The 71757-nt window shown below is 47.6% G+C and overlaps 1 protein-coding gene across 1 annotated transcript; it reads right to left on the reverse strand.

Moving 5' to 3' along the window:
* Positions 1 to 5507: 5507 nt before the first annotated feature.
* Positions 5508 to 57286, reverse strand: CACNG5 (calcium voltage-gated channel auxiliary subunit gamma 5). The gene is made up of 6 exons (XM_033183906.1): positions 57157 to 57286; positions 13880 to 14178; positions 12353 to 12439; positions 10725 to 10865; positions 6834 to 6979; positions 5508 to 6522 (listed from the first exon to the last, which is right to left on the reverse strand). Exons 2-6 carry the CDS (start codon positions 14073 to 14075, stop codon positions 6265 to 6267), a joined length of 828 nt encoding a protein of 275 aa, XP_033039797.1. The 5' UTR covers positions 14076 to 14178; positions 57157 to 57286; the 3' UTR covers positions 5508 to 6264.
* Positions 57287 to 71757: the final 14471 nt, after the last annotated feature.

Below are 71757 nucleotides of genomic sequence, written 5' to 3' on the forward strand. Positions count from 1 at the left end.
GTCACCCTATGAGGAGGACCAGGCCTTAAGAAGAGACTGTGTGCATAGGTGTTCTAGTGACAACCTTAGCTGAAGTCCCAGTGGACACCAATTGCCAGACCAGTGAGCAGGGAAGCCTTTGAAATGACAGCCACTGTCTGCTCCTACTGCCTGGGAGAGCCCAAGTGAGAACTGCCTTGCTGAGCCCAGCCAACCCCTAAAGCTGTCAGAAATAATCATGATATGGGCCGGGCACAGTGGCTCATACCTGTAATCCCAGCACTTTGGGAGGCCAAGGAGGGTCGATCACAAGGTCAGGAGATCGAGACCATCCTGGCTAACACAGTGAAACCCCATCTCTACTAAAAATACAAAAAAAAAAAAAAAAATTAGCTGGGCATGATGGCTGGCACCTGTAGTCCCAGCTACTCGGGAGGCTGAGGCAGGAGAATGGCATGAACCCGGGAGGTGGAGGTTGCAGTGAGCCGAGATCACATCACTGCACTCCAGCCTGGGCAACAGAGCTCAAAAAAAAAAAAAAAAAAAATTATGATTGTTGCTGTCTTAACCTACTAAGTTTTGGGGCAATTACTTGTATATTAATAAATAACTGGAGCACATGGCCACTCTGTTCCCCTTGCCAGATGGTGGTTTAGGAATGGGCATGTGACTTGGTTTTGGCCAATAGGACATGACATGAAGTCTGCTGGGGTTGCTTCTGGGAAAGTTGTCTTTGTTCCTTAGAAAAACATAGAGAAAAAGACCACCCTTCTCTTCCCTCTGATGCTGTTGCATCTCGATAGGATGTTTGGAATCACTGTTGCCATCTTGCTACCAACTCGTGGATAAAGGCAACAGAATTCTGCCTTCCTCCCTCTCAACTGTCTCCCCACTGCTACTGCCTGCCATGTGCACTCTGTTATGTATAAATCTTATTCTTCCTTGGAGTGCCGTGAGTATCTTATCTCTTAGCTAAATTCCACATTCTTTGGGGTGTTGTCATCTGGGTGCCTCCATCAGGAGGCAGGGGCTGTGAGGAGTCTACTACTTGAGCTTGGCTGCATTTTGCTTGTAAAACTTACGGCCTCTAGAGTTGGGGATAGAGTCTGGGGACAGAGCCTGATGAGGTGATTTTACCTATACCCCACCATTATAGGAATGAAAAGACAGAAGTCTGGAGGGCTGCTGGTAAGACACAGAGAGCTCAGCAGCACCTGATAGAACTCAGGCCTCTGAACCAGCAGGACAGGGAGCCCATGCATGCAAACCTTCAAGGACGGGGCCACCCAGGCAGAAAATCTTAGCCTCACAGTGAGCACACAGGGAGTCCTGGCTTAACACACCAGAAAGTGGAGGCAGGCCCAGAAGGTCCAGGGTCACAGAGTAGAGGCCCAGGATCCTGGTTCAGGGATGTGAGACTCCAGAGACCTCAGCTCTGCCAGTATTAAGGACATGAGGCCCCATTGCCTGTCCTGGGAGACGTGGATGCTAGAGGGGCACCTGCTCAGTTCCTATTCACTCATCTGCATGCCTGGAACCCAAAGAGCAAAAGCAGCCCGTGTGGGGGCTCTGGGTGGCTCCAGTGTACCACCCTCCACCCCCTGTAGTGGTGACCATTGAGCCTCATCTCTTCTATGGCACATGGAGCAGCCACTGCTGCCATGGATGAACCCACACTCACAGTGCTAGCCAGGCCCCAGGCACAGGCGCATTAGGCAGAATCCACATCCATCCACTTGTGCACCCACTCCCTAGGCAGAGTGCTGTGTTCCAAAGGCAAGTTAACTTCCAAGTGTCACACGAGCATATGAGAGTGGTTCACTGAGTGTGGGGAGAAAGTCAAGACTTGCAGAGCTGCCAGTGGGCCTTTGTACCCCAAATCTAGGCAGCTGGTGAAGGAACAGAGCCCAGGCACCAATTTGCTCAGGCTTTGGTGGAATGTGGCTCCCCTGGCCTCCACTGTCCTTTCTCCACTTACAATGGTTAGTTTTATGTGTCAGTGTGGCTGGGCCACCATGCTGCCCAAATATTTGGCCAAACATTTTTCTAACTGTCCTGTGAAGGTGTGTTTTGGATGACACTAACATTTAAATCAGTGGACACTGAGTAAAGCAATTACCTTTGCTAACGTCGGTGGGCCTCAACCATTGCACTGAAAGCCTGAATAGAACAAAGGCTGACTACCCCTGAGCAGCCAGGATTTCTGCCAGGAGACTGTAAGTTTAGACTCGAACTGCAAGTCCTCATTGGGTCTCCAGCCCACCAGCCTCTGCCATCATATTTTGGTTGTACTCACCAAGCCTCCACAACTTCTTGAGCTAAGTTCTTAAAATAAATCTTTCTTTCTATATATTCATCCTATTGATTCTGTTTCTCTAGAGAACCCTAATAGACCCCCTGTATCTAGGGAGAAGGGAGAGTTACTCAGACATTAAGGAGGGGTGCCCCCCACATGCAGTTCTCTAGGGACATCACTGATAAGCCTGTGGCACCTGTGGATTTCCCCCACACCCCCACCCCAGCTCTGCATGCAGCTCTGGTAACATAATTCTTCTGAAGGTCACTAGTGGGGCTGGGAGGACATCATTGACTCACCCATGGGACAAGACAGAGGGTAGGGGACGGGCACAGTAGCTCATGCCTGTAATCCCAGCACTTTGGGAGGCCAAGGCAGGCGGATCACTTGAGGTCGGGAGTTCAAGACCAACTGGCCAATATGGGGAAATCCCATCTCTACTAAAAATACAAAAATTAGCTGGGCATGGTGGTGCATACCTGCTATCCCAGCTCCTTGGGAGGTTGAGGCAGGAGAATTGCTGGAGCCCAGGAGGCAGAGGTTGCAGTGAGCTAAGATCACACCACTGCACTGACAGAGCAGGAGCTTCACCATCTTATACAAGCACTGCCATTTTAAAGTTCACCTTGATCAAAAACCACCTAAATCCAAAGGATGTCAGCCTAATGGCTAAGGTCAGCATGACCATAAACCACAAATGACATCTCTGACTAGAACTATTCCGAACCCCTCCCCGACCAGAGACATGCCAGCCCTGAGATAACTTCCCCTCCAGCCAGAGAGATGTCAGCCCCAAGATAACCTCTTGCTGACCAGAGACATTCCAACCCTGCCATAAACTTCTCCCCCACACAGAAACATTCCAAGCTCTTTCACCAATAAATACTCTTAGTCTGACCTAAAAAATCATCCAGAAGCCCCTCTCAGGTTTATTCTCCAAAATAAACCTGTCTTTGACTGTTGAGCTACTTTTTGTGGTTCTTTCCTCTTTCTTTAACTCTTACATGCACTCCAGCCTGGGTGACGGAGCAAGACATCGTCTCACAAAAAAAAAAAAAAAGGGGGTAGTGAGTTCCAGGTGTGGGGGAATCAATGTCAGATTGTTCCCTGTTACCCCAACTCATTTTATTCCATAATTCATAACACTTGGGTTTATTAGTGTTATTAGTCCCCTCCCGTTTTTTTACAGTGCTTGAGGAAACAAAAAATCAGAATGTATATTGAAGAAGAGAACCTAATTTATGATTTCTGAGTTGAGTTTGTACATGTTTAATGCTTGGTAAAAATCTCCTGATTGACAAGAGGCTGCAACTAGGCCCTGATTCTGAGATGAATTTATAGACAGAAAGGAAATTGTGATGGTGGTGTGATTATTGACACATTCACCCACCCCCAATGGGGAAAAAATGGCCCAGAACCTGTTCCTAAGATGTATGTAAACCACATCTTCCCAGGCTAAGGGCTCCTTCATTTAGCAGCTCAGCATCAGGGCCAGTAAAGACAGAACCTAGTGATGTCTGAGTCCACAATCAGCTTGTATTTAGGAGTGGATTCTATTTTTTCCAGGTGCACAAAAAACAAGCCTGGCACAGTGACAGAGAAAGAGTGTTCTAGAGAGAGAAGAGTGCAATTAGGAGCTAATTACATTGATAAAAATTGGGAGTAGAGCTCACCTAAATGATTGTCCAGTTTAGAAACGCTATCTAACAGTCTCCAAGCACAAAAATGGATTCCTTTACTTTGTTGTGGGGAGAACATGGTTTTGGTATTATTCTGTAAACAGTAACTGAAGAATACAACAGTCATTGCAAGGGTGCCAGTGGAGAGGGAAGGGGGCCTCGCAATTGCTATCAGTTTATAGGTAAGGATTGAAAAGTCACAAAAGCAACAGGGAGCCTCCCACAGGAGGCTGAGTCATTGGCGTTGTGGGTGGGTAGGAGGAGAGTGGGCTTGGAAACCATTTAGGCCAAGCCCCTCAGAGTGGAAGGGTGTTGCTCAAGGATTCGTGGTGAATGAGTGGCTAAATTGGGACCAGAACGGGCTTCTCTTATCTTTCTCCTCTACCATGCTGTGAGACACATGGAAGAATCCAACAACAAAATACCTGTTATGGGCTAAACTCTGTCTTCCCTAAATTCATTTGTAGAATGACCCTCAGTACCTCAGAATATGACTATATTTAGAGATATAGAGCATTTAAAGAGGTTATTTCATGAAAATTAACCAATTAATTGGGGATGAACCCAAATCCAATCTGACTGGTGTCCGTATCAGGAGAGGGAATTTGGACACACTGAGGGACACCGGGGACACGGGCACACAGACCACATGAGAACACAGCAGGAAGGTAGCCATCTGCAAGCCAAGGACAGAGGCCTCAGAAGAAACCAATCCTGCCGTCACCTTGATCTTGGACTCCGGTCCCCAGAACTGTAGGAAAATTCGTGTGTGTTTTTAAGCCACCCAGCCTGTCGTAGTTCATTATGGCAGCCCAGCTGCCTAACACACAGCCCCTCCAAGGCTGCACACACCAGACGTGCAGCTTTCTGGACTACATGCTGGAGTCCACGTATCACCATCATGGCTTTCTGTTCTCAGAAACTAATGGCGTCTTAAAGAGGGCAAGAGGAGAGCAGGCAGAACAGCGACACACAGCATTGTTTTGCTACTCAAAATCTCAAAACCAAAAACGTCTAAGCTGAGCCGACACTTGGAGAGCTAAGGGGTACATGGCTTGCAGTGGCTTCTGTGGACTTTCAGAAGGTGATTAAAACCCCCCTAGGTCCGGTTTCCCACCAGAAGGATGGGTGTCACACTGCCTGGTCTTCTGAAAAAATCTGATTTGCCTACATCTGTCCTACACCCAGGAAGCAGACACTCCTCTATATTAGGATTAAATTGGCAACCCCCAAATGTTCACAGGCAGCCTTCGGAGAGCAGCTGGATTATTCCAAGTCTGCCTTTGTTTGAACTCAAGACCACCAGGTGTCATCAAATCCAGCTCCCACTCCCAGGCAGCCTCTTCAAAGGCTACCTTCCACTTAGGTGGTTTAGCTGTCTACAAGATTCCATCTTAGGGCCTTGGTCCAGAAATATTGACCTTGTTAAGGGGACAGTATCCCCAGGACCAGAAACAGTGTCTGGTAATAGGAACTCAGACCAGCCCAATTCTAAAATTCTCATTGTCAGAATCAGTTATTTGGGTTAAGGCATAAAAGGCTCTTGTAAAATATGTTATCAAAGGGCCATACATATTACGATGTCTTCAGCCATTAACACCTCTTTGTGACTTCATCAGTGTGACCTCAGAGCCACCCTTAGTCCCTTAGGGCCAGGGCCCAGGGCAGCTGAGTTCTGGTGTGAGGCAAGGAGAAAAGGTTCACAGCCTGTGTCGGGGAGGGAAGAGCACGGACAGGTGTGTCACGTGGAGGGACATGGGTGACAAAAAAGGAGAAAGGGTTCAGAAGGAACACTGCCAGCTTGACGTGTCTAAGCCAGCCAGACCTCTGTATCAGAGTCACCTTTTGGCCAGATGGTGCAGATCTTGAACATGAATAGCCAGGCCAGTTGGCAAATGCACAAGTCCAGCTGCATCTGTGTAAGGAGCTTGGCATCTCAGAGCTGGCCCTGACCTAGGGCCATGAAGTTGGGGGTGCAGGAAGAATATACAGAGGGAATATCAGTTTCTCCTGGGCTTGCGGGGACCTGCTGGCTTCCTGGAGCCACTGCTGTGATTGGCACTCACATGGGCGGGGCTTCTCCCATGTTCCCAGACAGTCAGCTTGCCCACAGACTCCAGACTCCCACACCCACGCTGGGGCGGTTAGAGCCCTTCTGGAGAAGCAGGGAGAGGACTGGGGTCAAGTGACAACATCTAAGCGTGGGTGACCTGGGCCTGTCAACCACAGGCCTGGGGCTCAGGGGTCACCTGGAGAGAACAGGAAGGGTTGTTTGGCCGCCCACAGTCCAGGGAGTGGGGAGGCCGAGGCTCAGCAGGGCGAAGAGGACATCTGGTCATAGTCAGGGCACTTGAGCAAGGCGGGGTAGTTGCTGTTCATCTGCAGGGAGGCCTCGCTGGAGATGTCGGAGGGGCTGCGGCCCCTGACCCAGGCGTCTGGGTGTAGGAACTGGCCTGAGTAATCGGAGCAGTTGCTCAGCCGAGGGCGGTAGAAGCCAGGGTGGGGCCTGTACATGTCCTCCGCGGTGTACCGCTTCATGAACAGGTACACAGACATCACCCCGGCACTCTACAGGGAGAAGACAGCAGAGGACGGCTCGCTGCTGGGGCCTGCCTCATCTCCCCTGGCTGGGGTTTGCACAAGACACAGCTTGAATAGGGTGGAAAGTGAATGTGGGGACAGGAGCAGGGCCCTGGGTACATCCTGGCTGGAGGAGACCCAGGAAGGTAAGACTGATACATTCTGGGATGAGGAAGGGAAGTAGAGTGGGTGGCCCAGGGTCCAAAATGCTTGTGGAATGTCCCCTCTCCCCACTCTCCCCGGCTCAGTGGAGCAATGCCCAGCCCCAGCCTATCCCTACGTAGGGTGACGGGCTTTACCTCCGTTAAAAGGAAGGAGATGGCGGCGAAGGCAAACGACCACCCATACTTGTAGTTGAAGTAGGTCTCTGCATCCTTGGTCCTGTTGAGCATCTCGTCGTTGATGCTGGAGATGTAGAGCACCAGGCCCACCACGAGAGAGAGGCCTGGTTGGGCAGCAGGGAAGAGGGGATGCTCAGCCCAGAGGCCCTGGAAGTTTGCTGAGGTGGCACCCACCTCCCTTTGCAATTCAGGAGCAAAGCCGCCGGCCTTGGGGTAACGATGCTCTCAGTGGAGTTCAAAGGAGAGCAGAAACTTTCCTCCCGAGCACCCTGTTTAGACCAGCACCTTCTAGACAGCAGATAGTTTCAGGGAAGAAGCTCCTATATACCTGCCCTCCTAAGCCATGGGCTAAGCCCAATGATTCTCACCCTGCTGTGCGTATCTGTTACACAGGCCTGAGCCCCAGCTCTGGACATTCTGATACACCTAGTCCGGGATGGGGACCTGGCACTGTATTTTCTTTTTTTGAGGTGGATTTTCACTCTTGTCGCCCGGGCTGGAGTGCAGTGGCGTGATCTTGGCTCACTGTAACCTCTGCCTCCCAGGTTCAAGTGATTCTCCTGCCTCAGCCCCCCAAGTAGCTGGGATCACAGGTGCCTGCCACCATGCCCAGCTGATTTCGTGTTTTTAGTAGAGACGACGTTTCTCCATGTTGGCCAGGTTGGTCTTGAACTCCTAACCTCAAGTGATCGCCCGCCTCAGCCTCCCAAAGTGCTGGGATTACAGGCGTGAGCCACTGTGCCTGGCACTGCATTTTCTTAAGAGGGCTGTGAACCACTGAGCTAGAAAGTGGCTTTTACAGAACTGAAGAGTAAAATAGGCCCCCTGGGCAGAGAGAGTCACGATGGTAGGTGGCACCTATCATTGTGGTGTGCCCCCATGTGGCCCATGGTCTGTGCAACCCACCTGACCACAAGGTGTGGCCTGTCTGAGGGATCTTTAGGTAGGGGAGGTAAAGGGAGTTTGTCCAGATTTTGGCAAGCTTTAAATCAAGAGGCCGGGGGGAGACCAACCTCTTACTGCCAAAGTGCAAATGACTGCCTCAGGCATCAGTTCTATCAATTAGTAGCTGTAATTGAATCAAGACATAATTAATTACTCTGTTTTGAGCTGTTCAGGTTTAATTCCACTCACATTATTTTATGAAACTAGGGCATCTGGAAGGATGAATGCTAAAGGAAAATTGGTGTGACTGAAACCTTCCTGGCACTTATGTTTGAATCATTGGTGCCCTAAATGAACCCTCTTTATTGTTATCATTGAAATGACTTCATGTGGCCCATCTCAATCCTGGATTTCTGATCCTGTAGCACACTGCTGAAAAACCTCATGTATGTCAAAGCTACTGTTTATAGCTTTGGCTATCATGAAGTTCACAGAAGGAAAAATAAAAAGCTTAACCCTAGGTCTGTACCTCTTGGACTATGTGGAAATATCACCATGGAAAGGCCGGGCTGATGACATTGCTGGTGCTCAATAAATATGTGTTGGGTTGATGCATGGAAGGGTGGAAGGATGGATTGATAGATGGAAGAATGGATGGATGATGGGTTGGTGGGTAGATTGAAAAATGGATGGACAGATGGATGGAAAGAAGCGTGGGTAGGTGTGTGGGTGGGAGGATGGATGGATGGATGAATGAATGGAAGGAGAAAGAGTGGCTCTTGGACATCAGACTTTCTGACTGCCATCTGGCTCCCAAGCTACGTTGACAAGAAAACATTGGGAAAAGGATCCTAAAATTACTTAGGAGTCAGGTGGTAATCAGAATGCTTGGTATCCAATAGCTGTTTTTCCTTTCTTTCCATCCATCAATCCATCCATCAATTATTCAAGCTATTCACCCATCCATTTTCCATCCAAACATCTTCTCCCCAGGATCCCTAACCAGTTAGTCAGTCCAGGGCACCTAAATTACATGCCCCAAGAGCCACTTCTTTGGCCCGAGTCATTATCTCCAAAAGAAAAGGTCTCCACAGGTCACCTTGAAAAGGAGAAAGAGTCCACCTTTATTTACTGTTTTCTTTCCCCTTCTCACTCTACACACCAGCCATGAGTAATCTCATTCATGTCCATGGATTCCTTTCCCACTCCCTAGGCTGGTAGCTCTCCAATCTCTATCTTTGGTCCAAGCCACTCCCATGAGCCCCAGACGCTGACCTCTGGCAGCCTTCTGGACACCTCTTCCCAGATGTCATAAGGGTACCTCAAACTCAGCATTTCCTACACTAAACTCGTGATCTGCCCAAATCTGCTCCTTCTCTCTGTGATCCCTGAATCAATGATGTGATATGCCATCCACCCAGTGCTCAAGCAAGAAATTGGCACTCACCTTGACTCTTCCCTGGAAGCCTCATCCTAGTTCTGTTGAGTTCACCTCTCAAATGTCACTCGAACCCTCTCATTTCTTTCTTCTCCACCATCAACCCCCTGTTTGGGCCATCACCTCTACTATTGGAATAGCCTCTTGCCTAGTCTCCCTGCCTCCTGTCTTGCTTCCCTCCCTGCCTCCATTCCCCAGCATGGTCATTCTAAAATCCAAACCCAATCGTGTCATCCGTTGGCTCAAAATCCATCTAAGTCTTCTCCTAAAGTCCGAAATCCATAAGATGACCTCGGATGCCTTCCCCAGTCTCTCTTCTCACTACAGTTTTCCTTGCACCTGCCATGATGAGCTACGATTACACTCAGTTCCCCCACTGCTTCATCCTCCCTCTTCCCTCCAGGCTACTTTTCCACCCCCACCCCCAACCTCACTTCTTTGCCTAATTCTTACTCATCCTTTAGCTTGCCTCCTCCTGGTAGTCTTCCATGACCAATCTGCCCTGAGTTTCAGCCACTGGTCTTGACCCCCACTGCAGTCCTTGCTGGCCACCATTCATAGTCCTATTCACACTGGGTTCCTATCTCCTGTCTACTGTTTGTATCTCCCATTACACTGCCCTTTTTGTAGGCAGTGATGCCAGCAGCCAGAATAAGGCCTGGTAGATATCATGAATGAATAAAAAGAAGAAAACTGAAGTACAACCTGGCATCAGTCCAGGAAGACAAGTCCATGTTGAAGGGGTCTAGGAGGGTTTATGGTGTGGTATGTGACTGGAGAGGGAAGGAGACAGCAGGAGTCTCGGGAGGACAGCTGGGGGATGGGGGGGGGTGAAGGATCCATTATTCCAAAGGCAGATTGTGTTTAATATTCATGCACAAATATGAAGACATAGCCCCTTCAAAAATAGGAATACTCAAGACAGTGGGAATTAAAAAGTCCTTAGGGGTAGTGATGTGTGGAGTGAGGAAGGAACCCTGGGTTCCAATCCCAGATTTGCCCGAGGGGAGCCTGTGCAGTCACCCCTCCTGTGGAGCCTCTGTTGCTCTTCTGGAAGGTAATAATGGGTCCAGGGTCCTCAGATGTTTCCTCCAGCTCTGACTCAATTCTGTCTGGATGACTGACTCAGCCTGTCCTAATTCCAGGAGTTCCCAATGCAGAGTTGTTGGGAGTTAAACAGCAAAAGTCCAGGGTTGCCGGGCATGGTGGCTCATGCCTGTAATCCCAGAACTTTGGGAGGCCAGGGCAGTTGAATCACTTGAGCTCAGGAGTTTGAGATCAACCTGGCCAACATGGAATAAACCCTATCTTTACCAAAAATACAAAAATTAGCCAGGTGTGATGGCAGGCACCTGTAATCTCAGCTACTTGGGAGGCTGAGGCAGGAGAATTGCTTGAATTCAGGAGGTGGAGGTTGAAGTGAGCCGAGATCATGCCACTGCACTCCAGCATGGGTGCCAGAGCAAGACTCTCTCCAAAAAAAAAAAAAAATGCAGGGTGCAAGAAAAGAAAACAACACAACTTACCTGAGAGGATAAAGAAGATGCCAGAGACAAAGGCCAATATCGTCCGGTGGGGACGGATGTGTCCAATGTTGCTCAGGATAAACCCAATGAACATGAAGAAGAGGCTGACCAGAGGGAATGGTGTGGCTGAGCGGATCATCTCTAATTAACAGGACAAAAGGGCACCCTGTTAGTCTCCAGGCCTGACTCATTCCTCATCATTTTGAGTTGAGTGTTCCTGGCAGTATCTACCAACAGGTCCTCAAATCTCCACCCCTGCAGGGGTTCCCCAGACTCTACCCCCATCAGGTGGCCTGGGGATCTCCCATTATTAGCAGGACTTTTGTCCCTGAGGTGGGCCTGGAAGGTCTGACTTCAAGTGTCAGCATCTTCAGGGCCTCTGTCATTTCCCCCGAGCATAAGCTACTACCCTCCTGGGGGTCCACACTGTCTACCAATACGGAGTCCATACTGCCTGCAAATACGGCAGCTGTGGAAGGGCCAGGTCATTCCATCTTGCTTCCTCTTCCAGGCAGATTCACCATTTCCGTGGGCAAGAGGTTGCTCTGAATGGTGCAGGGGACAGTTACAGCCTCTGTTTTCTTCAACTTGTAATTACTTGGGTAGCAGTTCTGTTGGGGCTAGTCTTTGTCCTTGGTTCCTGAGAGGTAACCTCTAAATTCTTGGAATTTTCCAAGGATGGGAGTGTCTTCATTATTCATGGTAGGTCTCTCAACCACACTTGAGTTTTTGCTAACCAGGTGGCTCAGGATGGGGGCTAGAAACACCAACCACGGGATTAGAAGATTGGGGTTTTGAGCCAGGTGATATCAGTCTGGCCTCTAGGGAAGGTAAGGGGCTGGAGGGTGAGTTCAGTCACATGATCAATAATGTAATAAATCATGCCTATGTAATGAAACCCAATAAAACCTCTGGACACCAAAGCTCAGCTGAGCTTCCTGGTTGATGAACGCATCAGTGTGTGAAGATGGTGACACAACCTGATTCCATGGAGAGAAGACTCTGAAGCTCCACATTCAGGACCCACCCCCAGACCTTGCCCTATGTGTCTCTTCATCTGGCTGGTCCTGATTTGTGTCCTTTGTAATAAAATTGGAATGGTAAGTATAGCACTTTCCTGAGTTCTGTGAGTCATTTTTGCAAATTATTGAACCTGATGGAGTTACGGGAGCTCCCATATTTGGAGCTAATTGGTCAGAAGTGCAGGAGGCCAGGGACCTCTGAATTTGCAGCTGGCATCTGAAATAAGGGTAGTCTTGCTAGGGGCTGAGACCTTAAACCTGTGGAGTCTCTGTTAACTCCAGGCAATTAGTATCAGAATTGCATTGCAATATCGCAAATTCATACTGGGGGCAGAACTGACTCTGTTGAGGTCAAGGCCATAAAGTCAGGCTCCCTGGAATCCAGAGAGCTCAGTTCCCTGATTGATGCCTGGGTCAGTAGAGTGGGAGACTCCAGCAACCTGTTTTCACTACTGGAAAATTAAGCTGTGGTGAACTCAGGTCAGCATACCCAGTGGAGTCTAAGGGCATTCCTCTTGAGAAATATGCTGGCACCCTGACTCTTCCCTCTGCCCTGCTCCTCTCTGTCCAGCCAGTGGCCCAGGTTGCCAGACTCAAGGCACTTACTCAGAACATTGACCGTGGACTCTGATGTCAGCTGGGTGTTCATGGGCATCACATATTCAATGGTGAAGCAACGCCCCCGCTCCTCACCTGTGGAGACAAGAATCGCATTTCCAGGTCCTTCTTGAACATGGATTTGAAGTTAGTTCATTCAAATAGTATTTCCAGGTGTTTTTAGCATCTTTGACCTGCTGTGTCTTTGCACCTGAGCTGGATCCAAACCCTATGGGGGTCCTGTCCCTGGCTCATAGCCCACAGCAGGGGTGGAGGCATGTCCTGACATGACAACCTTCCTGGAGAAGCACCTGTGTGAGGATGGACCCAAGCACCAAGAGTCACATGAAAAGTGGTTGGTATTGCAAACTCTCCATGCTGAGTGAACAACTGGTGCCATCTCATTGCATTTGGCCAGATGGGGCTGACAATGGTGCATAGCTGACTTAGATTGTCCAGTGTGGGTGTCATGGAGCAGAACTCCAAAAGCCTTGTCAACCGCCCTGGAAACCAGATCCTAGTGACTTCAAACTCCAGATTTAAGCACAGACCAATGCCACTCAGTCTGGGGCAGAAGAAGTCAGAGTTGGATGCCATTCCCATGGCAGACTCAACACCTTGAGGTATCTTCCCTGCTAAATACTGGTGGGAACCAATACCCACTCCAACCCCCAAAGCTGTACTATCAAGCTGGGAGGAAAAAGGCTGGGAGAGCCAAACTGTGTGTCTTCCCAATGCACACATAAGTTACAGGTCCCTACCAAGAAAAGCCCAGTGACCACACTGTGGCAATCCAGGCCAGCCCAGGCTTGCAGCTAGTCTTGTATGACTTGGAGATGCTTTTCTTGTGCAGGCAGGTCTTGGGCCATAATAAAGGGATAAGGGATAGAATTCTTGGAGTGGTAACTTGAAGGGTTACAGAGAAGCCCCTAGTGAGTGAAAAGGCAGGTCCAGATAAGTGGGGTCAAAACCTCTACCATGCAGCAGAAGCTGGAGAGACCTGCTCATGAATTTCCTCTGTGCCATTTTATGGAGGAACAGAGAAACTGCCAAGTATCTTCTATTCTATAAACTAGTGGATGCAAGGAAGCTGAGTTAAGGAGACTTAACCTCTTTGAATCTTCATTTCTGCATTTGCAAAGTGGAAATAATGAGTCCTGTGTTGCAGTACTGTTGGGAGGATTATATGGGATCAGTACCTCAATGAGCTAAGGCATGCATGAACATTTGAGATCTGTGCAGTGTCATTCGCATCTAGTCCTGGGAGCAGAGTGTGGGGAAGGCATAGTTACATTCATCTTTCAGGAAGGAAGACCTGGGAGGTGAAAAGACTGGCTCAAATGAACATCGAGAATCAGGACTTGAGTTTGGAACAGGGTCCCAGTCACTGCAGGGAGCACCACCCGCCATATATAGGGATCATCCATGGTGAACGGTCTCTTTCCAGTATCTCTTGGCCATCTCTTCCCAGGGAGGGACCTCTTGGGGCAGGTGATGTCAGGGGGCAGGGCTGTCCCCAACCTTGGGCACCTTTACCTGCAAGGAAGCAGACCCGCCAGAGGCCTGAGTGCAGGGACATCTTGATCTCGGTGCTCTGGTTCTGGGGCACAATCACACCCTCCTCCAGGTACAGCCAGTAGTCGGTGCTGACCGCGATACCCAGGAGGCCCAGGCCACAGACAGCAAAGACGCTGCTCAGCAGGGTCAGGGCCTTCCTCCCGCAGGCACTCATCTTCCTGGACCGTTGCTGGGCGGCCAGTTGTCACACTCCCACCAGCACGGACTGTGCTCTGGGGCCAGGGAGAGTGGGTGAGCAGATGGCAGTGCTCACGGCTCTGAGAAGACAAAGATGAGGAGCCAGTAACTAAAGTCAACCCCCAACCTGGCTCAGTGGATGGGTAAAGACCACCAGGCAACCCCCAGGACACCGAGTCACCACAACAGAGGTGCCACCCTCTCCCCAACCCTGCAGCAATTCAGAGCATTCTTGGCATGCCACTGCAAGGACCCCCTTGTCCTCTCTGGGAGTCCCCTTGCTGGGTACTGCCATTCATTCATTCATTCATTCAGCAACCCATTGTGCCAGACATGGGAGATACAAAAATGAACATGACACTATCCTTGTCATTGAAGGGCTTCCCATCTAGAAGAACAAATGCACCCCCAAAGCAATTAAATGCAGCCCTTTGAGGGCTGTGGTAGAGACCTGTCCAGAAGTAGAGAGGAAGAATGGAGGAGAGCACTCTGCTGGGTGAGCGTCTCTGTGTTGAAAAGGATTCTGAGACTCCAATACACTCTGTGAGAGATGCTGACTCCAGACAGGACACTGGCAGCAGCCTTGGGAAGGAGTAGAGGGGCAGGGAAGACTTCTTAGAGGAAGGTATCCTCCACATGTGACACTAATCAGTTGCAGGACTGGGTCAACACAAGTAAAGAAGCCACACCACAGTCCAAGTGCAACAGCCTCCTAAATCCACCTAATCAGAAATGGGCTGACTCTTGCCTGCTCAGCACACTATGTTGGCAGGGGCCAGCTCTGAACGAGAAAAATAGAAGCTAAGTGTCTATGCAAGGTCAACCACAAGCCCCACCTGCTGATACCTGCCAGGGTCAGGCACTGGACTTGGAGCTAGAAAACAGTGGAGAGCGAGGCAGATGGATGCCAGCCCCCATGGAGCCCATAGCCAGTCTCAGGGCTCCTGTGCTCTGGCTGTAATCTAGAATCACCTAGGAAGTGTCTAAAAATCCGTGATACCCTGGCGCTGCTCCGAGATGCTGATACAGCTGGGCTCAAGTGGGGCCTGGGCAATGGCATTTTTTAAATGCTGCCAAGTGATTCTAATGTGTAGCCAAAGTTCAGAACAATTGGTCTTTGCTACTCCAGGTATGGTCCATGGACCAGTCACACGGGCATCACCAGGCAGCTGGTTAGAAAAATAGATTCTCTGGCCTTTCCAACATCCTAAATTGAAATCTGCATTTTAACAGGATCCAGGTGAGTTGTCTGCCTACTAAAATCTGAGAAGTGCTGTGCCAATCAAACAGGTGATGGCATTGTAATGTAGCAACTGCTATGATGGGGGAAAACCCAGGATACGACAAGGGCCCAGAAGGGGTCATCCAGTGGGGTTGGAGGGGGCAGGCAGAGCCATCTCTAGAAGAGGGTGAGGCCTGGGGCAACTCAGAAAGGTTGTGTCACCCAAGCCAGCCGTGGCTGCAAGTTTGCTATACACTGTCAGCATCTTTCACTGGCTCCTTGCAATATTGCAAAGTCAGAACTTTTGAAACAGGATGTTAGTGATGTTTAGGAAAGAGGTGCAGCAGTGCTTTGGTGCAGTCTACCAATACCAGGGCTCCAGTGGTGTCCTAGGGCCCTGCCCCAGGGATGGTATCATGTCCCAGTTGAGATCCGAGGCACGGGTGGGTATTGAGACAGCTGAAAAGGGATAGAAGCCAGATTTGTCTACAGAGTCTGAGTTGACCATAGGAGGAGAGTGAGAGAGATTAGAGCCTCTTTGTGAGAAGGGGTTGGGGGGGTGCACGCTGGCCCTACAAGTCTGCCCTGCCCTAGCAGCTGATCATGGGAAAGTTGATTGATCTACAGAGTGAGCCACACATTGGCTTCCCAGAGGCATGCATGAGTCTATGTCCACGTTTGCAAGGCTGAAGAGGACAGGGCTTTAAGCCACAATGATCCTTTCTGTGTTGGCTTTGACAAAGGAGGAAGAAATGAAACGCCAAACAGTCAGCCCTCTCCATGCAGCCAAGTCATTCTCCATGCGGGCAGAGGGGAGCAGGACAGCTTGTATCTAGCACAGGTATCTAGTAAAGCGCCTATAAGCCCTGTGCTTGCGGCTGCGGAAGAGGTGACAAAATCAGAGGTATTGCTGCTTGCAGAGTTTGCGAGCTGGAAAAATGGGAAACCACAGCATCCCGTTCTGACTGAAGGTAGGGTAGCATCGTAACAGGCAGAACCCAGGTCCTGAGGAAGAGAAGCCGACTCCTAGCAGAGGCCCCGGGCAAGGCTGCTGCCAATTGGTGGGAAGCAGTCGTGACATTGTAATGATAGTATTTTTATATTAACAGTAGTTAGCCAAATACTGTCATTTACACTTGAAGCTCACAAAGTCCCAACATCTGCCAAAGGAAATGGAATTGAAACTCCAAAGATGGTTAGCAGGGGTAAGGGGAGCAGTGGAGAACAAAGGGATATGGCTCCCATAGGCGAACAGAGCCTTGAACTTACTACACTCAACCATGCTACTAAACGTCCATGTAAGGTTGGGAAATTAACCTCTGCTATGGTTTGGATAAGGTGGTTTTTTTGTCCCCACCAAACCTCATGTTGAAATTTATCCTCAATGTGGCAGTGTGGGGAGGTGGGCCTAGTGGAAGGTGTCTGGGGTCATGGGATCCCTCAGGAATGGCTTGGTGCTGTTATCATGGCAGTGAGTTCTCACCCTGGAAGACTGGATTAGTTTGAGGGAATGAATTAGTTCCCTTGAGACAGAGTTGTTATAAGGCCTCAGGTTTCCTCCGTTTCCTTCTTGCCCTTCTCTGTTGTGTTGTGATGCCATATGAAAGCCCTCATCACAGGCCAGGGATATGGCCTTGAACGTTTCAGCCTGCAGAACCAAGAGCTAAATAAACCTCTTTTCTTTGTAAATTATCCAGTCTCAGGTATTCTCTTATAGCAACACAGAACAAATGAAGACACTCTCTGAAGCCTAATTTTCTCCTGGATAACATGGAGGAAGAGACTAATAATAAAAGCTAAAGTATATTGAATGTTTATCATTGTTAGGCATCCTGTTAAGTACTTTACTCCCTATTCTAATCCTGGCTATTTTATTACCATCCCCATTTTACAAGTGAGCAAACTGAGATTAGAGAGGTTAAGAAGCTTACACAAGAGCACTCAGCTGGCAAACGGTGTTACCTGCATTTGAACCTTACCTTGCCCTACTCCCAAGCCCTTTTACAAGGCTTGCATTCTCAAACTCCGACCCCCATGAGTTTATCCAAAGTGGGTTATATGGAGCAATAATTCCATGGAATATTCTAGAAAAAGTGACTCTGGTTAAAAGGAAAAAAACCCACCTTGTGAGAAGCACTGCACCTAGCTCTGGAAGAACTGCATTGCACATTATGGTAAAGACTTTGAAAAGCCTGATTAGCTTGGCTTATTTCAGTATTTTCCAAACTTAATTGAGAGAAAAAAAAAAAAAAGACATCATGTTCTGTGAAACCCGCTTTGGGAACCACACTACCTGCCAGAAAGAATAGGAAGACCTGCCTTGCTCACTCCACAAAATTGCTGGTGTGATTAAACGTGACAGCAGATACCACTATGCTTTGAAAAAAATCTAAAGCATGATCCTGGCATAAGGTATTGTTATTAAGCAACAGTGGACTAAGCCCCTGCGTCTTGCAAAGAGAATGGATCAGAGCTTCCGAAGCATGACTGCTGTTGCCTGGTTGAAGCTGAGCAGCCAATCTTAATGTTAAGCTTGGCAGACAGATGAAAAAGATTCATGTCTTGGAGATTTGAAAAGATGAAAGTGGAGAGGAGATTGGATCTTAATCTACAAAAGCAAGAAATAAAGGAAGAGGCTGAAAATGACCTTGCCTGCCAGACTCTACAACAGCAGATCCTAAAGCCTGGAATAGACCTAGGAAAACCAAAAAGTTTCATCTATTTCCAGAGTATGTAATACATTTATGGAATGCTACCTGGGGTGAAAAATAGCAATCTTATTCATTACAAAATTATGCTTCTATTATGTAAGCCTATTTATTTATAAATAAATAATGTTATTGACTGAGTGTGGGTTAGCCCCCAGGCACTGTGCAAAGCCCTTCATGTACAGGGTTTCATCAGGACCTCATGATAACCTCATGAGTAGGTGGGATTAGCCCCAGTTTGTGGATGGAGAAACTCAGGGTTAGAGATGTTGAGTAGCCTACAGGAAATCATAGGTGAGCGGTAGGCTGGTTTTAAACCCAGGTCTAACTCCAAAGTCTATGCTTGGACTACATCATCTCCCTGCTGAAGAAATATGGGTTCAAAGAGTGTTGGGAAGAAGGAAAATCATCCAAAGTAGGTCACTCAGGCAATCTAGAAATGCATGAGACACAGTATTCGGAAATGTTTCTTTAGAAGTGGCCAAGTGTCACATAAAGGCTTCTCGTTTGATACTATAGGGCATATTGTTGGGAGTCATCCAGCCATATCTTCTGGTAGCTTCTTGGAGGTGCACTATGACCCAGGATTTCTACTTCTGAAACCCACCTTGTGGGGTGGCAGGACTAATATTTCCCTCAAACCACACACAGGAAACCAAGGTCCAGAAGGGAGAAGTACCTGGGATTACCCAGCCAGTTACTTGGAAAGATAAAAGTGTGCACTAGAAGTATTTTAGATCCTGACCCAGTACTTTTTTTTCTGTATTGCACAGAAAATTATATAACACAGAAAATGAAAATTACCTGCGCTTTCCCACTCTGAGAACACCATCATTATTAATATCTTAGTTCATTGCCTTTTAGTCTTTTTCCTACATAGTTGTGCATATGTTAAATATTCTCCCACCCAGTGTCTTCAGTAGGGACAGGAGTGACCTTGAATGCACCCCAGTCTGGACTGCATTCCTAGCCCCTTGTTCGAGCTTTTGCTTTTACACGGTTCCTTCTCTATCCCATGAATCTCACGTTCATTTGATTTTTCTTATAGGAGAGGAGCCATTTGTTATAAGTTGCTACCACAAGATAAATGTTTACACTATAATAGTAAATGAATGAAGTTGAATGCAACATCACGCTTTTAACTTAAACTCAACTGTAAACAAAAATCACAGACTGGAAAGAAATAACCCAAAATGTTGATGCTGGCTGCTTCCAGGTAATTAGGTTATGCTTTTTTTTTTTTTTTAATACTTCTTTGTGCTCAACAAAGTTTCTCAAAGAACATGTATTGTTTCCAGAATCAGAGAAGAAAACTAAATGAAAGATTAGAGTGATCTATTCTCCAATCACTGCCCTTGTATACAAAAGTGCAGGGCTCCAGCTAAACTCCTAACATGTAGTGTTGTCCTTTGAGGACTGGGTTCCAGAAGCAGGCAGCCTTCTTGAGCTTTTTTTTTTTTTTTTTTTGAGATGGAGTCTCACTCTGTAGCCCAGACTGGAGTGCAGTGGTGCGATCTTGGCCCACTGCAAGCTCCGCCTCCCAGGTTCACACCATTCTCCTGCCTCAGCCTCCCAAGTAGCTGGGACTACAGGGGCCCGCCACTGTGCCCGGCTAATTCTTTTTGTATTTTTAGTAGAGACGGGAGCTTTTTAGGATGATTACCAAGGCACCATTACCTCTAAGTATTAGCTTGTTAATTATCAGGAATTAACAGTTGCTAATTATCATCCATGACTAGCAACTAGGGAGAAATGTCTTGTGGAGATTAATTCATTAACGGCACATTCCCCTGCTCAAGTCAATAATAAAAGGACTTGCAATGAAGTGCTTAGGTGCCCAGAGGTAGATAGAGGTTACAGGAGCAAGTGAGAGCCCAGTTATCAACTGCTGGGAAGGATGGATAGGGTTTAACTGGAGAGAAGGAGGAAGAAAGTGGAAAGAAAGTCAAATACAGACACCCTGATCTCAGTTTCCTACTGGTCCAGAGAAAACTCAGAGTGCTTTGATAAAGTGTTCATGGTGTAGGGGTTCTTGACAAGGCTTTGGAGTCAGTGACAAGAGCTGCTCCTGGGAGCTTGTCCAGTGACTCAGTGTCAGCGTGGCCAGTGTCCAGCAGGATGGGCTGGTGACCAGAGGAAAATCCCCAGTGCTTCTCTGGCCCTGCCTGCTTCCCACCATGCTGATCTCCATTATCTTCCTTGGTTGTGAAAAAATGACCACAAAATCTTTGACACTCCACTCCTCTCACTAAGAGGAGGGGGCCCTGTCTCCTGTACATGAGTCTAGGCAGCGTTGTGACTGCTTTGACAAATAAAGAACACAGAAGTGATGCTATGTGACTTTTTTTTTTTTTTTTGAGATGGAGTTTCACCCTGTCATCCAGGCTGGAAGTGCAATGGCGTGATCTCCACTCACTGCAAACTCCACCTCCCAGGTTCAAGAAATTCTCCTGCCTCAGCCTCTTGAATAGCTGGGATTGCAGGTGCCCACCACCACACCCAGCTAATTTTTGTATTTTTAAGTAGAGATGGGGTTTCACCATGTCAGCCAGGCTGGTCTCGAACTCCTGACCTCAAGTGATTTCACCCGCCTCGGCCTCTCAAAGTGCTGGGATTACAGGTGTGAGCCACCATACCTCACATTATGTGACTTCTGAGGCTGGGTCTTAAGAGGAGGTGTAGCTTCTACCAGGTTCTCTCTGGAGTTCCCTCAGGGGAAGCCAGCCTCATGTAAGAAACCTGACACTCTGGGACCACCATGCTTTAGAACAGGGTTTCTCCACCTTAGCCCTATGGACATTTGTGGCTGAATATTTCTTTGTTGCTGGGGGCTGTCGTGCATTGCAGGATGGCATCCTTAGCCTCTATCCACCAGATGTTAGTAGCACTCTAGTTGTGATAGACAAAAGTGTCCCTTTGATGGGAAAACCATCTCTGGTTGAGAACCACTTGTTTAGAGAGTATGTGCAGGTGCTCTGCTTGACAGCCCAACTAAGCTTCCAACCAATGGCCAGCACTAGCTGCCAGCCATGAGATTGGGCCATCTTGGATGGACGTCCAGCCCAGTTGAGCCTTCGGATAACTGCAGCCCCAGCCAACATCTGACTGCATGAGAAACTCCATGTAAAAACTGCCTAGTTGAGCACTTTCCAAATTCCACACCTACAAAATCATGAGCACAATAGAACAGTTGCTGTTTTATACCATTATGTTTCAAGATAATTTGATACACAATGGAAGTTACCCAAATAACTTCTTTACTCACTAACTTAGCTCCTTCTTACTACCTTGATGTCATATAAATTCCAGGCATGGCCTTGTCCAGAATGTGACAGTGACGGAGGGCCTGGGGGTCATAGTTTAGTTCCCAGAGTTTACAGCTATATGGGGGAGTGAATGGCACATGGAAGTAGGCAAATCTGGGATGTAATGCTGGCTCTCCCATGTACCATCCTGGGCCAGTCACATGACCACGCTGAACCTCAGTTTCTTCATCTGTAAAACAGGGATAACTTCATAAGAGTTGTTGTGAAGACTTATGAAAGACTTGTCAAGTAAGTCTGGGTTACCTCATGCCATCTCAGTACAATGCTGCAATCAAAAAGTAGCACAACCTAGCCAGGCAAGGTGGCTCACACCTGTAATCCCAGCACTTTGAGAGGCCGAGTCAGGGAAACCACTTGAGGTCAGGAGTTTGAGACCAGCCTGGCCAACTTGGTGAAACCCCGTTTCTACGAAAAATACAAAAATTAGCCAGGCGTGATGGCACACACCTGTAATCCCAGCTACTCGGGAGGCTGAGGCAGGAGAATCGCTTGAACCTGGGAGGTGGAGGTTGCAGTGAGCCGATATCGCGCCATCGCACTCTAACCTGGACGACAGAGTGAGACTCCATCTCAAAAAGATTTTAAAAAAAAGAAGCACAACCTGATACCCAAAAAGTGATAAGGCAGATTTAGTAAGGTACATTTGCCCCTGAAAAGGGCAAAATGGCTCAGACTTTCTCATCTTTGTCCAGCTCTCCAAATTCCATGGTAGTTGCTCCCTGCAGAATTTTATTTTCCATCTCTGGTAAATTTCAGCCCTCCTGTCTCCTCTCTTACCTCCATATCAACGAATTGGAGAGATTTTGTTTTTTTCTGATGTGAGGAGATAAAAATGCTCTGTTTAATGATGTAAACATTGTCTTCATGGCGGGCAGAGTGGCATCTCAGTAGACAAAGGATAAATATAATGTTAGCAAACATGGGTCAAGTGTGTACTAAGGACATGTCAAGCGTAGCAGGGACTCAGCATCAGAAGGGGATGTGTCACCTGGAGACTGGAGACCTCTAGGTGTCATTACAGTCCTGCTCTTTCAACCTGGGATCCTCTTAGTTAGAGACACTGGCCCCTAACAAGTGGTCATGAAGCTGCCAGCTAATGGGGGAGGGAGGTCCTGATGAATGGCCCCTTTTCCCTGTTGGCCCCGCCAAACTCTCTCTGCCACATTGTTGAGGCTCTTTGGAGAGTGAGCATTGCCAGGCAGGGATTCCTGTCCTTTGACAAAAACAAAACCCCAGGATTATGCTTTTGGAATGTGAGGCTTTCTCTGCCCCGAGACTAAGAGCAAAGCCACAGCTAGCCTGTCTACCAGAAGTCCAGGCTACAGAGCTGAGGATACCAAGCTCTGGCATACCCCTGCCACACTGCATTCCAAAACTTCCTGGAGTGGAGATCAGTGTCTAATACAACTCCTCTCATCTTGGTTTGGCAGGAGGTAACTGATGGTCCAGTTTCCATAGGGACCAAGGGGCATGATGGGCACCCACCAAGGGTCACTGCTCTTAACAAAAGAAGAAGTCCAACTGGAGAGAGAGCTGACAATGCCTTTACTGAAAGTCCAACAAGATGTCTCATAAATATCACAATATTTCCCCAAAGACATGGACATAAACACCAAGTAGGAGGGTCATCTAACCAGGTAGCACTAACTGAGTAGTGATAATAGTAATTATATCATTGTTTTCTTTGCAGAAATTTTCTATGCATTTAAAATAGAAGGTCAATTCTAAGAAAAAGAACAAAGCTGAAGGCATCATGCTACATGACTACAAATACTACAAGGCTACAGTAATCAAAACAGCATGGCACTGGTACCCAGACACAGAGATCGATGTAACAAAACAGATATCTCAGAAATAAGATCACACATGTACAACCATCTGATCTTCAACAAACCTGACAAAAATAAGCAATGGGGAAAGGATTCCTTATTTAATAAATGGTGCTTGGAAAACTGGCTAGCCATATGCAGAAAACTGAAACTGGACCCCTTCCTTACACCTTATACAAAAATTAACTCAAGATGGATTAAAGACTTAAATGTAAAATCCCAAACCATAAAAACCCTAGAAGAAAATATAGCCAATACCATTCAGGACACAGGCATCAGCAAAGATTTTATGATGAAATCACCAAAAGCAATTGCAACAAAAGCAAAAATTGACAAATGGGATCTAATCAAACTAAAGAGGTTCTGTACAGCAAAAGAAACTATCATCAAAGTGAACAGACAACTGACAGAATGGGAGAAAGTTTTTGCAATCTACTCATCTGACAAAGGTCTAATATCCAGAATTTACAAGGAACTTAAACAAATTTACAAGAAAAAAAAGCCAACCCCATAAAAAGGTAGACAAACAACATGAACAGACACTTCTCAAAAGCAGACATTTCTGTGGCCAACAAACATATGAAAAAAAGCTCAACATCACTGATCACTAGAGAAATACAAATCAAAACCACAATGAGATACCATCTTGTCAGTCAGAATGGCGATTATTAAAAAGTCAAGAAACAATAGATGCTGGCAAGGCTGTGTAGAAATAGGAATGCTTTTTACACTATTGGTGGGAATGTAGATTAGTTCAACCATTGTGGAAGACAGTATGGATATTCCTCAAGGATCTAGAACCAGAAATACCATTTGACTCAGCAATGCCATTACTGGGTATATACCCAAAGGAATATAAATCATTCCGTTATAAATATACATGCACATGTATGTTTATTGCAGCACTATTCACAAGAGCAAAGACATGGAATAAACCAAATGGCCATCAATGATAGACTAGATAAAGAAAATGTGGTACATATACACCATGGAATACTATGCAGCCATAAAAAGGAATGAGATATGTCCTTTGCAGGGACATGGATGAAGTTGGAAGCCATCATCCTCAGCAAACTAACACAGAAACAGAAAACCAAATATTGCATGTCCTTACTCATAAGTGGGAACTGAACAATGAGAACACATGGATACAGGGAGGGGAAAAACTCACACCAGGGGCTGTCAGTGCCAGTAGGGGGTAGAGGGAGGGAGAACATCAGGACAAATAGCTAATGCATGCAGGGCTTAATACCTAGGTTATGGGTTGATAGATGTGGCAAACCACCATGACACACGTTTACCTAGGTAACAAACCTACAAACCTTGCATTTGTATACTGGAACTTAAAATAAAATAAAATGTAAAAATAAAATAAAATGGAAGGTAAAGTGTGGTGGAGTGCTATAATCCCAGTGCTTTGGGAGACTGAAGTGAGAAGATCACTTGCGCCCAGGAGTTCAAGGTTATGCTATGATCGCACCACTGCACTCCAGCCTGGGTGACAGAGCGAGACCCTGTCAAAAAAATAATTTTAAAAAGGGACTATACTGCACATATCATCCATAGTGGGGCCTAGTTTTATTTTACTTAATAGCATCAATATTGTCTGCACTGTTTTTAGTAGCTGCAGAATATATATAGTTGCTGATTTGCATATACCAAAACTGATGTAGCCATTTCTCTACTCTAGAACATCTAGGTTGTTTCCAAAATTTCCTCTATTGTAATCAACAATAAATAACCATACTTACAGCTAAATATCTGTGGGCATCTGCAAGAATTTTCTCAGGATAAATTCTGCAAGTGAAATGAAGTGGAATTTCTAGCTTAAACAACAGAAATTTTTTTTAGCATTCTTAGAAATTTTGTCAGACTTGGCCGGGCACGGTGGCTCACACCTGTAATTCCAGCACTTTGTGAGGCCGAAGCAGGTGGATCACAAGGTCAGGAGATTGAGACTATCCTGGCTAACACAGTGAAACTCAGTCTCTACCAAAAATATAAAATAATAATAATAATAATAATAATTAGCCGGGCGTGGTGGCGGGCGCCTGTAGTCCCAGCTACTCAGGAGGCTGAGGAAGGAGAATGGCATGAACCCAGGAGGCAGAGCTTGCAGTGAGCTGAGATTGCGCCACTGTACTCCAGCCTGGGAGACACAGTGAGACTCCATCTCAATCAATCAATCAATAAGTCAGACTTTATTTGAAAGATTTTAAAGGTATTTTTACCCCTGATGCCTGGGGTACAACAAATGTCCTACTATATAGACACAGAGAATTTGAAACAGCCCCGCAACAGAAGAGTCCTTATTCCTACTGAGAATTTGGAACCTGGGCTCTGCTCAGCTCTGTTTGCTGTATCTACATGATTTGCTAGATTGAGACTTCTATACTATTGATGATACTCCAGAAAATTCCAGGACCTCCTGCATAAAGCAGAATGTCTTACATCAGTGATTTGAAACTTCTTGGGGTACATCATCACCACCTGTGCAACACTGTAAACATATGGATGCCCAAATCAAAACCAGCTGAAAAAAAGATAAATAATACAAGTGTTGAGATAAATGGCTGTACACAAAAATAACATTAAAAAATAAACAGCTCCGCACTAATAGTAGCCAGTCGGAAAATGTAATGCATTAGAAAATAATAGCTATCTAGTAACAAAATGATAAACTATTGGAAATAATAAGTTATATACCAGTGCTACATAAAGAAAACCTTAAAACTACTGTTGAATGACCAAGACACAGTGGCTCATGCCTGTAATCTCAACACTTGGGAGGCTGAGGCAGGAGAATGGCTTGAGCTCAGGAATTCAAGACTAGCCTGGGCAACATAGTGAGACCTCACCTTAAAAATATATATTGGTGAACATAAAACAAGACTGATAAATGAAATACCACATTTTAAAATAGGAATACAATGTTATAAAAATATCAACTCATCTTTAAATTAACCTATGAATTCAATGCAATAAGTTTGGTTTAGAAGATGATGCATGGTTCTGGGGTTAGTCTAAAAGATGCATTTTAGAATAACCAGGACATTTCTTTTAAAGATGAACATAAATGAGTGGGAACTACCAGCTATTCATGCTTATTATGCAGCTACAAACATTTAAACAGTTTGATGCTGATGAAAAAATAAATCAATCAATGGAAATAAAAACAGAGTTCAGACTTCCACTTCTGGCTATAATGAACTAGCTTATATAGCATTGGACCAACCTTCTTGCTGAAAATAATTGAAACAGTTGGATTAAATCTATTGGAAGACATTGGAGAGCAATCAAGGAAACCAATATTTTAGAGGTCAATAATTGAAGATGAAGGAAATGCATTGAGATAAGCCTTACATTTTGTACAATTCTGCACTTGAAGTATGTGCCAGTTCACACAGAATATGAGTCTGAGAGGCAGAACAAAAGGTTGTCCAGATGTTACAGCAATCTTATGATGCTACGGACTCAACATTGGAGTTTAGAGCTTGCCAAGGAAGACAGGTCTGGTAAATAGCTCAATCTTTCAAATGGGGGTCTGGGAAGGCTCCTACTCTAGGTGAGCAAGTAATAGATCCGCCTTTACAAAGACTGAAACCCATGTTCACATCAGCTCAATTTGTGACTGGATATAGGCAACCTTCTCCTATCTAACAGATTGCCGAAAACAAAAGTGAATCCTACTTTGGGGAAGATAACAACGCCAAAAACTTCTACTGTGTTCCACACAGATGTCTAGCATTCAATCAAAAGTTACTGGACATATCAAGAGGCATGAAACATCACACACAGGAATGATGAATGCCAGAACAAAACATGAAAACACCTTTAATATGCTTAAAGAAAGTAATCGTCCACTTAGAATTTCCTGTCCAGTAAAAATATCCCTCAACATTGAAGGCAACATAGAAATATTTTCAGCAAACAAAAATGGAAGAAAGTTGTCATCAGCTGACTTGAATTAAAAAAATTACTAAACAGATTCTTCAGGCAGAATGATTGGCACTGAAGCATAGAAATGCAGAAGAGAAGAGGAGCAATAAAAAGAGTGATTATGTGTATAAATCTCAATAAACAGTGAGTGTAGGCTGGGGGTGGTGGCTCATGCCTGTAATCCCAGCACTTTGGAGCACAAGGCAGGCAGATCACCTGAGGTCAGGAGCTCAAAACCAACCTTGTCAACATGGTGAAACCTTGTCTCTACTAAAAATACAAAAATCAGCTGGGCGTGGTGGTGCATGCTTGTATTCCCAGCTACTTGGGAGGCTGAGGCAGGAAAACTGTTTGAACCCAGGAGGCAGAGGTTGCAGTGAGCCGAGATGGCGCCACTGCACTCCAGCCTGAGTGACAGAGTGAGACTCCATCTCAAAACAACAACAACAACAACAAGAACAGTGAGTATAAAAAGGAAAAAAGGAATAATAATACTATCTTGTGGGTTTAAACTATATGTAGAATTAATCTGAAGTTAATGTGCCTTTTGTTCTCTGACTAAATTTAAGATGTTCTCTTTGTCTGTTGAACTGAATAATGATAGACACGAAACTTTTAAAACTTGTTGGGTAAAGCAAACTTAGGAGGAAAATTATAACCTTAAGGGCATATATTAGAAAACAAAGAAGGGCTAGAAGTAAACCGTCTAACTACCTAGCCCAAGAAAGTGGAAAAAGAATGTAAATAAACCCCATAAGAGGAGAAAGGAAATAATAAGACAGCAGAAATTAACGAATAAAAAAATACAATATCCACCAGTAGAATTGGTAAACCCCTTCTGAGACACACACATACACATACAGACAGAGAGAGAGAGAGAGAGAGAGAGAATATGCTGGCAGACAAGGTTGTAAGACACAGCACTCTCATATATTCTTGGTAGGAGTGAGTGTACAGATCTATTTGGTGGAATCCTCCAAAATTAAACATGTAATTATTCCATGACCTAGTAATTCGATAGCTAGGAATGTACTCTACGGCTATATTGGGAAAACTATGCTAAGATGCACGTGGAAGCGTATCTCTGCTGCTTCAATGACCAATGCTGGGGAGGGGGGCAGGCGATGCTGGTTAAATAAATTAGGATTCAACCATATAATAGAATATTCTGTAACTATTACATATGAGGAAGTTGCATATGCTCAATGTGGAAAGTGTGATATTCTTGGGTAAAAAAAGTAATCATATATACTACATAAGCATTTTATACATTATATGTGTGTGTGTGTGCACGCACTTTTGCATACACACGTGTGCATGTGTGTGCACACACAGAGATATATAGAGAGAGCTAAGGCAGTTTGCACGTGACAGTTTGGATTCATAGCTGGGTATGTGTAGCCCCCAAGCGCAGACTCTATTCACGTCTCCCCAACACCTACACCTATGAAGAGATGGAGACCAGCTTTCTTTTCCATTTAATCCATACATTTAAAAAAATTCTGCCTTTTTCCAACAACATAGAGATGAGTTCTTGAGCAAGTATTTCTGCTTCTCGGAGCTTTCTGCTCCTCCGACTAATGACTCAAATCACTCCCAGACCCACCATCAGCCATGCCCTGCAGGTACAACCCAACTCTCTGCCATGCCAAGTCACACAACTCAGCCAGAGGGCACACCACGGACCCCAGCAGCAGGAGAGACACACCAGCCCAAAGACCAGCCCCAAGGTGAAGGGAGCCACCACCTAACTCCCACCACACCAGACATTGATTTTTAGTTTTCAGCATTTGCGGAAAGCAAAACACCCTTTAGAAAAGGCAGGATTGTATACTTTCTTCTTCCTTTAGATTCTGCTTAAACATAGTGGCAATGGGGGTTGCAAACCTCATAATTCCGTGACATGAAGTCTTAACTGTTGGCAATTAGGAGCCTGTTCGGGCCACTGCCTCTGGCAGCTCCAGCTGAACACCCAGTGCTCACAGCCCCCGCAGCTAACGGGTGCAGTAAGAGCCAGCAAGAAATGGAAAACAATTTGGTACCCTGTGTGTTAGTATGTGTAGACAGAAACAATGTTCAGACTTGATCTAATTCTAGTGACACTGGTCATCTAACAGGCCCAGGCTTCAGAAGCCTGCAAGGAAGCCACGCCAGGGCTTTTTCTCCCTTCCTCAGCCTCCCTCACCCATGTACATCTGCACCCCTATTCCAGCAGGATGACATTTATTGGACCAGGACCACATGCCAGACACTGTTCTAGCAATTTACACACATTAATTCGCACAATCTCTCAACAACGCTTTGCAGTAGGCACTATGATTAAACCACGGATAACAATGGCATCTTCTTTAAAGGGTTACGAGGTAACACATGTAACAAGCTTAAAATAGAGACTCTAGCCTGGCACATGGTAAGTACACACAGGTATTCTTTTAAAAAATATTTATTACATTAACCTTTTAATTAATTATTCTGGTTCTCTTCATTTCTTCCCGTGTATATGAGTTACCACTTGATGTCATTTCCTTACTTCAGTGCAGCCTGGCTCCCCCTTCCCCTGCCTCCTTTGTGCTGTTATTGTCAAATATTACAATTCCATATGTGATAAGCCCAACAATTCAATCTTGTACATATTTTTATACAATGGCTTTTTATATCTGTCGAGAAGAAATATGCAGTTATACTTCTTTTGTGTGCGTGTGTGCATGTGCACAAAATAATACGTAAAATGCTTATGTAGCATATATGATTACTTTTTTACCCAATTATCTACATCAGGGTTGTCTGATCTTCTGAGCTTCCCTGTGCCACATTGGAAGAATTGTCTTGGGCCACACATAAAATACACTAACATCAACAATAGCTGATGAGGTTAAAAAAAAAAAAAAAAAAAAAAATCAAAAAAGTCTTATAATGTTTTAAGAAAGTTTACGAATTTGTGTTGGGCTGCATTCAAAGCTGTCCTGGGCCACGTGCCGCCAGTGGGCCGTGGATTGGACAAGCTTGATCTATGTAATTATCTTTACTGGTCCTCTTTTTTTTTTTTGAGACAGAGTCTCGCTCTGTCGCCCAAGCAGTGGCGCGATCTCGGCTCACTGCAAGCTCCGTCCCCCAGGTTCAGGCCATTCTCCTGCCTCAGCCTCCCGAGTAGCTGGGACTACAGGCGCCCACCACCACGCCCGGCTAATTTTTTGTATTTTTTAGTAGAGACGGGGTTTCACCGTGTTAGCCAGGATGGTCTTGATCTCCTGACCTCGTGATCCACCCGCCTCGGCCTCCCAAAGTGCTGGGATTACAGGTGTGACCCACTGCACCCCGCCCCTCTTTGTTTTTTATGGGAATTCAAATTAATGTCTGATGTTACCCACTTTCAGTCTGAAGAACTTCTTTTAACATTTTTTTTTTTTTTTTTTTGTCAAGTGGCTTTTCCAGCAACACATTCTCTCAGTTTTTGTTTATCTGGGGTATTTTCATTCCATCTACATTTTTGGAGGATCGTTTTATTGCTATAAGATTCTTGGCTGACGCTATTTTTTTTTCTTCCAGCACTTTAAATAGACGGACCCACTGCCTTCTTGACTCCAGTGTGTTTGATGAGAAGTCAGCTCTTACTCTTATGGGGGAGTTCCCTTGTGTGCAATGAATCACATTTCTCTCCATGCTTTCAGAATTTTGTCTTTGTCTTTTGACATTTTGACTAGGATGTGTCCGGGTGTGGCGTAGTTCATCTTCATCAAGCTTATTGTTCCCACTTTACAGATAAGGGGGTTGGGACACAGAATGGTAAAGCTATTTGGCCAAGGTCACCCAGCTAGAAAGTGGGGGAGCTGGGATTTGAACCCAGCAATCTAGCCCAATTATCTGCTATACTAAACTGTCTCTCATTCACCTCTCAGCGTGGTTCTTGTGAGGCTGCATAGGTAAGCTTGGACAGAATGCTTAGCTCACCACCTTGAAAACTCTCACTTCTGAAAAACAGATTCCTGAATGGCAAATGAAAACTCTGACCTGATTTTTCTCAACATTATCAGCTTCTTGCCTAAGATAAGTGAACTAAAGATTCAAGTCCTTTTCTCCTGGGCCTTTGCATCATGCGGGTGGATGGACGAACCCAGTATTTTCCTTATAAAATAGTGATTATGGAGGAGGTGGACGAGAAAGAAGAGGGGAGGAGGGAGAGGGTGGAGAGGAAGAGAAGAGGGGAAGGGGGAAGAGAAGGAGGAGGGAGAGGGGAGAAAGCAACCAAGTGTTTCTTGCTGGACAGTGAGTTATTCTTGATCATGCCCAGCCCCCTTCATGATTAGAGCCAGTATTTCTGTTTTAAGAGAAAATTTATTTTTGTGCTGATTCTTCCTTTTGAGGTGAAGGGAGGAAGGAGGGATTGGAGAAGCCTGGGGAGGGAAAGCAATCTGGCTTTAGAAAAGCTCCCTAGAACGCACTTGGAGCCAGCCTCAGTGCCATGCAGAAGACACGCCCCTCAAGAGAAACAGGGTGCTGCCCAAGGAGGATTCTCTCAAGACAACCAAATATGGCCCTGCCAGGTTACAAAGCTCTGTGATGCACTTCTATAAATACCTCCTCCCAGCATCGTTTTCCTGCCTCCAGCACATTGTACTGTAAACCAGGATTCTAATGATATGTAGGACACATACCCAAACCTCTCCTTCCCTCCACCACACTCTATCCCTCCCCTTCTCCCCCAAAGTCAACTCAAAGAGAGGAACTAGACAGGTTGTCGGGGGTCCAGATGCAACACCCATAAGCCCTGAGTTCTAGCCCCCGAAACATGAGTACAGAAAGAGAAATGATGTACCAGCCACTTCAGGGTAAGGCTCTTGAAGTAGATGTAGAAGGAGAGAAAAAAGCTTTACAATAGATGATGTATTTCTCAGAGGTGTCAGTTCTCAACGTGGTGTTTTCTCCTCCCCATCTCTGCCCCCGTGACTTCAGATGAAACGGTGTCTGAACACACCTGAGCGCCCCGCTGCCTGGGATGGAGCGTGTCCCTGCGAGTGAGGAAGCCCAAGGTCATATAGGAGCCACAGCAAAGGCCATCGCTTCTCATGGCCCAGGAAGGTGGCTCTCGGAGGGTGCAGCTGCGTCATCACAAGGCTGTGCCTTGGCAGATGACTGGTGACTCTTTTTTTTTTTTTTTTTTTTTTTGAGGCAGAGTCTCGCTCTGTCGCCCGGACTGGAGTGCAGTGGCCAGATCTCAGCTCACTGCAAGCTCCGCCTCCCGGGTTTACGCCATTCTCCTGCCTCAGCCTCCCGAGTAGCTGGGACTACAGGCGCCGGCCACCTCGCCCGGCTAGTTTTTGTATTTTTAGTAGAGACGGGGTTTCACCGTGTTAGCCGGGATGGTCTCGATCTCCTGACCTCGTGATCCGCCCATCTCGGCCTCCCAAAGTGCTGGGATTACAGGCTTGAGCCACCGCGCCCGGCCGACTGGTGACTCTTGAGAGATGAATTCAAGGTATTTGCACCTTAACCACCTCTCTTTAAAGAACATTGTGAGTATCTTGAATTTATCTCTCAAGAGTCACATTAAAGAGCAGGTACTATCTCCTGGCTAGATGGCAGAATAAGAGGCCTGGGGAGGGACCCCACTGCCAGAATGGAGGGGGAGATTTCACTCTTCACGGGGCCCCAGGAGACAGTCGGTGAGAAGATGTGGGGAGGGAGGGGGCTGCAGCTTGACCTGTTCCTCAGCCAGCAACGTGCTGCTGGGCATCGGAGAGCACTGGTCTGGAAAAAGAAGCGCAAGGCAGGACAAGCATTAACCTCAGCCTGGCTCATGCCACACCTCCTGCTTGCCGCTCAGCTGGAGATCCCATCAGGCAGATGCAGAGGTGCTGGGGAGGGCATAAGGGGTGGGAAAGCCTGGGACTCTTAGTCATGCCAGTTGAGGAGCTGGGGCCATCAGAGAACTCAGCCACTCAGAGCCTCATCAATAATACAGGAATGGCCGTCCCTCTGCAGAGCTGCTATGAGGATGTAGGCCTTGGGCTGTCATCAAATGGCCATCTTTACTCCTGGATCCAGAAAGGAGGCAGGTTGACCACCAGGCTGCCTGAGCCCAGGGTGGAAAATACTGGGCCTCAGAAGATGGCGCTCATGGGTTGGGAGCAATGGGTCGGGAGGCTTGTGTGCACCTCAGTCTAAAACCAGCCTTGTTCACTGCCTCTAGGTGAAGGAGGCAGAGATTTGGGGTGGGCCGGGGAGGTGCAAGGCCAGAAAGCCCAGAACCTCCCAGAAGCTGCTAGACAGGAAAGTGTCTGCTTTCCAAGAAGTCAGGTAAGGAACTGAGAGGAGAAAAGGCATGGCGTGCCCATGACCTCTCCCAGGAGCCCATGCCCACACAGGATTGGATAGAACCCAACCACAGACCCATATATCAGTTGTCCTTAATCCCCGCTGCCCATGAGTGTCACCTGGGGGGATTTAAAATAATCCCAATGCTGAGTTGCTTCGAGACCAACTATATGTGACCTTCTGGGAGTGGGGGGACATGGGCTGGGACCGGATATTAGTGTTTTTTAAAACTCTCAGTTGATTCTAATGTGCGGCCAAGGCCAAGAGCCACTAGCCAACGTGAGGGCCCCCACAGGCCTAAAGATATACACACCACGCGCTCATGATCTGATTTTGGTTTACTCTGGACTAGAGCTGAGCTGCCCAATATGGCGGCCATTAGCCAGTCACAGGTGGTTTTTGGGCACTGGAAACATGGTAAGTTCAAAGGGAGACATGCGGTAAGTCTGAACATATACCCCAGATTTCTAAGATGTAGTATGAATAAAGAATGTAAACTATCTCAGTGATTTAAAAAATACTGGTTACATGTTGAAATGGCATATTGAGCTAGATAAAATATATGATTAAAATTAATTTAACCTGTGTCTTTATAAATTTTTAGAGTGGCTATAAAAAACTTTCAGTTACATCATGTGGCTTGCATTACATTCCTATTGGACAGTGCTGGTGTACGGACCAGCCAGTTTAAAGACGTGTTCCCAGGCCAGGCAAGGTGGCTGATGCCTATAATTCCAGCACTTTGGGAGGCCAAGGTGGGAGGATCTCTTGAGATCAGGAGTTCAAGACTAGCCTTGGTAATATAATGAAACCTCATCTCTACAAAATATTTAAAAATTAGCCCATGTATTTGTAGTCCCAGCTACTTGAGAGGCTAGGTAGGAGGATCCCTTGAGCCCACAGGGAGGAGGAGGCTGTAGTGTCCCTGCACTCCAGCCAGGGTGACGGAGTGAGACCTTATCTCAAAAAAAAAAAAAAAAAAAAAAAAGAAAAGAAAAGAGAAAAAAACCTCAAAAATTGAAATAAAACAAAAATGTGTTTTCTGTATTTCTTCTATGGATAAGTTTATTTGTTTTTGATGATAATTTTCTTTAAAACTTCACTTCATGATTCCACTTATATAACATTCTTGCAATGACAAAAATAAATAAATGGAGAACAGATTAGTGACTGTTAGGGTCAGGGACAGAGAGGGGAGAGGGGAAGAGGCCAGTGTGGCTATAAAAGGACAACATGACGCCGGGTGCGGTGGCTCACACCTGTAATCCCAGCACTTTGAGAGGCTGAGGCAGGTGCATCACCTGAGGTCAGGAGTTTGAGACCAGCCTGGCCAATATGGTGAAACCCCATCTCTACTAAAAATACAAAAAGGTAACCAGGCATGGTGGCACGTGCCTGTAATCCCAGCTGCTTGGGAGGCTGAGACAGGAGAATTGCTTGAACCTGGGAGGCGGAGGTTGCAGTGAGCTGAGATAGCGCTATTGTACTCCAGCCTGGGTGACAGAGTGAGACTCCATCTCAAAAAAAAAAAAAAAGAGGAGGTGGGGGGCAACACAAAGGATCCTCATTATGGTGGAAATTTTCTATATCCTTGACTGTATCAATGTCAGCACCCTGGTTACCAGGATATCCTATACAGTACCCTCTTGTACTATAATTTTGCAAGATGTTGCCATTGGGTGAAACTAGGTGAAAAACTACATTGAGTCTCTCAGTATATTTCCTACGACTGCATGTGAATCTACAATACCTCAAAATCAAAAGTTTAATTATTTAAAAAATTTCACCTCTGAAACAATAACTTCCATTCTCTGCTGGCAGGAGCATAAAAGTAGTTAACTCTTTCGGAAAGCAATTTGGTCGAGCGTTAAGCATTTTCATTCCTCTTGGTTCCAGTGATTCTACCTCTGGGAATTGCTACTAAAAAATATAAACACAAGTACAAAATACACAAAAATGTTGATTCACTGTTGTTGATAATATAGCACAATGCTCAAAGCCACCAGCATGCCTCTCTGCAAAGAAGAGTTAGAGGAACTATGGTTTATCCACTCAAGGGACTATTATGTAGTCATTGATGGAAAATATGGTAAGGTGATGTTAAACGACAACAGCAACAAAATGTTGGGATACAAAGCATCAATGGTTTGTTTGCTAATTCCTAAAAAAGAATCTTTTAAAATGTGGGATGATGAGTATACAAATATTAATAATAGTTGCTTTGATAATAGGCTTATGGATGAATGTGTTTATTCTTTCTACTTTAGTTTCTTTTCCTCGATTTTGTTTAATACTTATGCATGGCTGGGTGCGGTGGCTCACGCCTTTAATCCCAGCACTTTGGGAGGCCGAGGCGGGCAGATCACCTGAGGCCAGGAGTTCAAGACCAGCCTGACCAACATTGTGAAACCCTGTCTCTACTAAAAATACAAAAATTAACCAGGTGTGGTGGCGCATGCCTGTAGTCACAGCTACTCGGGAGCCTGAGGCAGGAGAATCATGAGCTCTGGAGGCAGAAGTTGCAGTGAACCGAGATCACACCACTGCACTCCAGCCTGGGTAACAGGGCAAGACTCTGTCTAAAAAACACAAAACAAAAACGTATGTACGACTTTTTAATTTAATGACATAATGATTATGCCTCTTTTTAAAATTAAGGAGTTTCCTGGAACTGTCTTCCTGGAGCTAAGGGGCAATGCCGGACCAGGGAAGAGGGTGGGTAGCTCACTCGCCCCCTGCCGGCTGAACATGGTGGTGCGGCCCAGAGTCCTGAAGAGCCTGAAGGCACAGCTAGGACAGAGCTTCCTCGCTTGGGGCCAATTAAGGGCAGATTTAGGATTCCCATTCCTAACGCAAAGCCACTCAAAGAATCGCTGCCTGTTAAGAGAGCAGAAAAAAAAGAATCGGGAACATTGTAGCTTATGTGAACTCTGACAAGACTCTTGAGCTTCCTGAGTCTCATTCAGTAAAGATGTTAAATGGTGGCAATAACCTGATCTCTGTATTGGGGGATGTCTGAGGGGTGAAATGGGCTTATTTTGCTAGGCAATGTCAATTGTTTTTCAATGTAGTTCTACTACCTGCAGTATGTAAGAATTCTCATGCCTTCATATCCTCATCAACATCTGCTATTGTCACATTTCTTAATTTTTATCAATCACAATGAGAATCAAATGATATCCCGTTGTCATCTTAACTGGCATTTCTATGATTGCTGGTGATATAGAGTATCTTTTTATGCTTGGCCATTTTTCTCTTCCTTTTTCTGTGAAACACCTGTTCATGTCTTTTTCTCACTTTTTTTTTCTACTGGATTCTTCATCTTTCTTACTCATTTATAGGAGTTCTTGAGGTGTTCTGGATATTAATATTTTGCCATATGTATGTGCTGAAACATTCTGCACAGTCTGTAGTTTTTCTTTTCTTTTTTCTTTATTTTTCTTTTTATTTATTTGGTGGTGGTTGTTGTTGAGATGGAGTCTCACTCTTGTTGCCCAGGCTGGAGTGCAATGGCGATATCTTGGCTCACTGCAACCTCCGCCTCTCAGGTTCAAGCAATTCTCCTGCCTCAGCCTCCTGAGCAGCTGGGACTACAGGCACCCTCCACCATGCCTGGCTATTTTTTGTATTTTTAGTAGAGATGGGGTTTCACTGTGTTAGCCAGGATGATCTCAATCTCCTGACCTCGTGATCCACCCACCTTGGCCTCCCAAAGTGCTGGGATTACAGGCATGAGCCACCGTGACCAGCCCAGTTTTTCTTTTCTTTTTTCTTTTCTTTCTTTCTCTCTTTCTTTTTTTCTTTCTTTTTTTTTTTTTTGAGATGGAGTCTCGCTCTTGTTGCCCAGGCTGGAGTGCAATGGCATGATCTTGGCTCACTGCAACCTCCGCCTCCCAGGTTCAAGCGATTCTCCTGCCTCAGCCTCCCGAGTAGCTGGGATTACAGGCGCCCACCACATGCCCGGCTAATTTTTTGTATTGTTAGTAGAGATGGGGTTTCACCAGGTTGGCCAGGCCAGGTCTCGAACTCCTGACCTCAGGTGATCCACCTGCCTCGGCCTCCCAATCTTTTCACTTTTTTAATGCTAACTTTTGAGACCTTCTTAAATTTAAATTAAATGTATTGTACTATTATTGATTTACATACGTTGGTCTTGTATCTAGCAGCTTTGCTGCATAAGGTTCCTTTGGATTTTCTATGAGGATGAGCATATCGTCTGTGAACATCGACAGTTTTGTAGTTTTTCATTCTAATTCTGATACCTCATTTTTTTTCTTGTCTTGGTGCACTGTCTAGGGACTTGATGACATAGAAGTGATGATAGTGATATTCTCGTCTAATTTGAAAGCGAATGATTCTAACATTTTATCGTTACCTATGCTATTTGTTGGAAATACAGCTTATCAGGGTAAGGAAGTTCTCTGTTAGTTTGCAAAGAGGTTTTGTTTTTGTTTTTGTTTGTTTTATAATTATAATGATTTTTACCATATTTTTCCTGCATTTATTGAAATAATGTGTTTATTTCTCACTTTTATCAATGAAGTAAATTATACTTATAGATTTTGTAATGTTAAACCACCCTTGCACTACTGGGATATAGCTTGCTTTTGTTGTCTTACATATATATTCTTAATCTGTTTAGTTTCATCATCAAAGTTATAGTTGAACCACAATGAGATACCATCATACACATACTAGAATGGCTAAAATTAAAAAGATTGGCAATACTAAATATTGGAGAAGATTTGGAGAAACTACAGCTCTCATATGTTGCTGGTAGAAATGCAAAATTGTACAACTGCTTTGGAAAGCAGTTTTGCAGCTTTTTATAAAGTTAAACATGCTCTTGCCACACAACCAGAAATTCCACTTCTAGGTGGGATTCCTAGAAAAATGAAAACTTGTGGTTGCATAAAGACTTACACCTGAATACAGCTTGATTCATATAGTCCCAAACTAGAAACAACCCCAATGTCCAAAACTGGTGAATAGATAAACAAACTGTGGTGTATAGAATACTACTCCACAATAAAAAGGAATAAACTACTCATGTACACAACTACACGGGTGATATCTTCAAAGCATTATGCCAAATGAAGGAGTCCAGATACAGCTGGGCATGGTTGCTCACACCTGTAATCCCAGCACTTTGGGAAGCCAAGGTGAGAGGATTGCTTCAGCCCAGGAGTTTGACACCAGCCTAGGCAAGATGGTGAGATGTGAAGCGGAGGGTAGGGGAGGGTAAGGGAGGGGAAGTGAGGGGAAGGGAGGGGAAGGGAGGGGAAGGGAGGGGAAGGGAGGGGAGGGGAAGAGAAGGAAAGGGAGGGGAGGGGAGGGGGCAAGGGAAAGGAAGGGAAGGGAGGGGAAGGGAAGGGAAGGGAGGGGAAGGGAAGGGAGGGGAGGGGAGGGGGCAAGGGAAAGGAAGGGAAGGGAGGGGAAGGGAAGGGAAGGGGAGGGGGCAAGGGAAAGAAAGGGAAGGGAGGGGAAGGGAAGGGAAGGGAGGGGAAGGGAAGGAAAAGGAGGGGAAGGGAGGGGAGGGGAGGGGGCAAGGGAAAGGAAGGAAGAGAGGGAAGGGAAGGGAGGGGAAGGGAAGGAAAAGGAGGGGAAGGGGGGGAGGGGAGGGGGCAAGGGAAAGGAAGGAAGAGAGGGAAGGAAGGGAAGGGAGGGGAGAGGAAGGGAGGGGAAGGGAGGTGAGGGGAGGGGGGAAGGGAGGGAAAAGAAGGAAGGGGAAGGGAAGGGAGGGGAGTGGGGAAGGGAAGGAAGGGAAGGGAGGGGAGGGAAGGGAGGTGAAGGGAAGGGAGGGGAAGAGAGAAAGAGAAGAGAGAGAAAGAGAGGAAGGAAAGGAAAGGAAAAGAAAGGAAAGGAAAGGAGGAAACAGGGAAGGGAAGGAACAAGGAAGGGAAGGGAAGAAGGCAGGCAGGCAGGTAAGAGTTCAGACACAAAAGAATACATATTGTATGATTTCCTTTATATGAACTTACAGAAAAGTAAAAACTATAGGAAGAGAAAGCAGATCAGTAGAGGGCAGGGCATTGACTGCAAAGAGGCACAAGATACTTTTTTGAAGTGATTGAAATGTTCTATATTATCATGATTACACGTTTATCAAACTGTATACTAGAAGTGGTAAATATCATATATATGAATTATACCTTTTAAAAGTGATATTCACTTTCTAATAAATTTGCATAAAACAGCAATTTTCAGTTTCTTAAAGATTAGTAAAACTTGCCAAGTAAAACCATGTGGGCCTGTTTCTTTTTTTTTTTTTTTTTTTTGAAGCGGAGTCTCGCTCTGTCGCCCGGACTGGAGTGTAGTGGCCGGATCTCAGCTCACTGCAAGCTCCGCCTCCCGGGTTTACGCCATTCTCCTGCCTCAGCCTCCGAGTAGCTGGGACTACAGGCGCCCGCCACCTCGCCCGGCTAGTTTTTGTATTTTTAGTAGAGACGGGGTTTCACTGTGTTAGCCAGGATGGTCTCGATCTCCTGACCTCGTGATCCGCCCGTCTCGGCCTCCCAAAGTGCTGGGATTACAGGCTTGAGCCACCGCGCCCGGCCGGGCCTGTTTCTTTTTGGGGGTATATTTTAATTCTGCTTCAATTTTGTATTAGGGTTCTCCAGAGAGACAGATATGGGAGATGATATATACATATATGAGAGGGGATTGATTTACTATGGGAATTGGCTCACATGATTATGGAGACTGAGAAGTCCCACAACAGGCCTCCTGCACACTGTGAACTCAGGAATACCAGTACTGTGTCTCAGCCCAATTCTGAAAGCCTTGGAACCAGGGAAGACCACTCTAGTTCCGAGGCCAAAGGCCTGAGAACCTGGGAGGCTGCTGGTGCGTGTCTCAGAGTCCAAACACCAGAAAGCCTGAAGCTCTGATGTCCAAGAGCAGAAGAAAGGTGGTGTCTCGCCTCCAGGGGAAAGAGAAAGCAAATTTGCCTGTCCCTGCTTTTTTTTTTTTTTTTTTTGAGACGGAGTCTCACTCTGTCGCCCGGGCTGGAGTGCAGTGGCCGGATCTCAGCTCACTGCAAGCTCCGCCTCCCATTCTCCTGCCTCAGCCTCCGGAGTAGCTGGGACTACAGGCGCCCACCACCTCGCCCGGCTAGTTTTTTGTATTTTTTAGTAGAGACGGGGTTTCACAGTGTTAGCCATGATGGTCTCGATCTCCTGACCTCGTGATCCGCCCGTCTCGGTCTCCCAAAGTGCTGGGATTACAGGCTTGAGCCACCGCGCCCAGCCTACTGTTATTTTAATATGGTTTCTACTCCTTTTACCTCCTCGTTGTTTTAAACACATTGGATTTATTTTATGGACTTTTCCACACTGTTCTACAACCAAGCTTTTGAAGTGCTAATTTCCCCATTTGCTGTCTGTACTAAGTTGCCTCAAGGTTAAACCATGCCCTCATGTGGTCTGTAATCTTTACTGTGAGCTCGTCTTCAGCAAGGCTTCCCCCCAGCCATCCCTATGGGAATCTTGCATACTCTGGCTCCTGGAAGAATCTCTGGAAAGTGGTTTTGGATTTGATTCAGCTGGGTGAGCTAGAAGTTCCATCAGTCCAGGATCTGATTTTACATTAAATTCTTAGCTCAGGATTTCTCCCCCTTGGGGATGTTAGAAACTTAGATTCTGTACCTGTGGGCAGCTCATTCTTCAGTCTTTGTTTTTTTGGAGGAGACTCTCCTCCACCTTCCTAGACAATCTGGGCAGAGCTAGATGTCCGGGCAATTTTTGGGGCTTGTAGTTGGCAAATTTTAGCCTCCCCTTCATGGAGGGGGAGTCTCAGTGCCAACTTCTGGCCTTGCCAGGGCCCAAGACCGCATTTTACAGTCCATGGGTGGGCATTAAAATTCCAGACTTGAGCTATGATGGCACATATCTGGATCCAGTACACCCTGGTTCTCCTTAGTATTAGTTCACAAGCTCAAGGCTTTGAGTTTCAGTTCCCTGGGGATTTCCTTCTCTCTTATAAGTCAATGATGTATTTTAAAACCTTCTGAAGTGCTGACAGTTGGTACTCCGTTGCCAAAACCAGAAGCCTCCAATTCAGTACATATTTTTCATCCCCTCCCTTTCCCAGGGGTGGTATTGCAAAGCTTTAACACCCCCGCCCCACATTATGGATGGAGGACAGGAGGGAAAGCTGCCTCTTTCTATTCTTCTGCATTTCCCAGTATGCTGCAATGAGCACAAATTATTTTTCCAACTGCATTGTGTGTGTGTGTGTGTGTATATATGTATTTGTTTATGTATATATATGTGAACTTTAGTTTTAAAAATCAACAAAAGATAACCTATATATAAAGAAAAAATATACTTTAGACCAGAGCATTTCATGGAAGCGGGAGGCCAACAGTGAATTTCCTCCCCTCTCCCTGGATGGCTTTCTTTGTTTCTTCCTGGGGCACAAGCCAGCCTGCCCCAGGCTTTTGCAATGTTCTATTTTTGTTTCATTATTTAACTGTGTCCCATATACACTGCTAAGTGGAGTGCTCAGTTCCATCGTTTAATGGATAACTGACCTCTGTCTGCAAATGCCCAAGTCACATGGAGCTCAGCAGGCCATTAATGGGGTCCTCAGACCCCGTCCCCCAGTCCATTTCAGTCTGAGGCCAAAAGAGCAGGAATGTGGACAAGTCTTTCAAGGGAAGATACAGAAGGGTTACAGAATGGAAGGCAGGAAGACAAGCTGGGGTGGAGTCCACTTACAGCCTGCTTTTGGGAACTGAGGGGCTGCCTGGCTGCAGGGGCTTTCTCACCTCTCCTGACCCCTTTATGATCTACTGAACTCAGCTCCAGGCTGGATTGACTTGGAGCTGTACTGGGACCCACCTCCTGGAGGACTAGGGGATTTTAATTCTTCTTCCTCTTTCTTCATTATTTAATTTCTAGACCTTCGCAGTGATCTAAACTGTATCTTTTGACCACTTGACCCCAAAAAGATCACACACCCAGGAGCTTGGAAAGACAACGGCAGAATCCTCAGGCAAGAGGGAGAAAGGGTACGTCACAGAGGTGTGTGCGCCTCCATTGCCTGACCTTGACCCTGGGATTCACAGTGTTTTACTCAGTGCTGTCCTATGGGGCTGTGACCTCCATGGCTCCTTCCATCAAGCCCAGGAAGATGACATTATGGGTGGCGTGATCCATCTCACCTGTGAGAACACAGAAGCTGAGAGGAGTGTCCTGCCCAGGGAGGCTAGGGCAGGACCTGAACTTTGTGCCTTCTGGGGTGTGGTCCCCCACTTGTGTTCAGCCATTCAGCCCGCAGAGGTAGGGTGCATTCCCCAGGCAGATCTCAGAACACAGCCCAAGGCCACTCAGCCAGGAAGTGTAATCCCAAGATTCAGGGTTGGGCACCCTGAGTGAGGGGCTCCAGGCCACCACCCCACTGCTAGATCTGCCCTCCCGGGGTGGGAACATGGCTGCCTTCTGTGTTCCTGCCCTGCCTTCCTGGGCTGGCTCCATCTGGCCTGCTGGCCTCCTCCTCCTCTGCCCCTCCCGTCCCAGTGCAGCTAAACCCACCCCTGCCCCCAACCCCGGCGCCTCAGAGGATGAGTGTTCCTCACCCTCCCCACAACAATCCATCCATCAGGATGGAGACAGCCGTTCCCATCCGGAGGGAAGAGGGGGCGGAGAATATCGATCACTGGGAATGATGTCTCTGTATTCTGCCTCTCTGGTTTATTTCCCTCTGCAGAGGCAGGCGGGGAAAATGTTGGCTGCAGTTTTGACATGAATTGATCCTGAAGCTGGGTGAACCCAGCGGTACTCCCTTAATGGGCAGCCATGGCCTGCCAGCTCTAGGGCTGACAACAAGCACTCAATCAATGCACACGGCGGCAGCCCATTCATCTGATCGCACCCCAGAAGGCACAAAGTTCAGGTCCTGCCCCGGCCTTCCTGGGGAGGACACCACTCTCAGCATCTGTGTCACCCATAATGTCATCTTCCTAAGCTTAATCGAAGGAGCCAAGGAGGTCACAGCCCCCTAGGAAAACACTGGGTAAACACCGTTAATTGCAAGGTCAAGGTCAGACCTCCCGACTTCTCCTTGCATACAGCACTGGGGCCTGCTCAGCAGGGTCTGAACGTGAGTCACCAGCTGGCATAGGGGCTGGGGGAGAAGGTCAAAGGAGGGGAGCAGGGCCACTACCAGGACCTCAAATTCATCTCCCCTGCCAAGGTAAAAGCTCCTACCCAACTCAGACTCAAATGCCTTCAAAACTGAGCAGAAATCCCAGTGGCGCAAATGGTCCTATCAGCCAGTAACACTTTAGTCTGAATCTGTAGAGGCTTGTCCTCAGTCAGGATGGTCCCAGCGTTGTTTCAGGGACGTGGTAGGGTATATGAGGTGACCGTGTGCAGGGCCCAGCCCACACCTGGGACTGTCCCCCCTGCTGATTAAGCCGGATTCTGGCCTTGGCCCTGCAGCCCCCATCTGACGGTGTGACATTTGATGGTGTGCTCTCCCTGAAGCTTCAGTCACCTACGGAGCCCTCCGTCTTCTCACCTGGGACCTGCTTCCTTGGTATTCCCAGGTGAGACAACACTGGGAGATCATACTTCCTTGCAGAAGGGCTAAGACCATGAAACATGGCAGTGTATGTGGAGGTGGGCACAGTGCCTGGCACATGGCCGCTGCTCTCCTGTCAAGCTTCTGGAAGTTTCCCTCAATCCTTGGAATAAGGGGAGAACACAGGGACACCCAGAAATGGAGCAACGTCCCTTAGGAAGGATTCAGAGTGGGCAGCAACCAGTCACAGAGGGCTGGGCTGTTGGGTTCAGATTCAGAAAAAAAGATCAAGAACCCCTGCTACCGGCGGTCTCAGGTAGAGCCGGAGTTGAAGGTGGGTGGGAGCAACCAGGTTGTCTCGACATGAAGGGTGAGAAAAAAAGATATTTTCCATGCACAGAGCAAATCCCACCCTTCTCTGGGAAACAACACTCCTTCTAGGAAGCCGGTGGGGGCCCACCTGACCCCATCACTCACAGCCTACCCCGGCCAGGAGTCTGGGCTCCATCAGAGACATGCCTTGTGCCCTGGAAGGAGGGAGCTGGCCTTGGTGCTGTGCATCTGCCAGCCCCAGAGCACCTGGCATGCCCTTTCTGCAGAGCAAGGGTGAGGTTGGCCCAGACATCTTCACCTCTGGGATGAACAGGTGCAAGGGAGGGCTGCCCACCAGGGAACAGATACCTATTTTGAGACCAAGTAGGATTTACATAGGAAGTCCCCTGTCTCCTAGGACCCTGGCTGGGGGAAGGTGGGTGAGGGGTGTCTGGATGTATCACCCTAGGGTGAACGTGATATGGTTTGGCTGTGTCCCCACCCAAATCTCATCTTGAATTGTAGCTCCCATAATCCCTATGTGTCATGGGAGGGACCCAGGGGGAGGTAATTGCATCATGGGGGTGGGTTTTTCCCCTTGCTGTTCTCGTGATAGTAAGTCTCATGAGATCTGATGGTTTTAGAAAGGGCAGTTCCCCTGCACACACTCCCTTGACTGCTGCCACGTAAGATGTGCCTTTGCTCCTCCTTCCCCTTCCACCACGATTGTGAGGGCTCCCCAGCCATGTGGAACTCTGAGTCCATTAAACCTCTTTTTCCTTATAAATTATCCAGTCTCAGGTATTTCTTCATAGCAGTATGAAAAGGGACGAATACAGAAGCTATTGCTTTCTGGCACACCAACACTTACTGCCCATGAGTGGGGCCTCTGGAGGGCAAGTTGTGTCCAGGTACAGAAGTCCAAGGGACACTCTGGGAGACAGAGGGTGCCAGGTACACAGACAGGAGCCAGGAACAGAATGGAGCTCCTTCAAGCCTCAAGCCTCTGACTTTTCAGCCTCACATGAGCCATGAAGTGAACAGGTTGGTAGCTAAGTGTGCACAGTCCCTGAACGCAAACTCTGGCTCTGCCACCAAGCAGGTGTGTGGCTTTTGACAAATTTGCTTCACTGCTTAGTGCCTCCACGTGTGTATCTGTAAAACATGGGTAACCACACTTACAAAGGTTTTCAGGAAAATCGTAAGTTTTGGCGAGGATGTGGAGAAATTGGAACCCTCATACTTTGCAGGCTGAAGCGTAAAATGATGCAACCACTGTGGAAAACAGTTTGGTGGTGCCTCAGGAAGTTGCACACAGAGTTACCAGACAATCCAGCAACCCCATTCCTAGGGATATACCCAAGAGAATTGAAAGCAAGTGTTCAGACAAATATTCGCACATGAATGTTCATCATGCATTATTCATAAGTCCAAAGGTAGAAATAACCCAAATTTCCATTCATGTGGTAGCATGCATGACTAGTACTTTGTTCCATTTTATGGCTAGATAATATTCCATTTCATAAATGGACACACTGTGGTACGTCCATAAAATGGAATATCATCCAGCCATAAAATGGAAGGAAGCACGGATGCATGCTGCAACACGAATGAACCTTGAAAACATTATGTGCAGTGAAAGAAGCCAGACACAGGGGCCACACGTTGTATGATTATAATTCCATTTATGTAATGTGTCCATAAAAGGCAAATCTAGAGGGACAGAAAGCAGATTAGAGGGTGCCAGGGACTTGGGAAAAGAGGGAATGGGAGTGACTTCTTCACGGGTGATGAAAATATTCTGAAACTAGAGAGTGCTGAGAGTTGCACAACATTTGAACGTATTAAATGCCACTGAATCACACACTTTAAAATGGTTAAAATGATAGATTTTATGTTATGTGTATTGTGCCACAATAAAAACCCCTAAATATTGCATCTATTTATATCAAAGAATATGATTCACCATGGTTTAAAAAATGCATACCCAAAGTGTATGCATATAAGCAATTATGAGGAGCAGGGAGGTTGCTGGGGGAGGATATTAAAGGAGACTGGAAGCAAAGTGCTTGGCATAGAGTGAACCATGAAGTAACAGCTCAGTAAATACCAGCCTCCCTCAGCTACGCCTCGTATTAGAGAACGTGCCTCTATTGGCCATGCCCGTTCACACATCACCTGGTCTTGGAGCCCCAAGAGGCAGGAGGTCAGGTCCTTAAGGTCTTGCAACTGCACATTGTGGGCCAAGTGACCCTGCCTCCCAGAGTGGATGGAGACGAGACCCCAGGGATGGGACTTGCCTTGAAGGTCTTAATAACTCACCTCCATGGAGGTCTGTGATTAGCACTGGGGGACACAAGCTTCTTGGGCCAAGGCAGATCTCCAAAGGGCAAAGGAGACACTGGGCATTGATTTCATTGACCGTGGCATGAATGCTATTCAACAAGCAGGTAGTAAATATCCCTTTGGTGAGTCCCTGGTCTAGTGGGGTAGCTGGGAAGGCACCGATGTTGGCAGTGCAGGGGCAAGTTGGCTGATGGAGGTGTGCTGGGGATGCCACAGGAGCACAGACAAGGACCCCTAATTGGGGAACATCTGGGAAAGCTTCTGGGAGAAGCTGATCTTTGAGCTAGTCCATTCCATCACCTGGTTCTCGTATGGAGAATAGTTTTTTGTTTTTTTAAAAAATTTTTATTTTAAGTTCTCGGATACATGTGCAGAACGTGCAGGTTTGTTACATAGGTATACATGTGCCATGGTGGTTTGCTGCACCTATCAAGCCATTATCTAGGTTTTAAGCCCTATATGCATTAGGTATTTGTCCTAATGTTCTCCTTCCCTGTGTCTGCAACCCCCCTGCCCCCGACAGATCCTGGTGTGTGATGTTCTCCTCCCTATGTCCATGTGTTCTCATTGTTCAACTCACACATATGAGTGAGAACATGTGGTGTTTGGTTTTCTGTTCCTGTGTTAGTTTGCTGAGAATGATGGTTTCCAGCTTCATCTACGTCCCTGCAAAGGACATGAACTCATTCTTTTTATGGCTGCATAGTATTCCATGGTGTATATGTGCCACATATTCTTTATCCAGTCTATTGTTGATGGGCATTTGGGTTGGTTCCAAGTCTTTGCTATTGTAAATAGTGCTGCAATCAACATACATGTGCATGTGTCTTTAGGGGAATAGTTTTTGTTTTAAATGAAGAGAAGAGAATTTTGGAAGAGTCAGACCCTGTGCTAGACATTTTGGTTACATTTGGCTTTCACAAATTCCAAAGGTTCAGAAAGAACATGGGGCTCCTGAGGTTCAAATCCTGGACCTATGAGCTTGGTGACTTTGGATGAGTTACTTAACCTCTCTGTGCCTCAGTTTCTTCACCTATAATATGTGTTTCATGATAGTGACCCCATAGACATTCAGTAGAGCACTCAGTATGGGAAATCCAAAGTAGGAACTTGTCATCATCAGAGCTATTCCCTTGCACACAATGGCTTTGGGGCCGAGATCACTGACACCATGATCACTGACACCGTTGTCTATAAGGACCCGTTAACTTCGCTCTTCCCAGCCACAAACTTCAGCTGAGCCTCATTCAGACAATATGGAGAGGATATGATGAACTCTGTGTCCTCAGCACCAGGAAGACACAGTGAGTGGCTGTCAACATATCGAGGACCTCTTGCATGACATCTGTCTTCTCCTTTATAGTTTTATCATCATGTCTATCTTATATAGTAGCTGCTCTCCTTCTCATTTTAGAATTAAGGAAACTGAGGCTCAAAGAGGTAAAATGTCTCACCTAAGGCCACATGGAGCAGTTGAGCTCCAAATCCCACATTCCCTCTGTCCACTGCACAGTGCACATGGCAGGGGCCCAGGACTAGTGATTAATAGCCCAGGTTTGAATTCCCAAGCGAACGCTTACAGCAGAGCTGGATGCCTGATCTGAAAACACACATGATGATAAGGTGTACCTCATAAGAATAAGACAACAGGATGCTTACAAAGACTTTGACAGTGATAAGCACCCAATGAGTATTAGCTCCTAAAATTACTCTATCATCCTGCTACCTCCTATCAGAGAACTACTGGTGACCCATGCTCCTGCAGGCATCTGGCTCTGGAAGGGACAGCACAGATCTGCTGTCTGGTTCATCACTCCAGACCCCAGAGAGTATGGACAACCCCCCAGCCCAGGCTCTCTCCCCCTGAGTCAAGGTCCTCTTTCTTCCCAGCTGTGTCCCCCATGCCAAACTGCACAGACACAAATTCCAGGAGCAGCTCGTACTCTTTCGCTTGAGATCACCCAGTGTGAGAGCAATTCCAACACTGGCTTATTCCAGTGGTTCCTGCCTCCCCCCACCCAGGACCAGGCTGACAGCTGGCTTCCTTCCAGATAGGAGCAGCACCCTTCACCTGACCTCCACCACTATGCCAGCTGCCTTTGAGTTGGGAGCAGGCTGTTTCCACCCATGAAGGGCTCATGGAAGTCCCAACTCCTGGAGCAGAACCACCCCCGCTGCGGCATCCTTGCTCCACAGTGATCCAGGCACCCTGGGTTTAAACACAGGGGAAGATGGGAAACTCCCTATCAGCCAACCCCATGTGAGCAGAAGTCTTCCCACGACTGCACCATGTCTACCTCCTGGTAAGGTCTTTTCCTACCAATTCAGATTTACTCTCTGGGATTATGGAGATAGGTCACATTTCCCAAACATTCTGCCAGAAACAGAAATTACTTCAACAACCAGAAAATAAAAACCAAAAGGAACAAGGGTCACTGAAGCATGAGCAACTTCCATCCAACCTGTAGCTCTTGAAATGTCCTGTCCCCCTATGCCCTCCAAGCTTTTCCTCTCCCTCGTTTGGTGCCTTTACTTCTTTAGGTGCTGGACTTCAGAGCGGCACAGTGAAAGCCTGGCCCCCATTAGCATCAGAAGGGCCTAGGTTCAAATCCTGGCTTTGCCGTTTATCAGCCATGGGATTGTAGGCAAGCTACTGAGCCTCGGTTTCCTCATCTGTAAAATGGGAATCATAATACCCTCAACCAAGATTATGGTAGAGGATTCCATTAAATAGTGCAACATGTCAAGTACAAGCTAGATGCTCCCAAAGTGGTGGGAGTTTTTATTGGCCACCATCTTTCGGAAATGTCCTAACACATCAGCCTCTTTCCAGTTGCTGGCATGTGGGACTGAAGACAGTGCTTTAGAAAATTACTCGGCCAACTCATAGGCCATTTGTTCCACTTGCCCACTGATCTGTTTGCCCCCAATAGTACCTGCTCTTTCTTCAAGAACTGACCCCTCTACCCTAGGAGTGGTCCTTATAGGCACATCACCTGGTCCCAGATGCTTGGCCAAAGGTGAACACCTGATGCAGCCAACTCCATCAGATACTTCCTCTCAGGAAGGGCCTGGCTCTTTTTAAGATCCAACAGACTGCCTGGGGCTCTTATGGCCTGAAGTCTACAGAGGAAACTAGGTCTGCTGGCCTTGGCGTTAGAAATGCTGCAAGAGCTGTGGGTCCTGCCTCTCTTTAACTCCGGATTCTGGGTTCTCATGAAATCGGACTGTGAGGCCCATCCTTGAGTTTCAGGACACACCTGAGGCCTCTAATCAACTCTGCCTTTTTGCTTGAGCTACACTGAACAGAAGGAGCCTACAGGCTTGACTTCCAAGAGACGTGGGTTCAAATCTCAGCACTGCCACTTATTAAGTGGGTAACTGTGGGCAGTGGTTCAACCTCTCTGAGCCTCAGGCTTCTCATCTGTAAAGTTCCTTTATCTGCAACAACCACAAACCCTCCCGACAGTCCTCTCATTATCTGTCTTACCCATGCAGAAGACTGAGCAAGAGTCAGCAAGGAACCTGGTTAAGGTTCTGGGGTAGTGGATGGTACAGGTCAGATATAAACCCTCCCAGGCCAGGATGCGACCCTCTCACCACCTTGCCTTGCCTGGTAGAGGCTGATAAGCCACTCCCCAACCCTGGAATCACTTTTATATTTCACAGGCCTCCTCGCAGACCACCAGCCCAGCCCATTTGGCAGTGAAGGTGAGGGCATGGCGGGCAGTGGGGCCGGGGAGAGCAGGGAGTTGAAGCCCCCCTAAACCACACTGGGAAAGTGGCACCCTCTTCTGGCCTTTACTTTTTGTGTGATGAAAGATACTCTGATTTCTCACTTGGCTCCACAGCTCCATCTGCTCCGTGGTGCCTATGTCCAGCTTGATTTTCAAATAATCACAGTCCCTTGAGCTCTGGAGCTGGAGGACCTGCAGAGGTTCTGGACTGGAAAACCTCTAAGGGAGGGACAGTTTAATTCCATAAAACACACCTGACTCTTGACACAGAGCAGATGTTCCAGAAATAGGTTGTGGAGATGAATCCTCTCCCATCCCGTCCTTTTACAGATGGGAAGCAGAGGCCCAGAGGAGTGTGGGGACTTGTCTAAGCTCATGCACAGTGAGAATCACTGGGCCTCAAACCCCTGTTGCCCATCCTGAAGCCAGGGCTCCTCCTGTGGCAGCCCCCTGAGAAGATTCCTGAGCAGGAGGCCTCCCTGCTGTCCTGCCCGGCTCTCCTTGCCTAGGGCAGTGGGAGACAGCTTGGAGGATGCTCCTTTGGGCAGGTACAGAAAGGGCTGCCACCTGCTGGGCGTTACCTTCAGGTGAGTGGAAGGAGCCAATTCCAGCAGTGGGCATTTGGGGATGTTTTCCTGGATGGGCTGGGAAAGGAGAATAAATCTTGGAGCCCCCAAATCACTAAGCTAAAGGGAAAAGTCAAGCTGGGAACTGCTTAAGGCAAACTTGCCTCCCATTCTATTCCATGTCATCCCTCTGCTCAGAGATAGACGCATATCTGATTGCCTCTTTTGGAACAGCTAATCAGAAACTCAAACAAATGCAACCATTTGTCTCTCACCTACCTGTGACCTGGAAGCCCTCTCTGTGCTCTGAGTTGTCCTGCCTTTCTGGGCAGAACCAATGTACATCTTACATATATTGATTGATGTCTCATGTCTCCCTGAAATGTATAAAACCAAGCTGTGCCCCAACCACCTTGGGCACGTGTCGTCAGGACCTCCCGAGGCTGTGTCACCGGCACATGTCCTCATCCTTGGCAAAATCAACTTCCTAAATTAACTGAGACCTATCTCAGATACCTGAGGTTCACAGGCCTGCCCAGCAAAGTCACGTGGCTGTAACATCCCATCGTCATCAGAAGCCACAGGCTCTGGAAGACACACCACCTCTGACAGCCACTTACTCAGGGATCAAACAGGGCAAATGCACAAAGACACACTGGCAGACACACACACCTCCTGAGAGGGACCTCACACATCTGGAGCACACAGAGACACACCAGTGTGCCCGACAGTCCCAGAAACCTTCCTTCCTGGGGTCTCGCTGTCACTGTGGCCCATCCCCAAGGAAGACATTCCCACGCAGGAGGAGCAGGGGGGTTCAACCATGAGAGTTATCAGGGAGGTGTCTGCGGATACCAGCAGCTGCTCCTCTTTTTTCAACTCTGGGGTATTTTTAAAACCCACATTTCCAGTGATGAGCCTGCCTCTGACATGTGCCTCTGGAATAATGTGAACCTGCCAGATGGGTTCATTGAGGCTCTCTGGATTTAAGTCTTAGGGGTTCTGAGGCTGCAGAATCTTGCTAACGGAGCCTGTGCTGGCTGCCCCTGCTCAATCCCATGATCCTTCACTTGGGTTCAGGCTTAGCTTCCTGAGGAAGCCAGGGCAGCATCATCAGAGGGAACTCAGCAGGCTGGCCCTGAAGACCCTGGGAGATGCTGACTCTGAAAGGGCCAGACCTCCTCCTTAGCTCCGGAAAAAGGAGCGCTTGACTTCCCCCGACCTTCTGGGATACTGGCTTTGACCTCAGCAGATGGCATTGCTGCAGCTCGGTGAATAGATACACAAGTCCAGAGCACGCGCCCGTGGCTGGGCAGATTGGGATGGGGCCACCTGCCCTCTGGCTTCTCGCTGGCACGCGTGCACAGAGAGGGGGCATTGAGGACAGCATTCCCAACAAAAGCCCTGCAAAGTGGGGATCACCAGTTCCCAGAGTACACCGAGGGTGAGGGAGATTCTGTGGCTCGTCTAAGGCCACCCGGCTAGTAAGAGACTGTGCTAGGATTTGAACTCAGTTCTGTGTGGCCCCGAAGTCCACATTTTAGTGTGGACAGTAGACAGTGGGCTGCCCATGCTCATTCCCCAACAGCGCTGCCCGAATTCCTTAACCCTTCTGGGCCTTGCTTTTCTCAATTGAGCAATCAAGTAAAGGAGTAACACCCGATAGCACTTCAGTGCACATGCGCGGAACAGCCCTGGAGTGGCGTTTGTGCCTAGCAAGTAGTGAGCGCTCACTGACCTCCCCTTTTTACTCACAGAGAAAGCTCACAGCCCTTGGTGATGAGGGACCCATCAGAGCCCACCCAGTTGCTCCCACATTGTCCACTCCCCAGACTCACTGTTCCTCCGTGTTCCTCCAGTTTCTCTTGCTGCAGCTGCTTGGAAGCTCCTTCCCAGACCTCTCCCTCTCACTCTCTCCCCACCTTCCCATCTCTGATAAATGTCACCTGCGCAGTGAGACCCTTCCTGGCGCTCCTTTTGAAAATGGCAACCCTGCCTCACCTGTGCTCTCTAAACCATGACCCTGCTTGGTCTTTCTAGCGTCTTCACCATGCAGCCTCCTCCATTTTCTACTCCTACACCACATGTATTGTTCATTTCTCTCTGTGAACTGCTTGCTCCTAAGAAACAGGATTGATTTTTGTCTTTCTTTCTAGCTGTATCCCCAGCGGTTCTCAACAGCAGACTACTTTGCCTCCCAGGGGATTTTTGGCAAGCTCTGGAGACATTTTTGGTTGTCAGAATGGGTGGGGGTGGCTTGGCGTAGTGGTTTACACCTGTAATCCCAGCACTTTGGGAAGCCGAGGCAGGTGGATCATGAGATCAGGAGATCGAGACCACCCTGGCCAACATGGGAAAACCCCATCTCTACTAAAAATATAAAAATTAGCCGGCTGTGGTGGCACATGCCTGTAATCCCAGCTACTCGGGAGGCTGAGGCAGGAGGTTTGCTTGAACCCAGGAGGTGGAGGTTGCAGTGAGCCGGGATCGCGCTACTGCACTCCAGCCTGGGTGAGAGAGTGAGATTCTGTCTCAAAAAAAAAAAAAAAAAAAAAAAAAGAATGGGTGGGGGCCTGGGGTGCTACTGGTATCTCATGGATAGAGACCAGCACTGTTACAGAGCATCCTACACTGCCCAGGACAGCCTCCCCTGCACCAAAGAGAACAAGGCAGCCCCAAATGCCAATAATACTCCAGTCATATCCCTGTTACTTAGAACAGCAGCCAGCACACGCATAGCAGGTACTCAGTAAATGCTCATTATGGAAGGATGAGGAGCTGCTATCGTCATTGTTGTCATTGTTACTATTATTTAAGGACAGATGTGGTCGAGAATCATCCTTAAGGAGAGTCCCTTGGGTGCTCATGGCCAATAGGTCACACTGGTGACTTAAAACATCATTATTTTGGTCTAGGCTCTGCCCCCTGGAGCATCCAGAAAAGGCAGCAAACTGCTTATTGCTGGGGCTTCACCAGCCAGGACCAGTCTACATCATCAAGCCTCCCGAGCACCCAGGTGATATCAGCCTTCTCCTTCCTACAAGGAGCCTGGCCATGGGCTACCGTGAGCAGGGACCCTCAGTCCTCACCCGTCCATCCCCCGTTCCGCTTGTCCCCACACTGGAAAATTCAGGACCTTGTGCCCAACTGAGCAAGGAATCACCTCCACAGGCCTTTTCAGGGTGATCCCAGCCGAACTCTGCTCCCCCCAAGCCACTCTCAGCCCAGGAGACTCGTGGGACTGAGTGAATTATGCCATTTTTGCTTCTTTCAAGAAAGGGCAAGAGGAGTGACAGGGGAATTTTCAGGGAGGCACAGCCAGGCAGGGGATACTCCGTCATTTTGCTGACCTAACAAATTATCATTGAAAATTTTAAACAGCCAGCGTGACCAGGCCAGCCTCTCCTAATGCAGAGGGCACCACCCATAGAACACACGAAACCCCACGTGGCGTGTTCTGAGCGGCGGGTAGAGCAGCATGAAAAGAAAGGATGCTTTTGCATCGGGGACTATTTCACCTCTCGAACACGCTGCCGGAGCCCAGCCCAGCCACAGGCCTGGCACCCACCCTGTATTTACATGGAGAATTCCCGCTTGAGATTCACAACTTTCCCTGCCTGAGGCCTGCCCCTTCCCCCTCACCCCAAGCCTCTCCTTCTCCCTGGGGCCTTCTTGAGCTCAGCAGCTGGGCCTGTCTCTGCAGAACTGTGAGGCTGGCAAAGTACAATCTTCTCTCTGCTACACTCCCCAAGCTTCTCTTTCCCTCCTCTCTGTTCTGCCTTCTCTTTCTCTCCTCTCTAAGGTCCTGAAAGCTTCTAAACAAGTCATTGATGCTAAAGTTTAGTAACTGACATAAGACTATGAACCACAGGAATAAGTCTCCAATGGTAGGATATTAAGCATCAGATGACTAGGTTTGGGGAAACAGGATGATATTTGGTGGGCAGGGGGTTGTCCTGGTGCCCCTGAAGTCTCAAATGGCTAGTCCCAATTCTGCCAGGGAGTAGGACTGGTTCAAAACTCAGAAAAGATGACAGAGCAGGCACGTGCCAAGTGTCAATGAACCAGGAGACTGTGTGGGGTGGGCCCAGGACACCAATGGCTGGGGGCAGAAGCTGGGGACAAAAGTGCCAGCTCCCCGCAGAGGCAGGGCTTGCTGGAGACTGGGTTGCATCCTCCATCCTCACTTTTTGGGAATCCAAGCTCAATCTGTGAACTACCCTGCTACTAAAATTCACACCACTTCCCCCACCTCTAAGGATGGCATGAGGGATCCTAGCTACACAGCCACTTCCCTCAAGTCCAATGTCAGAGAGTCAGGCTGAGGGCTAGAGAAAGCAGAGGCCACAACACCAGCCCTGAACCTTTGTGACCTTACTTGATTCTCAAAACACCCTGCCAGACCCATCTTACAGATGAGGAAGCTGAGCCTCCAAGCGTTCTGTAAGTTGGACAATGTCACACAGTCAGGGACCTAGCAGGGTTCGGAGCCCATGTTTTCCACAACAACCTAAGGCCAGTCTCTTCCGAACAAGCGTGAACAATTCAGCCAATCTCTCCATGCACCAAGTCACAGAGCCCCAGCTTACAAGCCTGAGAACAGCTGAGCTCCCACAAGCCTGCAGTTGGCTTGTGGGGCCTTAGATGCAGCCAGCCAGGATGCTGGGGCTCTCACATCACCAACAGCCCCAGCCACAGCAGGTCCACATCCCTATCTTCCGTCAAACTGGACTACCCAGCCCCTCAGCACATCCACTGCCTTTTACATGACAAGAGGGAGGAGGTTTGGGGGTGCGGAGGTCTCAGGCACAAGCACAGATTTCACCCTATGAGGCACACTGGGGACCTGGCCCTGAGATGGGGTATCCCCAAGCTACCTCCAAGGGCTGTGTTAGCAGAGAAGTGGCACAGAGCTAGGGCTTCTCAGGCAGCCAGGAGACTTCGGCATGAGGGGCTGGCTACAGCATCTGCAAAGGGGTGCCACCAACCTGCCACTGAGATGCCTGCGGTCCTGAGATACTCTGAAACCAGGACATCAGAGCCAATTCAGGTCCCATACCCACACCCAGGCAATCCAGGCTGTTAATTGATCAACACCTGGGGTTTGTGGAGATGAGGGGAATAGGTGTGAGGTGGCCAGGAGGGGAAACCTCATCTTGTGTTCCCCAGGATGGATGTGGAGCAGAAGCCAGCCTTGGTGACAGCTTGCATGTGACATCTGTCAAACTGAGACAGCTCCCACTTGGGGATCCTGTCCTGGGTCCTGCTCTAACCCAGTCACTGATAATCCATTGCAAAGTGGATGAATCCCTTCCTTTCTGGGAACAAGGGCTTCCTCAACCACCAGTATGCCTGGCAGGTACCAAGGACAGCCCGGGGGCAGCCCTGGAGAAGCTAGTCAGAATATGAGCTTCTTTCCTCCCCAGCCAGGCTCCCGGAATTATTTCTCAAATCATTTTCAGTCCTAGGAAGTGATCATTTGATTTCACTTTAACATTTTTAACAAGCTACATCTTCATCAACTGCCAAATTAGGCTGAGAGCAAAGAGATCGGGTAATCACAATGAGGGGCTTTGGAGTGATTGGGGAAATCAAATTTGGGGTGTGCCTGGGGGGTCGACACTTCACTCTCAGCACCTGCTGCGGGGTCCTCATCGCACCACCCTGATGACCTCGGTGAGTCCATCTCTGCTCAGTGGCTCCTGGCAGGGACACCTCCTCCTATCAACCCTCCCCACAGGCAGGAGAAGGAAACCCCGGGTCCCACAAGCTGGAGAAAGAAGGCCACCCTGCAGGCTGTGATAAGCGGGGAGTCGGACCCGCGTAGGCCGACAGCCCCGCTCAACAGGTGGTGGTGGGCTTATTCCTTCCTGCATTATCCGGATAGTTCTGCCAGCCCCATTCAAGTCCGACGTGGAAAAGTCTGCCCTCAGCTTTGGCGTGGGTAAACTGCCTGGAAGCGACCGCAAAGAGGGGGAGTCATCATCTCCCTCGACACATCCTTGGGACAGACAGATGGACAGGCACACACGCACACGCGCACACACACGACCGCGCTCCCCATCACCCTGCCCCTTCCAAGGTGCGCGGTCGCGGGGTCTCTCCGGCCCCTGCCCCTGGCTGGGCGGTCATGGGGGCACAGCCCGGCGCCGCGGCCCAGCACCAGTGGGAGACCGTCCCCCGGGGACCCCCCGGCTGGAAGAGCTGGTCTCTCCCGGTCTTCCCGGCTCTTACCTCGCTGGAGCGGCCGCGACCCCCGACCCGGGTCCAGTGTCCCTTGCCGGCTGGGCGCGCGGGGCGGGAGGTACCGCGCTAATCTGCCCGGGACGCCCGCCCCGTCCAGTCAGCCCGAACCGCTCCGCGCGAGTGACGGTGGCCGCCGCCGCCGCAGCTCGCGCCCTGGACCCCGAGAGGGAGGGGCGGGCAGGGGGCGGGGCCGAGGGCGGGGCCTCCCCACCCCTGCGCTACCAGCTGCGGGCGGGGTTTGGGACCGATCGGATGCGGTCTCCCAGCCCGGGAGGTGAGCACCTCTGGGGGTAAGCACCCTCGTGGGGGTGGCAGGTGAAGAGTTGTGGGCTGGCGTGGGAGAGGAAGGCTTTCAGAGTCCGCATCGGGCTGGGAGGCCCTGCCTGGAGTCGGACTCACTTTCAAATTCCAGCAGCTGGGGCTGCTGCCTCTGCTGTTGCTGCTGCTTTTAAATAAGGATGATGATGATGATGATGATACTAACGATAACAGAACAATGCCAGCTAGTATTTATTGAGCACTTACTAGTGTAAGCGTTCAATGAGCTTCACACGTATTAAGTCATTTAATTCTCCCACAAATCCCATTTTACAGATGAGAAGACTGAGGCACAGGGTGCTTAAGTGAGGAGTCTGAGGACACACAGCTGGAAAATGGCAGAGCCAGGATTTCAGCTCAGGCCTGTCTAGGTGCAGAATCTGGGCCTTTAAAGCCCCACTATGCTTTTGTGCTGGGTGGTCTTAAGCTAAGTGTTTGTCCCTCTTAACTGTAAAATGGAAATATGTGTCCAATAAGTGGTGGTAACTAACACTTAAATATTTTTTCCTTTCTTAGGTTCTATGTCTCCTTTAGTCTCTGGGTCCTGGACACCGAATAGGTGCTCAGTAGATGTTTGTTAATCTGTGACTAATTTGAAAGTGGCAGCTGGAGCCAGTGTGGTCAGCCAGGTTGGAAGGCGGACCCAAGGGCTAACTCTTCCTGGCTTGCATAGCCGTACATCTTTATTGCTTTGAAATGGCAGCCTGACCGATATCTTTGTCCGGCACACTTGTGCAGATGCTCACAGACCAGCAGCTTCCCCTCAAAGGCCTGTAAAATCTCTGCAGACCATGAGGGCGTCAAAGATGTGGCATGTGGAAATATGTGGGGGCAAAGTTGGTTGCTAAATAATGAGACATCAGCAGTGAACATATTTGTTTAAAACTGTAGGGTAGAAACCCTTATAGAAGCATCTCTGTTGCTGAGGTTTCCTGACATGGGAGGACTTTGTCACACGTGAATGGGGCCAGGTGGAGTTGGGACAACTGAAGGTTTTTGGAAAGGATACACAAAGTGTCTATTCACAGCATTTTAGGCCTATGCAGTTTTTGCCTTTTCTCCCTTTTCCCACCTACCCCAAGAGTGTTCTTCTCTACCCCCCAGAATACCCTGATGGAAAATCCTCATCCCATATGATGGGTGACCACATCTCCCACTGGATTGAGTGCCCCCATATCTCAAATTCTCAATGCCCATTATCCTCAAACTCTTCCAAATGTGCTAGTTCCTTCTGCATGGATTGCCCTCTACCCTACTTGGAAAACTCCTATACATCCTTCAAGACCTTATTCAGTTTACTCCTCTTGACCCAAGAATGGATTTCTTCTTCGTCTCTGGCCCCGGGAGCCTCTTGCACAGCTCTCATTGGTATAGCAAAGATGAATTTACTGTCAATCTCCCTAACTATGCTGGGAGCCCCTTGAAAGGAGAAGGTCTGATGCATAGCAGGCACATAGTATTTGCTCGATGATGACTGGAAGTTGGACACATCTGCTCAAGACTAAAGCTGTCAGGGAGAAAACCACCAAACAAAACTTCAGAGGGAGCTGGATCAATGAAATGAAAAGATGAAAACGGGCAAAGCACCCAGGAGACGTGCCTTTCACAAAGTCTGCAGTTCATATTCCCAGCAAAGGCCAGAGAGGCTGGCCTGGGATCCATGCCCTGTGGGTCACCTCTGCAGGCTGTTGCCATGTCCTCCAGCCACTGAAGAGTATGTGTATGGAGTGGGGGTGAGCAGACTGCCTGGTGTTGGGTGTCAGGAAAGGGGTGGGTGGGAGAGGGGATGTCCTCCCTTGTGGGCTAATTGAACAATCCCAGAATGTCCACTTGCCACCTAGATAGGCCCCCTTTTTGATCTGTGTGATCCTATTCTCTGGATCATCTTGCAATGCTTATGGAGGAATAACAGATCAATTGACTGCAGAAAATACCCTTTAAAAGGGAAGCTAGTGGCCGGGCGCGGTGGCTCACGCCTGTGATCCCAGCACTTTGGGAGGCTGAGGCAGGCAGATCACGAGGTGAGGAGATTGAGACCACCCTGGCTAACACGGTGAAACCCCGTCACTACTAAAAATACAAACAAAAAAAAAATTAGCTGGACATGGTGATGGGAGCCTGTAGTCCCAGCTACTCAGGAGGCTGAGGCAGGAGAATGGCGTGAACCCCGGAGGCGGAGCTTGTGGTGAGCTGAGATTGCACTACTGCACTCCAGCCTGAGTGACAGAGCAAGGATCCATCTCAAAAAAATAAATAAATAAATAAATAAATAAATAAGAAAAAAAAGAAGAAGAAAAAAAAGGAAGCTAGTGTCTGGGGGTGCTCACAGCCTCCTCCCCAGTCATTCTGCTCAAGGCAAGTGGGGAAGTCCCCACAACATGGGTGGTTGAAAAACAGCAATTTGAATCTGATGGAATGAGGTCTTCAACCTGGCTCTGCTCCTAACTAGCTGTGTGACCTTGGACAAGTTATTTAACCTCTCTGAACTTTCATTCACTTCTCTATAACCAAAGCTGGCTTCATGGCTCTCAAAGCCTTGCTCTTAGGAAGGCTCTGTGCCTGGTTTGATGATCTGATTTTGCCATCTCAAAATTCTTAATCGGTTTTCAACAAGGAGCTACATCTTAATTGTTGCACCGGACCCCACAAAATTATGTCTGGTGCTGGTGATAACGCCAACCTCATTGGGTTGTGACAGTGAGATCGTGTTTGCACAAAGGTCTGACACATTGGGGGCTCTCAGCAAAAGTTAGTTTCCCTTCCCATGATCTGGCCGTAAATGGTAAATAGAAATTCACCAGGTAGACAGAGGGCTGGGAAGGGAGTTTCGGGCAAAGGGGTCATCCTGGGCGAAGGCCTGAGAATATTAAATTACATTCAGGGAAAGGCAAATGGTCTGAGGTAGGGTGGGCATGGGAAATGGTGGGAGACAAAACTGAAGAGACAATTGGGGCCAGAGTGGGAGAGGCCTCCCAGTTCTTTTAAGGAGCTTGGCCCTTAGGCCCTCAGGTCTGTGATCAGGGAGCCTGGGAAGTGAAGGGGTGAGCAACACCAACAACATCTGTGCCCCCACAGTTGGGCTGTAGACTGGTTCAGATAATGAGAGAAGCAGTGGGTGACGTGGGCGGGAGCCCTGCTCGGAGGCTGCCAATACAGCGCGTTTGAAGCACTCACTGTAGACATAATGGGAAAATGCTGTAGGTGTAAAAGCCAACAGCTGTGCTTGGGGATTTGGAAACTCCAGGCCTGATGAGTAATGGAGCAGCCCTTCCTCCCTGGGTCTCTTTTTCTATCCTTTTAATAATTCATGGATTCCCCATTGGTTGGGGAGTTTCATAAAACCTCAGCTCGCTCTCTCTGAATCCTGGGCCAGTCTGAACAAATCTGATGGCTTCACTCATTAGGTCTTAATGAGAAACACACATCCATGTGCACATTCTTTGCAGAATGTGCCTGCGTAGATGACAAGATGACAAAGAAGAGGCCCAGTTATGTCTGGGAGGAGGAAATGTCTTCCAACCAGGCAGTCTCCTTCTGGTCCCTTGGGGGTGGAGGTGGTGACATGTGTCACTTCCAGGTGGAAGCTTTCAGAGTCACTGAGTGCTTTGCCATGCTCGTCTCTCTGCCTTTGGGATTGTGGAGACAGGTGTCAAGATGGCACTCTGTCACTCTGAACTCCCACGTGATGACAAGTAGAGATTCTTTACTGACCTCTGGCAGCCACATAGCATGAGCTGTGTGTACCTTCTAGCACACACGGACTGGTTTATTTAAGCAAACAGATGTTGCTCCTAGTGTAGAGCAGAGATGGAATCCCAAACTCAGATCTAAGTGGTCACCAACACTGATGTGGGACAGTCAATACCAGACCGATCAATACCAGACCAATGAAGGCACCTTCAATCATGTTGGGGATGGAGGAGACCAGAGCTTTTCGGTGGATCCAGGTCAAGTTTGAAGTGAGCAGTATCTGAAAATGTGCAGAGTGTGCATATGTATGTATGTCAGGACGTTGGGGGAGAGGGAAGAGGGCCCTGTGAAGTTGGGAGGGGGTGTAGGCAAAGAAAACCTGGTCAAGGCCAGAGCAAGAAGAACTGAACTCACTGTGGAGCTGCCCCTGTAAAGGGTTGGCTAATAATAATAATATTAATCCCCACTACAGCTAATATCAATTACATGCCACGCACTCTGCTAAGTGCTTACCATGTGTTAAGACGTTTAGTTTTCACAGCAGTCGTCTGAGCTAGGACAAATGCTAGCCCCTATTTCCAGATAAGGCTACAGAGGATTAAAGAGGTAATTTTCCCTTCATATGGTCAAATTCTAGTGCTCAAAGGAGAATGGCACATTGAGGCTCCATCCACATCAGCATCACCCATGCCGTGAGTAGGCACAACAGCTGGAATCTTTAGGCCAGCTGTCAGGGCTTAAGCATGCAAAAGTTGGTCTAAGCAGGGGACTCAGGGAGCTGTGTCAGAGCCATGTAGCCTGGATGATCGGGCAAACAGGGAAGGCAGAGGTGACAGTCGCTAGCAAGGAGGCTCAAGGAATACTGTGCTTCAGAAAGCAAGAGGCTGATTGTCCATTCTGCTTCATGCAGGAGGCTGGGTCACCAAATGGCACTTCCTATCCGAGCTGGTTGGTGAGGACCTAGAAGGTGGGGCTGTGCTTTTGGGAGTGCTAAGCCTCCAGATGAGATTGTTCACTCACCGGCTCCTCCTTGCTCATGGACTCAGTCCTGTGTTTCCCTCTTTTTCTCCTGGACTTGACTTTGCGTGTGAGGGTGGGAGTGGAGTCTGCAGGGACATTGGCCCTACCTCTCCTTTCCCCCTCGCTTAGCCCTCGTCACATCCCTCCTTTTTCCACCACCTCTCAGTTCAGTCTGAGCTGTTCCCCACAGCCCCTCCCAGCTAGCGTCCCTCTCCTCTCCACAGCCCACTAAGGGCCTTATCAGGACTCAAATGTGGCTTCCTAAGAACCACATCTCTTCCTCATTGAGAGTGTGCGGTCTCCTGTTCCGGATGCATCCGAGTGTGAAGCCTGGGAGAGTTCACACAGCCATCCGCGTCCCTGCCGGATCACCGAGCAGCCGCTCGGATGCCCACTGGCTGTTCTCCCAGCTGTCCTCCCGGTTCCCCTAAGACCAGCTGTTCATCCTCTGCTCTCATCATTTGTCCCCTTAGTAACTGGATGATTGCTTATAAAACAGTTCCAAGGGCAGGGCGCCCATCAGCAGAATGAAGACTCTTCTCCATTTTGACTGCTGAGAAAGTTACAGGGTGGTAAAGGAAATGGCACCCAATAAAAGCCCCAGATGGAGCAGAATACATCAGGAACAGGGAGGAAAGAAACCTTGGTGGGGAAGGTCTGAAGGCGGCCCAGGAAACTGCGCCTAAATGGGTCAGCACCTGGACAGCTCCCTGCACGGCGAAGGCACCAGGTGGTTGCGGGAGAATCTTTGTAAGGGGCGATTACAGCCTTTATAAGACCCGGACTTTTCCTTGCTCTTTACTGGACCCTATAAAACTCCAGCAACTCGTGCCCATGGGCCTCAGGGAGATAAAATCTCATCTGAGCCGTTCATCCGTGCGGATGTCAGCACGGATCCACATGGGCTATGGTGTTACACAAGAGCAGTTCCTTAGAGAACTTCGGGACCCTCAGTCCATGAGAAGTGGCTGCAGTTTCTGGATGGTTCCAAGAGAAGGGAGATCAAATAGCTGCCGCCTTCCTCAAGGCACACTGCACAGAGCAGACATCAGTGGCATGGTGTGGGGAGGGTCCCCAAAACATTGCCAAGGGCCCTGGAGGGTAGGGACGGGGATAGGAGTGAGGAGAAAGGGAAGCCAGGAAATGAGAGCATTTCCATGTATTTCAGAACAAAGAAAGCAGGACCAGGCTCATGTCACCTTCCCAATTTCTTTTTTCTTTTTTTGGGGGGGGGGGGGGGGATGGAGTCTCGCTCTGTCGCCCAGGCTAGAGTGCAGTGGCATGATCTCGGCTCACTGCAACCTTTACCTCCCGGGTTCAAGGGATTCTCCTGCCTCAGCCTCCCGAGTAGCTGGGACTACAGGCGCCCTCCACCAAGCCTGGCTAATTATTTATTTTTAGTAAAGACGGAGTTGCACCATCTTGGCCAGGCTGGTCTCGAACTCCTGACCTTGTGATCCACCCACCTCAGCCTCCCAAAGTGCGGGATTACAGGCGTGAGCCACCACGCCCGGCCTACCTCCCCAATTTCCTGGCTCCTGGGATGACAGAAAATAACGTCTTAAAGAGCCATTTCCTAGCTTTGAAATTAATGGAAAAAAAAAGCTTTGAAAGGGTAGTTCTCTAGACAGGCAGCATCTGGGAAGGAAGCAATGTATGCCATCGAGGTGCCAGCCAGTAGGGATGAGGGCCAGAAGTGTCCTCTCCAGCCATGACAATGTCTTCCAGCCACAGGTCTCCATAAGGGACTCACCAGCTACCATCCCAGGTCAAACCTTCACCTTCAGTCAGTGATTAAGGCTCGAGAAAAGGGTGATTCTATGGGTACCTTCTGTGGGGCTATCTGCAGTTTGGGCCAAAAGCATTGCAATTGTTCCCATCCCTCTTCTAGGAATCTAAATATCAATCTTCATCTTCATTTTATTTTATGATGGAGACGAATAGGAGACTCTCTAAATATCTACCATTGGGAATTAATTAGCTTAAGTATCTTGCACCCACGGGATGAAATACTATGCAGCCACTGAAAATTAAGTTTCAATCACAGTTGATACACTTTGGCTGTGTCCCCACCCAAATCTCATCTTGAATTGTGGTTCCCATAATTCCCAGGTGTTGCAGGAGGGACCCAGTGGGAGATCATTGAATTGTAGAGGTGGTTCCCCCATACTGTTCTCGTGGTAGTGAATAAGTCTCATGAGACCTGATGGTTTTATAAGGGGAAATCCCTTTTGCTTGGCTCTCATGCTGTCTTGCCTGCTGCCATGTAAGACGTGCCTTTCAGCTTCCACCATGATTATGAGGCCTCCCAGCCACGTGGAGCTGTGAGTCCATTAAGCATCTTTTTCTTTATACATTTATAAATTACCCAGCCTCAAGTATGTCTTTATCAGCAGCGTGAAAATGGACTAATACACAATTTAAAGGTAGAAAAAATATTCATGTTATAATGTTTTATTTTATTTTATTTTATTTTTATTTTTTGAGATGGAGTCTCGCTCTGTCGCCCAGGCTGGAGTGCAGTGGCCGGATCTCAGCTCACTGCAAGCTCCACCTCCCGGGTTTACGCCATTCTCCTGCCTCAGTCTCTCGAGTAGCTGGGACTATAGGTGCCCGCCACCTCGCCCGGCTAGTATTTTTGTATTTTTTAGTAGAGACAGGGTTTCACCACGTTAGCCAGGATGGTCTTGATCTCCTGACCTCGTGATCCGCCCGTCTCGGCCTCCCAAAGTGCTGGGATTACAGGCTTGAGCCACCACGCCTGGCCATGTTATAATGTTAAATAAAAATCAGGGCAAAAAACTCTGTGATTTATGTTTTCATTTTATTTATTTTTTACTGTGTGTGCATGTATATATATATATATATATAATAATAAATGTTATTTGTTGTGACTATATGTTTATGGTAAAAAACTTGAGCAATATAGAAAAGTATGAAGAAGAATATAATTATCATCTACAATGTCTGTTTTAGGGTTAACAACAATAGTCCTTTTTATTTTTCACAGTGTGTATATATATATGGTATTTCACACTGTGAAAAATAAAAAAGACTGCAAGGAAATATACCAATGTGTTAACAGTTGTTAGCCCTGAAACAGACATTGTGGATGATAATTACATTCTTCTTCATACTTTCCTATATTGCTCAAGGTTTTTGTTTTACCATGGTCATATAGTCAGAAAAAATAACTATTATTATTTTTTATATGGTGGTAAAATATGCAGAACATAAACTTTACGTTTGTAACCATTTTTAAAGTGTGTAGTTTATTGGCTTTAAGTACATGGAGATTATCACCATCATAGAAAACATTTTAAATGTAACTTGAAACTTGAAATTTTCTGTACAGATTGAAGTAGAGGGTTGGAAGCTAGAATTTTCACATTGCAACATGAACATCTCTCAATGGCCTCTTGAAATTACTCAAACAAAAACTAGGGTATGCTCCACAGAAACACTGAAGTTGGCTGTATCAGTCAGGACTGTTTCGATTGTAAGTGACAGAAAACCAGGAAGGCGAATGAATGGACTCAGATCACTGGCACCTGGACTGGAAAGTGTGATGGGAACAGGTCCTCAAAGGGAAACTTGGAGACAGCTATTAGAAGAAGGGACAAATGTTGTTTACTAAAGCAACTTGTACAGCCTGTCCTATAGAGCTTAAGGAAGAATACAGTACTTTTAGAATACACCCACCCAGCCCCCTGCCCAGGCTGGTATAACTATGATACTAATTTTTTTAATTAAGAAAAATATTTTTATTGAGATAAAATCATGAATTCATAACATAAAATTAACCTTTTAGATTGAACAACTCAGTGGCATTTAGTACATTCACAGTGTTATGCAACTACCATCTCTATCTAGTTCCAAAACACTTTAATTATCCCAAAAGGAAATCCATGCTCCCTAAGCCATTATTTCCCATTCTCCCCCGCCCGTAACCACCAATTTGCTTTCTGTGTCTGTGGAGTTTATTATTCTGAATATTTCATGTAAGGGCAATGGCTTCATACATAATTCTTTGTATCTGGCTTCTTTTACTTAGCATAAGTTTCAGAGGTTCATTTACACTGTAGCATGCATCAGTACTTTGTTCCTTTTTTATGATTAAGTTATATTCGCGCGCGTGTGTGTGTCACAATTTGTTTACCCATTCATCCACTGATGAACATTTGAGTTGTTCCACCTTTTGGCTATTGTGAATAGTGCTGCTGGAAACATTGGTGTACACGTACTTGTTTGAACACCCATTTGTACTTCTCTTGGGTATGTATGTTGGAGTGGAATTGCTAGGTCATATGGTAACCCCGTGTTTAACTTTTAGAGGAACGGAAAGGCTGTTAACCATAGTGACTGCATCCCACCAGCCATGTATGAAGGTTCCAATGTCTTCACATCCTCATCAACACTTGTTATTTCCCTTGTTTGGTTGGTTTTTGAGACTCTAGCCATCCTAGTGGATATGGAGCCTATGACACTGGTTTTGTGCAAGCATCCTGAGGAAATGGCAAGGGATGGTGAGCCCCCGGGTAGGGAACACCCACTGCTGAAATCCAAGCACTGTTGCTTTGCCACAGGCTCCAGCTGCCTTTCTGGAACCAGCAAAGGCATGTAGGATTCATCTGAGCTTGGTTCTAGGAAGTGGGACTCCCCCTGGGCATGGCAAATAGGCCTCTTAGAAAATGGGCCTGGCTCTGGTTATCTGAAAGTCTGTAGCTTCTGAAAGCCTCAATGAAGGTTGACACATGGCACAGCCATCACTTGTGAAGACTGGAGATTCTGCTCCCACAGTGGGGTGGAAAAGATTCCCAGCTCCTCAACCACCACCATCTACTGGAAAGTGCCTAAAATTTCCTGTCAGTTTGTTTTTATTGGAGAAAGTTTAGCACAGGCTGTGATCCTGCTCTTGTTAAAGACAATGACAGTTATGGAGGGCCCCTGGGTTGGGAGGACAAAGCTGCCTGCAGCCAGAGGGACGGGCTCAGGAGCTTCGGTCACTGGGACGCAGCCCCTCTGCCTACCCGGAACTCACTGATGGAACAGTCCCAGAGGAGGCTTACCAAGGATTAGGAGCATATGTCTTGGAGTCAGCTAAGTCTCAGGTTGAATCCCATCTTTGTCTGCCACTGTAGCCAAGAACCTTTGGTAAGTTACTTGATCCCTGTAAGTTTTGGACTCATCATTTGAAAAGTGGGCATAATGCTCATAATACCCACCTTGAGAGGCTGTTGAGAGAATGAGGGAGATGCTGTATTCAAAGTGTGCAGCACAAGGCCTGGCCCAAAGTAGCAAGTGATTACTGTTATAATTCGAGTTTTAGTGCATATTCAATTCTAAACCCCTGCAGGTCGCGTTTCTAGATCATTCACAGTTGTCTGCTAAAGTGCCAGGCTCCATCCTGGGAGCAGGTGTTGGCAGTGTGTGATCACAGGAGAGGCAGCGAGGGAACAGTAAAGGAAGAACGTTTTCTGGGTGCTATTGATGTACCTGGTAATGAGTCACCTGGGCATGCTGGGGCCCCTCTGTGGCCCCCCAGGGGAAGAAGGGAGGTGCCACCTACCCAGAAAGGGAGGATGGGGGATACCAGCTTAGATCTCGCCTGGTCAGGTGTCTTCTGTGAGTCTGTAGGCGTTGCCCAGTGCCAGCCCCTGTGGCTATAGTCAAAAGGTCCTGGCCTGGGTCTGAACCCTTCGGTGTCTTCCCTAAACCTCATGAGTGCTGGACTCTGCAGTGGGGTCAAGCAGTTCTTCCACTGATGACTCAAGACAACCTCAGAGGAGCGGGAGATATGACCTCTAATTCCTGCCTTTATTCTCATGGGTGGGGGAAGTGTGGAGACCCCCAGCTTTCCCCATGGGATTCCCAGGGATGGAGGACAAACCCTAGGTCTATCATGGTTTCTCAATACTTTTTTTTTTTTTTTTTGAGACAAGGTCTCCCTCTGACACTCAGGCTAGAGTGCAGTGACACAATCTTGGCTCACTGCAGCCTTGACCCCCTGGGCTCAGGTCGTCTTCCCACCTCAGCCTCTTGAGTAGCTGGGACTATAGGCATGCATCACCATACCCAGGTAAGTTTTTTGTATTTTTAGTAGAGATGGGGTTTCACCATGTTGCCCAGGCTGGTCTCAAGCTCCTGGCCTCAAGCAATCTGCCTACCTCAGCCTCTCAAAGTGCTGGGATTACAGGCGTGAGCCACGCCCGGCCCAACCTTAAAACTACTGATGTATCATTGATGGGGGTGGGGCCGGGGGGGTGCTGCCCTGTTCACTGCAGGATGGTTAGCAGCATCTCTGGCCCCTGCCCCTCTAGATACCAGTAGTACCCCTTTCCCAACTGTGATAACCAAAAATATCTCCAGATGTTGCCAAAGTTGGTAATTGCCAGAGTTACTACTGGTTGAAAACCACTGGGCTAGATGTTAACTGAGACTTTTTCCTGCCCATGTATCTATCTGCTGGCTTCAAAGCAGGCGGGTGCAGAGGTATGGCCCTATTGATATGGGAAAAAACTCCCCTGGTTCTGAATCCTGATGACTTTCCCTACTAGTGAAAGACACAGACCCCCACCCCTTTTTTAGTTACTTAAGAGCACAACGTCTCACTCCACCAAGTCCTAATTTTCCTCCAAGGACATTATGGTCTGGTGTCACATGAGGACTGAGCCTTGCTCCTCTTGCCATGCTCCTGGTGAAATAACAGGTTAGTCCCTACTGCACTCATGGAGTGGCCCTCTCCCTCCAGGCCTCACTTTCCTTACAAAGACCCCGCAGTAACCAGCAGCGGCCATCCCCAGATAGATGCTTCTGGATCTCCTAAATGGCCTCTGAGAGAATAGGTTGGAGGACGTCCTTTCACACTGCACCCACGTAAGGCAGATCAGCAATCTTTTCTTTGTTGTTCCAGTGAGCAAATTAAATATCAGAGAAATTAAACTCACTCACAGAGTCCATCAGTGAGTTTAAGACTAAAATGGAATTCATTCAGTGTGCATGGCGTGTCCCAGTGGGGTGGGGGGCGACCCAGCTACAATCTCCCCACTACAGGTGCAACATGTTTCTGGACTGTACCCCCACTTGGTTCTCCAGGGGCATGGAGGTCATTTGGTCAGGAGGCTTAGATGATCTCCTATGTAGACACCAGCCGCTGCACGTCATAGCAGGGTTTCTAGAAACGACCTGGGGGAAAAAGGAACATATTTCTTCCCCTTCTTGAGGGGTCCTCCGCAGCTCCACTTTGCCCGTTCACATAGGTGGCCTCCTGCCCTGCCCTGTGACTCAGTCTCTTTAGGCCCCAAGATTAGAAAGCCATTAGCTGTCCAGGGAAGCTTTAACCCAGAAGCACACCTGGGCCGGAAGGATGGGATTAGAGCTATTTTCTCCCCGGGGGACATTTGCCCAATGTCCAGAGACACTGTGGGAGGAATTATCACTGGCATCTAGTGGGTAGAGGCCAGGGACGCTGTTAAATATTCTACGGGGCCCAGGACAGCTTCCCCACAATAAAGAATAATGCAGCCTCAAATGTCAGCAATGTTGAGGGTGAGAGGCCCTGAAATAGATATGGTATCAGAGTCACAAGCTTAGAGTAGGGGATGGAGGTCTCCCAAAAGGCAAGGTGAGGGGAGGTGGGGCAGGTGGCAGGGTTCTCACCAGAAGCAGTGAGGCAGCTTGCCAGGTGACCCTACAACTGCTTTGGGTGGTCCTGGCTCATGGCCATGACCCCAGGAGAGTTCGTGGCTCTCTCTTGCACTTTCACACCTGTCCTGGTTTGGACAGTTATATAGTCACCCCACGGATAGGTGAGGATTATATCCACTCCCTGGGTGGGCTGACACTGCTGGATGAGGGAACAGAGTTCTGCTCTTTTGGAACCACAGCAAAGCCTGGGGACACCAGGCTTGGAGTACCCGGTACCTGGGGAAGGCATTAGAAACCTCCCAAGCACAGAAATCACGTGGGGCCTTTGGAACCAACTCACAAAACGATTACTCTGCATTTTTTTAGTCTAATAAAATTTCCCAGCATCTCCTCTCTGGCCATTTGTCTTCTCTCCATCATTAATGGTTTGGGTTCTGTTTTGTTTTGGTATAAACTGTTCATGCCACAGCAGTGGTTTTCTGTCCAATATTCCCTGAGTAAGGCCCTGTGGAGAAACCACACAGAATGATGCCATCTCCTATTATAGAAACCCCTGGGAGCTCTTTGATGACGAGCTGATCTCCCTTGGGCCTGCCCCAGCCCAGTTAATTCCCACAGGACTTTTGGAGGCCAAGAAAGGCTCCTTGGAGTCCTCACTTGGGTCTCGCTGTGTCTCACAGGCTCTGCCTAAACCAGCCACTGGCAAGGAAAATGGAATTCCCACGACAGGCTTATGCCCAAGAGCATCCATGCCCTGGGGCCCTGGAGGACCCAGGGAAGGCATAGTTATCACAAATCAGCCCCAAACTGGTGTTCTATTAGCAAACATTTAGGCTCTTTCCAATGACCTGTGAAGTAGATATAGCAGTTAAAGCATCCGCCTGACCCAGCCCTTCTCAGAGGGGACCTCCCTTTGTTCATCTCTTTGATGATGGGGTGGGCAAGGTGGCCTTGTTTTGTGTCAAACAGCTTGCTCCACTCCGCCACAGATGAATGGACCAGACATGGGAGCCTGGTCCCTGGACAGTAAATCCAGCCAACTTGTCAGTGACCGATGATATGTGCACTGTGCACTGGGCCATAGGATTCCCTCTCTCAGGGCAAAAGCACTGAGTGAGACCCACCCACCAATGGACGCTGATGTGAAAAGCATGACCAGAGGCTGAGGAGGGGCGGGAAAAAGTTATGGTCAGTTGACATTTTGAGAAAATGTGCAGGCTAGGGAGGAAGAAACATACCAGGAGGTTAAAGGTTATATCCTGTGTGCTTCCATTTATATCACACTTCTGAAATGACAAAATTACAGTGATGGGGAACAGAGCTGTGGTTGCCAGGGGCTACGGTGGGGGGTGGGGCATGATGACAAAAGTGTAGCATAGGTGAATTTCTTTCTCGATAGAAGAGTTCTGGATCTTGATTATGATGGTGGTTACATAAATCTATACACATCATTTCATAGTCACACACACACAAACACACACACACAATGAGTGTATGGTATATGTAAAACCTGGTGAAATTCAAATAAGGCATATAGTTTAGTCAAGAGTATTCTAACCCAGTCTCTATTAAAACAAAAATACAAAAAAGTTAGTCGGGTGTGGTGATGCTCTCCTGTAATCCCAGCTACTCCGGAGGCTGAGGCAGGAGAATTGCTTGAACCTGGGAGGCAGAGGTTACAGTGAGCTGAGATCACACCATTGCACTCCAGTCTGATGGGTGACAGGGCGAGACTCCATCTCAAAAAAAAAAAAAAATTCTAATGTGTCCCTTTTCTGGTTTTAATAATGTACTATTGTTAAGTAAGGTGTTATCGTTGAAGAAGCTGGGTGAAGGGTACAGGGGAACTATTTTGGCAAATTATGTTGAGTCTTAAATTATTCCAAAATAAAAAGTTTCAAAAAGAGAAAGAAG

This window comes from Trachypithecus francoisi, unplaced genomic scaffold, assembly GCF_009764315.1.
Source record: "Trachypithecus francoisi isolate TF-2019V2 unplaced genomic scaffold, Tfra_2.0 Lachesis_group20, whole genome shotgun sequence".
In the NCBI taxonomy this organism is placed as follows: Eukaryota; Metazoa; Chordata; class Mammalia; order Primates; family Cercopithecidae; genus Trachypithecus; species Trachypithecus francoisi.

Bases quoted from the DNA above. Each gene is read 5' to 3' on its own strand.
- CACNG5 (XM_033183906.1), bottom strand. From the start codon at position 14,075: ATGAGTGCCTGCGGGAGGAAGGCCCTGACCCTGCTGAGCAGCGTCTTT. The intron at 6,980-10,724 runs GTAAGTTGTGTT...CTGCCCAACCAG, and splicing joins CATCTTCTTTATCCTCTCAG to GCCTCTCTCTCGTGGTGGGC. The intron at 6,523-6,833 runs GTAAAGCCCGTC...TTCTCCCTGTAG, and splicing joins TCTCCTTCCTTTTAACGGAG to AGTGCCGGGGTGATGTCTGT.